Genomic DNA, 59,478 nt, shown 5'->3' with positions numbered 1-59,478 from the left:
ACTCTCAGAATGCTTGTTTCATAATGGAACTTGTCATGCGAGTGCACATTGATGAGAGGTGTGTCGCGTACCAAATATAGGTCCCCGTGACCTTGACTTTGACATTTGACCTCCATCAAAAGAAACCTTGTCTGAGTGTGACTCGTATACTACATGTATTTCATACCAGAACTTTAAACTTGGCATGTGGTTGCACCTTGGTGAGACGTTCTATCGCGTACCATTACTATGTCACCGTGATTAGACTTTGACCTTCATCAAAGAAAACACTTTTCCAGTCTGTAATACTTATAGTTTTTCATACTGGAACTTCTCACTTGGCTTGTGGTTGCATCTTGGTGACATGGTGTGTCGTGCACCAAAAAGTAGATGCACTGTGACAGTGACTTTGACGTCACTGTCCATCGAAGGAAAACTTTGTTCAGTCTCTAACACCTGTAGTATTTCACACTGGAACTAGAGTTGTAAAATCTGATGGGAAACTGTATTTTCTCAATTGTCTTGTTGATTTCGTTCTTGAGGATGAGATCATGATCTGTGAGACCGAATCTAGTCCTAAAACATTAACATGCACAGATGAAACTGTTCTTGAGCTGTGTAATTTGATCCTTGAAGAAAACAATTTGCAAAGACCATCTGATACAAACGAGGCAAGACATCTTTATCAACTATTACGTCGATTGATTCGGTCTGGATTAGACAATATTTTGTAGATAATCGAACGTCGGAAGTAGCAGAGATATGCAGTGTATAGTGGTGTATGTCTAATGCTGCTGACGACATACAGCATTTCTGTTGAGTAAGCTGAACATATGTACATCTCCATCGGTTGTATTGTTTTCTTGTCGACTCATCTATTGAAAGTATGGTAAAAATGAAAATAAAAAGATCTGAAATGAAATGAATAATTATGATTTTGCTAACGAAAATTACATAATACAGAAATGTATAAGATGTGATCCATTTTTCTTCGATTCCTATAGGCTAAAGCATAGTTCCGCGGAGGTCGATATGGACTTTGCGTTTTCTGCTACATGTTAGCCTTAAAAACATCACGTCGATATTTCACTTATTATGTCATAATCTTTGTGACGTCAAAATATTAGCTCAAGGTCACTGTTACTGTGAATAAAAAATCAGGTCTTTTTTTCGCAATAATTTGAGTTCCGTTTGGCCAATCTACTTCATACTTCATACAATGCTTTCTCACCACTTTGTTGTATAACTGAGCTAATCAAACTCTTTACTATGTCGTACATTATTATTCAGTAAGTGCACTGCTCAGGGCGCATATGGACATGTAGCCCGAGTTTCCATTTTGACGGACACTAGTCTAACGTCTGGTGTAGGGCCAGAGAATCTCAGTTAGATGGATATAACACATACAGTAAGGCAAAGGGAATCAAACGTCTGAATACTAAATTACGACCGGCTAACGCAAAAATCTCATCAAATATAAGTACATATATGTTGTGAGTGCTTCTAACCCATAGAATGGGACTTTTTGTAAAGAAAAGAAAAGTAAGCAAACTAAATTTACTCAGTTCTTTAATATATTTACATTTACTCTGCAATGTCAATATATAACACTACCAAGACCAGATCCGTGTTATGAGACCATACCACGGGCGTAAGTGATATGTTAACAATTGATTGTTGACGTCACTTCATTTGAAAACGACGTCACAAAAACGTCTCCGCGGTAACTACCATTCCGTAAAGAAAACAACGCATCCCGGTCAGATACCTCTTATCTTTAGTCTTACAATAATTTTATATATGATGTGCAACTATTGATTGGTTAATTTTTTAAAAGAATATTAGAGTTTTTAGGGATTTTGTCATGCACTACTTTTTTTTGTAGGGAAAGTCACGAGATAAAATTCCATTGGCAATTCCTTTGGCTGTTCTACTTGTGGAACACACATCGAAAATATTGAATTAAAAAGTTTTTACAACCGGAATTATTCAATTTGTCTGCAATCCTGTTCCGTGTTATAGGACCATAACACGGAACAGAATGCTGTTTAATGCTTAATTAAATCACAGAGAATTGTTTCCTATATATGTATATAGCAACAATTCACAGAAAGATATGATATGGATAACAACAACTAAAAATGTAACCAATGGCACATACTAAATCATGAGACATAACCTATGAAATATGAAATGTGTGAGTTTGAAGTGTTATGGTAAGTCGATTGAACATATATTCAGGGAGTAATGTCGATCCTTATTATATTGAAGTTATTTAGATATTTTTTTTTTTTATATTATTCAAGATACAACTGTATCTTATTTAGATATATAAGATATCTCATAGGATACATATGATATCTCATAAAGTATATAAGAAATCTCATATAATATATATCATATAAGATGTCTTATTAGGAATTGCACCTGATGTCATATAAGATATCTGATATCGTACATAACATATCTAATATGCTATATAAGATATCTGAAATAATTCTCTACTTTATAAGATATCTTATATAAATGTGAAGTTTCGTCAGATGTGAAAAGGGAACTCTCCCTCTCAGGGAACCTACATGTATATAGTCTGGTTCAACCAGACTCTTGATTCGTAATTAAGGTGGCAAAGCGAATTCGTTAACATGTGGTCTACAGAAATTGGAATAAAATTTGCAACGTGTCGGCTTTAAATTTTGATTTCGCATAAAACATGAAAAAGCTTTCTGTAATCACACTTTAGGATCATCAACATGAAACCAGTTTATCCAGACTTACGAGAGAAAATAGTAACGCCTGTATTTGGAAGCATTCGGTTTGTCCTTTCCGTTGCCACGAAATCTCGTTCTATTTCAGATATCTTATACAGGTATGAGACTTGAGTTTATATAAGATCTCTCATAAAGTATATAAGATACCTTATATAATATAAAAGAAATCTTGTATAGAAATCAATTAAGATGTCTAATTAAGTATATATCATATAACGTAACAATCTTATATAATAAATGAGATATTTACCATAACATGCTGAGTTATTTCACGTTGCGCTCATGTCATAAACCGTGTATGTTTCCGCTGTTAGGAACAAAGCGAGTGTCCTTTTATAAAGTTTGAAAATTAACTAACTCGAGTTGGATACACATGATAATCCACAGCCGCAGATATATAAGATATCTTATATAATATATGAGATATCTAATATATTATATGAGATATCTATAAAGTACATAAGATATAAGTGGAATAAAATTTTTTGACAAAATCCTATACGACATATGAACGAACACGTTCACGTTTTCTTACACCAAATCAGTCATAAATGTTTTGACGTGCTTCAAGGAAGTTGACGTTTTAGATGAGATTTGCTGACGGACTACATTTTTCTGACGATGTAGTTGACGCCGTTAGTCGGCTTTAAACGTGAAAAGTCGACTTTTTTTTCGTTGATAAGTACATTCATTTGAATGTATCTAAAATTATTTACACAAATTGTCATTGCTTCAGATGATAGAGTCATAAACTTTTATTTGATTAAGTTCCGACAGTAATTATCAAAGTTGTTTTTTTCACGTTTAAAATGGTCTTTAAGTTCAACTCGCTTAAGGTATTAAAAGCGACCCCTCCTTTTTCTTTTCAGTAAAATCATCTCCTGGTCTTAAAAAGTGAAATTCTCGAATTTTGAAAAAAAGTTGAATTTTACAAAATGTCGAATACCGGATTTTGAATATTTCCAATGATTTACGTAACTAACCCATATGAAAAACATCGTTTTTTTTCTTATTTTGTGTTTTGTATCAATACAGGCACTCTATAACATTCACAGAATAGAACAATGTTTCGAATATACAGATAATATCACAGAAAATATGTTATGAATAAAAAAAGAAGCTAAAAGATGTTTATGAAAATCAATTTTTCTGACTTTACACTATTCAGGGGCATAAAGCAGAAAAAGTAGTGCACCAACATATAATTATGTTGGTTTTAAATTCCCCTCTACAATCTGATCAGTCTGAACTTTAAGAGCATTTCCAGAAAAGTTGAATTTTGTCGTAAAAGTTTCATACAGTTTAAGGTCACTTTTCCTATTTCAAAACCCCCAAGTTGGTGTTGCTTTTAACCAATTCAAATTTTTCGCACGCAGTTGTTGTTTCCGCTATATTTTCTTAACTTCTTATGTTTGCAAATCCTGTCCCGAGCACTGAATTGGTATGTCGAGATTCATCTAAGCCCCAAATCGTGCACTGTGTCTTTTTGGACAAACCCGATAACACAATACGGCCGTCGTTATGGATTTTGACAGGGGAAAATCGCAAAAATGTCATATCGTCAAAACGTCACTGTTATGGGCGTGATTCCTATATTGCATTTATATTGACTTAATAGTACATCTGGTAATACCTAATTACTTTTCCTGAAATATCACAAACAATAACAAGTAAAGAAAACGAGATCATTTTATTTTGTCAGAACAATGTACGAACAGAGATTAATTTGATATTTTTCAATTTTATGAATTAGTTGTATACGAATTAAATGATACATGTATGGCGTTTGTTAAATGAGAAAGCATTGCAACATTTTTCCTTCATCACTGTACAACTGATTTCCTTTGAATTTCATACATTGATTGAAACTAGTTATAAACCATTAAAGATTTTGTACCTTGATTGTCCATGTTTCTCATGTACGCCACATTGATATTACTAATGAAGCATTAAAGAAAATATAACAACATACAAAATCAGTATTTTATCATATTACACACTGGAAATATCTCAATTTTTTTTCCTTTTCGTTTATGTGACAAAAAACTATCAAGTAATTCCATATTAAGGGAACTCACACAATTTAACTAAGAAATGAGAGTGAAGTGAAAAATGTTATAACAGTCATTCACGGTAACCGAAGGTGGAGAAGCGAAGAAATTCCTTTTCTTCCGGAGAGCGAATGAAGGTTACTTAGATTTCTATATCATTTTTATAAGTCATACCAAAGAACTTTCTTTGATGTCCTATCCTGCAATTGAATATTTCAATTAAATTTATGGAGAAATGTTTTTTCTCCTCTGATTTAATGAAGAACAAACATATTCACGGAAATTATATCCCCCACCTTTCCTGCATATTGTATATTAACATTTCTGAGACTCCCAAGGAAGCCAAGTTTGGGGCTGGTTGGCCCGAAGAAACTCACATCCACTTATGTTAACACTGACCTTGACTTTTGACCTCTGATGTTGAGCACTCTTAAGGAGGAACCTAAGATGAAGTTTGATGTTGATCCGTAAAAAAAAAAAAAAAAAAAAAAATCAAGTAATTGGAAGAAACTGTTTTTTTATCTATTTATAGCAACAGTGACCTTGACCTTTGGCCTCTGACGCTGTAAAGAAATTCAAGTAATCACTGTTCGAGAGCAACCTGTGTGTGAAGTTTAAGGTTGGTCGGCCCAAGAAAACTCAAGTTATTGTGTTGAAATATTTTAATTTTGAATACAATGACCTTAACCTTTGACCTACGAAGCTGTAAAGCAATCCCAAGCAAGCACTATTTGTGAAAATCCTGTGTATGAAATTTGAGCTTGATTGGTCAAAAGAAACGCAGAAGTTATTGCACGGAGACGAAGTGTGACAGACAGACTGACAGACGGAAAGATGGGCAAACCAAGATAAGTATCCCCTGCTTCGTTAAAAGTGGGGGATAATATTTAGATTATCTAACATTTATATTTATGATTCAAACGACAGAACATTTTATACAGTGTATTCCTTTTCTGCAGTGTATGGAGAAAATTATCTTCCAAAGATAGAATGGATATTCAGGTTTCTATATGATATCCATTACCCACACATTTGATGATAAAACTGCCATAAATTCTGATCTGAACTCAGGGAAACTGTCGTAGAACTTGGACAACTCAAGGAGGCAAGAACATGTGTGAGATACAGGCCTTCTTCCTAAACCAGTGACGTTCACGAATGAAACAGTGATCTCCTTTCCTACAAGCAAGTCAGATCCTGTGCAAAAGCGCAAAAATTTACCAAGTGATTCACTGTTAAGTTCTCGCACAAACCTTTTGAGATTATTCGCAGTGGTTTGTTCTTCAGCAACCATTTTCTCTGGAAACTTCAAGATCTTAATAACATGTCTTGGTCGAGGTCACAATAAAGTTGGTTGAGTTGATTTTCTGTCATCTGAAGTTGCTCTAGATAAGGCTTGAAACAGTCAATAATGAACATAGGCGTTTGAACTAGTTCTTTATGGGCTATTTCTTCCAGAAGTTTTGTGATGTTGTCAGCTGTTGGACGGTTTTTAGATTCATGAAGGTCAAGGACATCAAGGAGGTCGTCTTGGTCGACGGAGTTGAAATCTGAAATCGCTTTCTTCAGTGTAATAGCTTCATCTTCAGGAATCACCCCAAAGAATGCATCGAGGATTGGTGAAGTTACTTTCTCAAACAAGCACATCTGTAAAAACGGCAGGGAAAGCTGTATTGGGAAATAACCACACGACTTCCATCCAAATATGATTATCTTTGCAACTGACTCCCACTGTGTCTCCCCGAAGTCATGTCGGAGGAAGGGAACTTTGAATTTAGTACCAAGTGTACACTGGTCATAAAAGGTAATCCAAAAGTCCGCCAAGGCATCTCGGGTTACTCCACCACCATCTTCTGCTGCTTCGTAGTTACCATCTGGCATGATCATTTGGACAGAGATGATATCTTTTATCGGGTCAATATCTACAAATGCGCTGATAAGTTCCCTTAGTAAATGACCCCGATGAAGTTTGATTGAAACCTCTTTTGCCCTCAAAGGAACTTCTGTTGCCTCATCTGAGCTAGCTGGATCAGGGAGAAAATCTTCCTCTTCTCCCAGTGGAATTTCAGCTATTTCAATTGCCTGAGAGAGCAGATCATTTTGGGTGTCCTTGTGTCCACGATCTTCAGACACGGAAGTTTGGCTGCTAGATGCGACGACGTCGTTGTCTTTGATAGCTGTTGCCAAGTAAAATCTTAATATTGGCATTTTAGTTGTTTCATACATTTCGGATACAGTCATATTCTCATCGATTGGACGATCCGAGAAATCCCACAAATCAAATTCAAAGTTATTTTTTGGTCCTTTGGTGGACACGTCATTTGGAAAAAACAATGATATGGCCTCATTCATAATATCTCTTTTGCGCGCTGTTTTGGGAACCTCCAACTTTCGCGTGCCACCTCCTTTCTTTTTTCTTACCTGAGTGCTACGCAAATGCGTCTTGTGTATCCAGCCAAGCTCTATTTGTCGCTTTGGCTTGGCGGCATGACGATTTCCGAAAGGACGATTAGGATTCCTCATCTCTTCTTCTGTAGTAGTTGTTTTGGAGCCAGTGTCCCTTCTCGTACCAGATGCCTGATCAAGTTTTTGTTGAAGAGTTTTTAGGAGAGTATTTTTTCTATTTTGAGGCTTTTGCTGTTTTTGTAGGTGAGATCTCAGCCTAAGCCTATCTCCGTGAAGTGGCAAGTAGTTGGTCAATTCCTCATCGCTCATTAAATTGACTAGATCTGGAGTGATCTGAAACATAAGACCATTAAAGATGTCTTATTGAAAGCTGATTGGTGCTGCAAAGACCCATATATTTGGCTATGATAGGTAAGTTGAATTATATACATACATGAATAAGAAAGGAACTCTTCGTCTTCGTTTTTGTTATTTTGATAAAAGGATAACGGTACGCATGGAAGCCGATTAGTGTCGACTATGTCACCAAAGATTTTATTTTGTTATCTCGTAAATAAGAACGAATATCCCTAAATAACGTCTTTAAATCGCTAATGACAACTGTAAGACCAACATATCATTGTGGCATTTTATCCTGTATCATCAATGCACTTAATTGCTTTAAATACCAGGTAATCAATAGTTATTCTTAAAAAAACGCCAATTGGCCTGAGTTCATATTTTTCAAATCCGTCCCCCATCTTATTAATATAAGGATACCTTTTGGGACAATCGCTTCATCAATACTTGAGTTACTTTGATTACATTTTCGGGTCATCGATGGATACAGTCGACTTGCCATAGAAAATGTCAAATTGTCGTGCAAATTCATTGTGGGTAGTAAGTGGGGCAATGGCATGCGAGTTTTTATTAACTGCCTTAGTTGAATGATAACTGTCTGAATCTACTGGTTGGTGACCATTTTTCTTTACTTAAAGGTCAACTTTAGTGGTTTGACATATTGGGTAGAAGTCATTGGTTAGCCTGAAACAGTAACATCGGTGAAAATTTTACGCAAATCGGACCAAGAGTTTTCTCTTTTCAACGCCAAAATTTGTTGTTCACTCAGAAACTTGACTTTTGACCGTGTGACGTCATAAGAAGAACACCTAATGATAAAAAATAGGTTATAATAACAGCTTCCCTGTGAATGATTTAACAAAAGACAAACTGTGTGCAAAACTTATTATATGATTATACCCCAGTTTTCAGCGAAAATACAAATTCCTTATTTTCTGTATATGTAACAGTATTACCTAGCTAATTGTGATACCATTTTGGTGGAGAAATGACATCATTGTGTATGTGACGTCACAATGGAAATCAAAGTTGACTTGATCAATCGGCATGCACTTCAGCCAAACATCGTTTCACGGCGTATCAACTGGGAACTCATTCAAGGTCATGCATGTAAGATTTCCCTATATCAAATGAACATCACCAGTACAATTTTGATTCCCAATAATAGATCATGTGCAATGATATTTACATCAATCGCTTGAGTAAGTATAGAATTAAACCTTTTCTGGTCCTTCTCCTTAGCTCTTCAAAAGTTCATAATTAACATCATATAGGGATTCTCATAACCAAAAGCTTTCATTCATTGAAAATAATAAACAGCAAAAGTGCCAATTTACGTATTTACCACCTCCCTCTCTAACTATACTAATTTTTTATTACAACTTTCCAAACGGTTTGTGATTTATTTAGCTTCAAGTTTTGATGCAACATTTTGCTAAACCTTTATTGCATAGAACCCAATGTGCTTGTAATTATCATTTTCCTCTACGATATATTCATAGTTCAATGTACTTGTAACAGAAAGTGCATACTGTTATTCCTTCAAATGTATGTAAATCTCGTAATCTCAACAGCTGACGTTGCACGTTTAAATTTATCCTGACGAACACACTTAACAAGAATCCTGAATCCGTAACTAATCAAATACAGATTTAAATGTTAATGAAATACATAATTCTAAGGTTGATGATCGCTTAACACTTTAATAATCTTTACCCATATATAATGTTGCTTACCTTCTCGTCCGGCATTTTCTATGCCCCGGCCATGGATATCGACTCGAGAATTTCGTAAAAGTCTTCTTCGTTCATTGTTGTTTGTTCCGAAATACTGTCTCAACGATTGCCCGCGGTTTAAATACGCAAAAATCTGCATTATTATGTGTTTTTTCGCGTTATTACGAGTTTTAAATTTACGTTATTACGTGATTTTTCGCGTTATAACGAGTATTCAGTTTGCGTAATAACGCGTTTATTCGCATTATTACGTATTTATTCACGTTATAACGCATTTTTTCGCGTTATTACGTAAAAAAACACGTTACTTCGAGTTTATTTACGTATTCACATGTTTTTTTTCGCGTTATTGCATGTTTCCACGTTTTAATTTTTCTGCTTTGACACCATTAGGCTTTCGTACCTTTCACTGCTTCTATAATGATAAAACTCATTTTATGAAGAATCACGACTGCATCTCTCACTGTAAGATAAACTATCTATAATATGCTCCTGGCTGCTTTTTTTCTATACCAAACTTCCTCTAACTGTTGACAGTATACACATATATTTATCATGTAATTCGCATTTGACCCATTGAATTCACCCAGTTAATATCTTTAAATATATCACCTTGGATAGGTTTTTATTGGAAGTCAGAAAACCGATTGTTGTAACGTAATACGGACAATAACAGTATGCCAGGAATTAAAATGACACAATAGAATGTCTGCTTCGTTTGATTTTGCCATCCACAAATTGACTTCAATATATTAAAATGTAATTGAGTTATTTGATTAAAAATACCCTAAATTGTTTTATTATCATATGTGATTTTATGAGAATTTTATGAAAGTTTTTTTTTCAGTTTTGGCTTACCAATGCTCGCAAAATGAAATCAAAGACACGTTTTATGATATAGCATTTAAAATGAAAGCTCATTTACGATTTTATGTAAAAACAGAAAGTGTATATATAAATGGTATACTTCATATATGGCTAAAGGTTGAAAATATACTAAAAAAATGTCTCAAATTCACAGCGGTGAAACACTCACGTCCAGAAGATATAACCCTTCAGTAATAAACACATGATATATTATTCAATTCCGCCCGACTGCATTATTTGCAGAAAAGAAGTACATCCAGAGAAAATCGAAGAATGCTGTTGACATTTAATTTACAATACAGGTAGTATCAAATTGTACTCAGATATGACTAATAGATTAAGACTTCTTCGTTTTATAACAGAGTCTTTGTACATAAATATAGGATATAATTCTCACCTAGTTTTCATTTCCGTTCACAGATACCATAAACTCAACGTAAGACATAGGTATTGTCTTTAGAGTTTCTTAATAATTGTACAATCGGTGGAATAGTGACCGTGTGTTACATAGTAGATTTATGTACAATCGGTGGAATAGTGACCGTGTGTTACATAGTAGATTTATGTACAATCGGTGGAATAGTGACCGTGTGTTACATAGTAGATTTATGTACAATCGGTGGAATAGTGACCGTGTGTTACATAGTAGATTTATGTACAATCGGTGGAATAGTGACCGTGTGTTACATAGTAGATTTATGTACAATCGGTGGAATAGTGACCGTGTGTTACATAGTAGATTTATGTACAATCGGTGGAATAGTGACCGTGTGTTACATAGTAGATTTATGTACAATCGGTGGAATAGTGACCGTGTGTTACATAGTAGATTTATGTACAATCGGTGGAACAGTGACCGTGTGTAACATAGTAGATTTATGTACAATCGGTGGAACAGTGACCGTGTGTTACATAGTAGATTTATGTACAATCGGTAGAACAGTGACCGTGTGTAACATAGTAGATTTATGTACAATCGGTGGAACAGTGACCGTGTGTAACATAGTAGATTTATGTACAATCGGTGGAACAGTGACCGTGTGTAACATAGTAGATTTATGTACCATCGGTGGAACAGTGACCGTGTGTTACATAGTAGATTTATGTACAATCGGTGGAACAGTGACCGTGTGTTACATAGTAGATTTATGTACAATCGGTGGAATAGTGACCGTGTGTTACATAGTAGATTTATGTACAATCGGTGGAATAGTGACCGTGTGTTACATAGTAGATTTATGTACAATCGGTGGAATAGTGACCGTTTATTACATAGTAGATTTATGTACAATCGGTGGAATAGTGACCGTGTGTAACATAGTAGATTTATGTACAATCGGTGGAATATTGACCGTGTGTAACATAGTAGATTTATGTACAATCGGTGGAATATTGACCGTGTGTTACATAGTAGATTTATGTACAATCGGTGGAATAGTGACCGTGTGTTACATAGTAGATTTATGTACAATCGGTGGAATAGTGACCGTGTGTAACATAGTAGATTTATGTACAATCGGTGGAATAGTGACCGTGTGTTACATAGTAGATTTATGTACAATCGGTGGAATAGTGACCGTGTGTTACATAGTAGATTTATGTACAATCGGTGGAATAGTGACCGTGTGTAACATAGTAGATTTATGTACAATCGGTGGAATAGTGACCGTGTGTTACATAGTAGATTTATGTACAATCTGTGGAATAGTGACCGTGTGTAACATAGTAGATTTCCATCTGTGAAGTCATCCATCGAATGTAAAAATGAGGAACGAAGTTAATTGTGTTATGTATCATTGCCCCCATACAGTCAGTGTAACTATCATGTGTATGACACGAGATTTATACTTTGTATGTATGTAGATCATGCATCTGACCCTTCCTCGTGCAAACGAAACAGGTGATGCACTGCCCACATACCTAAGCTCACAACTTGTCAATGTCTATCACTTCCCGTGCTTTGTTTACTTCTCCTTGTCACTCGTGCTTTGTTTACTTCTCCGTGTCACTTATTGCTTTCTTGAATATCCACTTCCGCGTGTTTGCTTACACAGAGAAGGAGCAGGGACATGGTACACACATACAAATGCTTTTCCATTATAAAGATTTTATTAATTTCAGACGTTATACCGGAAACAGTTACTGCTTTTGGTTTGGGTGAGTCATCACGTGATGGATATTACCTATAAATCTATAATTAGCTCTCTGTGGAAACCCAAATTAGCTGTTCTTATAAACTAAAATGAAAACAACAAAAACGTGATCAGGACGTGATCAGGGACGTCACACATTACTAATGGTTACTATTATTACAGTTTATTTTGGATCTAAGAAGAAATGCCCCCACCCCCACCACCACCACAATCCTCCGCATTTTGTCATTACAGGGACAAACAATTTTATTGATAAACTGAAACCGATTACATTAATTGTATTTGTTGTATATTTGGTGGGTTTTAGAGTCGATTACATCAAGACAACAGTACATGTTTGTTTTCATCCGGAAAACAACTCTATTGCACTGAGGATGATATACACATAGACGTGACACCTGTTTCCATTATACAATCATACAATCGGTAACTGACTGTTCTGATTGGGGTTTGATCACAGTGACAACGTTAATCAATAACACGACAGTATATTTTATTTCCCCTCTTAATTCAATAAACACAAGTTTAGGTCAAGGTGTGCGTGTTGATAAGGTATGTGAATAGATGTGAATAAAGAAACTACCAGTGGATGATAGCACATGCATATTACGTACAACAATAATTTTCTCATAACTCGTTGTAGGCTACTATAATAATATATTTAACCAACTTGACAAATATTAGTTTTACTGGAAAATTTGCACATGATTTTGAAAGTCAGAAACGGTGTTGTGACTAACATTTTGAAGTTGCTTGTTATCAAAAATTGTTACACAATAAGGTATTGATATGTATATGTTAATTTCTTCAACTTATTGTAGGATTAGTATTGGGAAGTAAGACAATGTAGCTAAGTCATGGTTCTGTAGTAGATCAGTTAAATAGGCAAATTATTACTGGTGATAGGCGAGGAGTGCAGTAGCTCAGGGTTTGTAGAGCATGTGGTGTAAATTAAACTATCGGACGGAACGGGCGTAGCTTCCTTGATAATTAAATTTATGCAATTGCCCTTCCGGAGAGTGACCACTAGTTGACTATTATTTAACATATAAATAAACATGACTATTACCAACAGTTATGTGTTATTATGTTACAAAAATACAGTCTATCTACCTATGCACCTTTTGGAAAGTTTCAAAATGTATTGGAATTCCGCGAAATCTAATTATAGCATTTATGGTAAACCATGTTTGTCGATATTCCATTCTTCGGTTTGTGAGGATGGGCTTCATCATTCTGTGCCTTTGTGTCATATTTTGCGTTCGTATTTGTTTTATTATTCGTTTACTGTTTTTGATCGTGTTGGAAAAGGAATTATCAGCAGCATTTTTATGACGTCACCATACTTAAAACCTCTTCCAGAGTTGTCGTTCCTTAGCTGCAAATCTGATTACACAAGAAAATTTTTGTAGAATGTGTATACAATTACGTATTTTTTCCTTCTTTTTTTTTTAGATATTTCTTTTGACAGATAATAATATGAGTGTGATATAACAAACCAAACTCTGCTGTTGTTGATATGTTAAATTGTATTGTTTTACACAAATAGATCACGAAATCTCAAGAGTCTTCGGTGTGGACTAGACGCTACGTAGCCGGAAGCACAATGATCTGCAATCCAATTACATGTCCAGAAGGGTTTCGTAAGTATTATTCTATGTTAGTGGTGGACTTATTACGATTTTCACAGAGGATTTCTGTATTTGGTTAGAAATAGAATAACTGTCATACATTTACCTCATTTCCATACTATTTGGGATTTTCAGTTTCATTACAAAGTCATTCCAAATATACTGTTTGTTGATAAATATAGTATCACGGGATTTTCAGCATAAATTAGAGTTATCTCCCTTTAACCATAATCTTCACAATTTTAACGTTGTTCTCGTGATTTACAAATAACATGGGGTAATCATCAACATATCACATTAATTATAGTTTAATAAGACGAGCTAGTTGTGGCGTAAGGGTTTAAATACCCACAATATGTTCAGCTGCGCTCATACCGATTGACGAAATTCTTGTCTATTCTTGTCTGAAGAAATCCTTACTCAAAACAAGTTTACAACAGTAAGGCGTGTTGATATCCATAAGATAAGGGAACTGTTCCAGAAGAGCTTTAAGTGACCTGTGACTGGTCTGTTTCCAACAGAATTATCCTTCTGTAAAAAGAACTACACCAACGATTACTGTCACAGATGTCATCATGGCAGTATCCAGCCCAAAGCTGTCGACTCGAGAAATGTTATTTTCGCCCGTGAGATCCCAAAGTGTACTGTAGTGGAGACATTCTGTCCGCCAGGTATTTATCCAATGGTGTCGAATATTGTTACATCAATACCGAACGACAAACAAGTTCTTATTGAATCACTATATAAAATACCAAAAACAGAACATGTAATCAATATGCATTATCAAGCATTACCGCTTCATCATCATCATCATCATCATCCTCATCATCGATGTCATCGTCGTCGTCGTCCATGGGACAATTATCATTTACATAATTATTATGGGAAAGAGTTGAACTTCTGAGAGAATTGTACAAGTTTCATGTTAATAAGCTGTACTCGTTTAACCCCTATTCTGTTCTATATTCTTTGATTTAAGGTGTTAAGCTCCCGTGTGTCTTCAGTTCTTTCCAAAATTTCCAAATAAAAATATGGTCGTGTTATTACTGATCTGTTTGTCTATGTTATGTGTTCTCACTTCTTATAATGTTGTTTCACAGAGGCGTCCCTGGCTTTCAGTGAGGAGGGAAAGTCAGTGTGTCAGTGTGACACGTCACGTGGATATGCGGGAGACGATTTTCAAATATGTACCAAATGTTCAAAATGTCCTCCCGGAATGGAGTTAAAAATAGGTAAATTCATGAAGCTGATAAATTCCTGGTATAAAAAAGTTATTGCTGATATATAACATAACTGTCTTTAAGTGATCATAGATATTAACAGGACGCAAAGTAATATAAACATGATAATATCAACAGGTTATATAAGATGAGGGGTGGGGTGGGGCTTATTGATATACACATCAACGTGTTTTTAAAATACTGAATATTAAAAAAATTATGGAATTCTAGGATAAAAATGCATCTACCCAATTTGTCATCATTGACGAACTATTGAACAACGAAACAGCTGTACGATACAGTATATATAATTTATCGGTTTGTCTGTTTCTAATTCTACATCTAAATATTGATAAGTAATTGATTTTGTGTTTGAATTAAGATTCCGTTAAAATATCAGTTTGATTTAAACATGTTTGATGCACATAAGTTGCAATAGGATTGGGCACAAGGTTTACAACTTATATAAAGCCCTTTCCAAACATTATATGTAATACACACACATTACATATACAAGGTAGCGAAACAGGTGATACACTGCCCACATACCTAAGCTCACAACTTGTCAATGTCTATCACTTCCCGTGCGTTGTTTACTTCTTGTCACTCGTTGGTCTTTATTGTTGTTATGGTATGTAAACAAGAGCTTTGAATTGTAACACGTAAACCGCATGTTATAAACAACAGCTAAAAATACCAATATGTCAACACCATCATAATCCAAACTCAAATTCCTTAAAACTGGGACAAAATAGAAACAACGACAAAAATTACACGGAGACTCATGAAAAGTACAGGGAGAATAAGACTGGGTGTTCCGGAACACCCACTATGTAAATCTGAGTGAATCCAAGGTAATGTAAGGATCTCAAATGAGAGCGAGGCATACAACAACAGAACCAAACTATCGAGTATCAAACACGTCTGTTGAATAACTAAGTATGGTAGCTTTAATCAACTAAGTATGGTAGCTTTAATCAAGTACTGTTCCGTCGTTCAATCCAGAAAAAAATGAAATATAACTGACACTTTTTAACATACATCTTTAATGATATACGTTTTTATCTTTTGTAGCCGGAAGTTGCGACCATTGTCCGCCAGGTACATTCAAACCACTTGAAGGATATGGACCGTGCAAACCATTTACAGAGTGATTGTCATTTTTTAAATCTTCCATTCCATATGATAAACGCGGAGTCATTTTCATGTTTTCCTTTATTTCTAAAATGAAAAATCAAAGAAGTATTTTTGCGGTTGTACCTATATTTTCACTATTGATTTCAATTTCTTTATGTACATTCATAGTTTTATTCTTAATTATATAGTTGTGAAATGGAAAACAAGGAAATTCGTACACCTGGGAATACAACGACAGATGTTCAGTGCGGAGAACTACTCAGTACTACGCCAGCTGTAAGTACGACAACCCAGTTATCGACGTCATCACATCTCAGGAATGAAGATTTAGACGATATTTCTAGAGGTGAAAATGGTAAAATTCCTTTTTTGACTCATTGCTACAATTTTATATTGAAGACAGAACTTGAGAATTTGTATTGATGACGAGCGATATTTCGATTATGTAGTTTTTATTACTTCTTTCTCGTCCAAATTGGCGAAACTATGACATATTTATAGTCAAATCTTCCAGGTTTGACACAAAATTGGGTCTGAACTCTGCCTTAATGTCTGATTTATCTTCATTTTGAATGAATATCTATATTCTAAACCAGTAAGATATATTCTTATTTCATGATATTTAATCGCATTGAATACCTAATATAATGTTGTAATGGCTTTCCTTTTTAGGTCATTTGACCGAAGGGTCTGATGACCTTTTGCGATCGCCTTTTGTCCGGCGTCGTCCGTCGTCCGTCATAAACATTTTCAACTTCTTCTCAAGTTCTATATGTCTCATTGAGCTGAAACTTACCTGAAATGATCGTGACATGATCCTGACCAAACTTTGTTAATTTCGGGTTGGTCTGAAATCCAACATGGCCGCCATGGTCGCCATCTTGAAAACACATTTTCGACTTCTTCTCAAGTTCAAAATTTGAAATCTTGTATTTTATGTCAGATGACCGTTAAGGACCATGAGCCACTTTTTTGTTTTAACTCATAATCTTTCAACCAATTACATCACCCAGCCTGTTCTCACGAAAAAATAGATAATCTACTTGTATGTTAGAGGAAGTGCGTGTTTCGTTAGGTACGATATAATAATACAAAGAAGATAAGTAATAGAGAAAAAGAATAAACGTTTAAAAGGTTATTATAGGTATAATAACGATAGCATGTAGATCATTTTAAAGCGTGTCCTCTTCCTGTTGTAAGGTGAATTAGATTATCATATGATAGACGCATATTTCAATTCTGCAGAAAAAAACATACAAACACAGTCAAAGGAGGCGCATGACGATAACAGTTGCAGGTACGTAATCAGCATTCTATTTCACCATGACGTTTACAACAATCCCTTAAGGTACCTCATCAACATCCTGTCTTATCATGACGTTTACAACAATCCCTTAAAGTACCTCATCAACATCCTGTCTTATCATGACGTTTACAACAATCCCCGAGGTACCTCATCAACATCCTGTCTTATCATGACGTTTACAACAATACCTTAACGTACCTCATCAACATCCTGTCTTACCATGACGTTTACAACAATCCCCGAGGTACCTCATCAACATCCCGTCTTATCATGACGTTTACAACAATCCCTTAAGGTACCTCATCAACATTCCGTCTTATCATGACGTTTACAACAATCCCTTAAGGTACCTCATCAACATCCCGTCTTATCATGACGTTTACAACAATCCCTTAAGGTACCTCATCAACATCCCGTCTTATCATGACGTTTACAACAATCCCTTAAGGTACCTCATCAACATCCTGCCTTATCATGACGTTTACAACAATCCTGTCTTATCATGACGTTTACAACAATCCCTTAAGGTACCTCATCAACATCCCGTCTTATCATGACGTTTACAACAATCCCCGAGGTACTTCATTAACATCCTGTATAATGACGTTTAGTGCAGGGTATTTTCGTACATGTGGTTATGGCGCATGTCTTACATATATCAATTAATCAAAATCAAGATTGAGAATGTCCACCAAAATATTATATGGCCTAAATTTGTTTCGTAAATGTCCGACATAATCGAAACGTATTCGCTATAGCTAATCGCCGCTAATTAAGGCAAGGCTTATAAGCAACGATTGTAATATTGTATAATATAATTCTATTTTGCTTAAAATAATCGCCACGAATTGGTTCTGATGCAGGAATCACGTTTTTCTTCCTGTGAAAATTGTGACGACGTCAATGCCTTTATCTTGTTGTTTTATGTATCTAATTCGAGACATCTACAAAGTCTTGATCCTGGCATTCCTATGGTATATATTTCTCATTTGACTTATTTCACAGGGATATGCTGCTGGTATCGATTACACAAACTATCGTACTGTTTATGACACTCGTCATCGTTACGATTTTCCTTTTCAAAACCAAGGCATCACTCGGTATGTACATTACCTTCAACAAACAATCATTGCAAATATCAAGACATAAGAAGACAACTGGTCGCCATGCATAAATTTGTACATTTGATTGTTATAACAAGACGTTATGGCATTAATGATATGAAAAATTATTTTTTTGCAGCTGCACTCTTGAGGCGAGAAAAAGAGTCTTACGGAGATGAAAGGCGTCACTTAGGTAGAGTATTTATTATCGTTTATATAAAAAAAAATCAGGTGTTGACAAATGATACATTTAAATTGACCAGCTATAGTTACAAGGATCATAAGAAGCAGCAATAATATAGATGTATAGAAATACATAAGGACCTATCTTACATTGTCGGGTCGGGTGGCGCAGTGTTAACGCACTCGCCTTTCACCTAGCCGACCGGGGTTCGATTCCCGGAACGGACGTGAAAAGGTAAGGGGTCACCTGTCCGACCGCGTGGGTTTTCCCCGGGTACTCCGGTTTCCTCCCACAATAAGGCCCCTCGCGCGCTTACATCCGGGCCAACAAGAGTGATTAGTATAAGTTTAAATAACTTGTTTCGCAATTGTTGTAAAACAAATAAAGTTATCTTACATTGGCGCCCACGTAGGGATTCGGGAATAATACTTCGCCATGCCCCATGAGCATCGCTGATGCTACTGGAAAACTCGAGGTTGAGTTATTTCCTGGAGTGGAAGTTTGTAACCCTGGTAAATATTATCAGTAATATACAGCTCGGTTAGAGAGAACTTCTCCTAAGCTCGATCGGTTGAGCTCAAGACTAGTAAACCAAAGATCCGCTGTTACACTTGCATGTGATATGCATGCATGAAGCGTACCGCTTGATTGCATTCCTGTTGATATTAATTTAACTCACAAATGTCACTAGCGATCCAGTTCCTGTGCATTATGATAGTTTAGATTTCTATAGACTGTCCTTTATACAATAAAATAGATAGATATTTTTTATTTACATCATCTGTAATAATGAATATAATCACATTTCCTTTGTTCCCAACTATAGTTCGTGAAGAATGCGATACAGGAAATAACAGCTACAGCAATAAGCTCGATTAGTATAATTTTTCACACAATATAGAAAATCATTTTCCCGTGTCTCTGACGGTTGTCACTTCGTAAAGCGACCGTAGTTTTGTAATTATAAAAAATGTGGTGGCGTCGTCAATGACTCCAAAATGACACCACCTACTACTTCCATTATAATATGGCGGTTCGATCCGCCGCTGTTCCTATGACATTATAAAACTATTTGATTCTGAAATCATTAAATTATGAGGTTACAAAATGTTAATATTAGGATTGTTATTAATTATGCTACATGCTTCGAATATTGTTTGCACTGGAGTAACTACATATGGCTTGCTAACGCGCACCAAGTAAAATATATGGTTACTCCAATGTAAATACACTTTGTTGCAATGTTATCAAATGTTTTTATTCGATGGTTAGCAGAATCAATATTTATAAATCTGGATAGGCTTAAGATAGTCCTGCTAACTGCTTACTAATTCGGTATGTTTTTTTTTTTTACAGAAAGGGAATTAGAGTTCACTTCACTTCACCAACCAGGTAAACCCGACAGATAGATATTACAAAACTCAAATTATTCTAATAAAGGATCACGTATGACTTTCTATTTCTTGCGTTGTAAAATAAAAAAAAAGTGGTAAGTTTAATTAATCTCATTAAAAAAGGAAACGATTGAAAATTTCTGTAATTCTGCACTTTATCATGTTATCCGTAATCTAATTTACTATCATATGATCGCTTCATTTGAATGATGTCATAATGCATATGTGGTCATGAAATTATTAAGGCACAATTGCAACTAAGGAGGCCTTCGGTCTATTATAGTTACACATGTGTTATTACACGTGTGGTTGTCACAAAATGTATTTATTGTGTGATATTCTTGTACACTTATTACATGGTAGTTAAATGTGATACAATTGTATATTAACTATTCTTTACAAGTCGGTTTAGAATCCTCCGTAATAATTTTCCTGGTAAATTTTTAATTTAAATCCCAAAAACTGGTATTATCTTGAACCGTGAATGCTACATGTAATGATACCTATCTACATCAAGACATTAGATGTCTGTGTGAACTTGTCAATTTTATATAGTTTAAATGGCGTTTTTTTTTCAGAAACCATGGAGACGATATATCCAAAGTTAAACAGCATACCGTGTACACCGACTGCGCCTGGACCATCAATCTTTGACGTATAACAAAGAGTAACAAAAAAGTAAATACCAACATACGACATCATAAAAAAATGCAGGCTGGTGAAAATTATGGTCTAACGGTCGTCCTTTCATTGAGAAATATTATATTTCTTTTGGCGATAAGCTAGACGTGATTGATGCTGGCATTACACCATACCAATCAGGTGTAACATTACACCAGTACATGTGGTGTAGCAGCACAACTGCATGAGTGTAGTTTGAATGTAAACTTACATGGATGTCTATGATTTAACAAAACACCACAGTTGCGATGGTGCTTTAGTGTTACACCAATGCATTTAAGGAAAGTTTATGCCAATAATGAGTGTAAACTCAACTGCCACCAGCAAAAACAGTAATGATTTAATATCACTACAGTAATGTAGATGGTATACATCATCATGGGAGAAAAAATCAAACAGAAAATTTGTTATTTCCAAGGTTGATAATGACAGAAGCCCCGTAATTAGTCGGGAGTCGGGTAGTCTGAGGCTCGACATGGATACGCTAAATTGGTGTCAACGATATATAATTATATATTATTAAACATAACAAAGGGTAAGTACCCATTGTGATGCTAAGTATGATGGGATCGCAGTCGTTAGCGACACTGTGGACACTAGGCTTGATCGGACCATCCTGTCGATTGAAGATTGGATCCGTATTTCTATCCGACTACAGGTTCACAATAATTATTAATAATGCAGATCTTGTTTACACACCTGTTTACACACATGGTCCAATCGATACGCGTGGTGTTTTCATATGACTGCGGTACACCGACTGATCTGCACACAATGTTTATCCACTGAAAACAATTGTTTCTGATAATTACCGATTGATTACACGCCAGGATATATACTGATTTGTGGTTTGATATTAATGCGAGACTGTTGTAAACAGCGTTATAAAAACACAGGATGCCATCTTGAAAAAAAACGTTCTTTTATTCTTGTCATTAGTGTTAATTCCTGTGAACATAGCCTTAATACAAACAGAAAAAAATTCGACTGGAAGAAAACAGAGAAAATTCTAACGTTTTTATTTTTTTCCCACAGAATAAAAAATCCACGAATTTATGAGTCCACGAAACTGTCTAATTTGTAGAAACAACGAAAATTGAACCCAACGAAAATAAATGAATCCACAGTACACCACACTACTGTTGAATTACCTCCATTCCAGCAATGTGGTCAAGTGTGACATTTGACCCCCTAACTTTCACCGATTACCAACATGAATAACCTAACCACATGTATAAATTTTACTATACAATGCCATTGTGTAAATATGAGCTTAAATCTTTTTGCTTGGGCTCATAAGATATAAATGTATTTGAAATTGTAGCGCTGAATAACGTCAACATCGAATATGGTATTGTAACCACTGTAACGTTAAACCGTTCAGAATTGAGTGTTACGATACCAGAAACGGTGTAAATATTCACCACATTTAGTGTAACTTAAAGTGTACCGTTACACCAATCAGAATTTAGTGTCAATATACATCATTTCTAGTGTAGGATGCCTTACGACACCAGAAACGGTGTAAATATTCACCACATCTAGTGTAAATAAAGTGTACCGTTACACCAATCAGTATCTAGTGTCAATTTACACCATTTCTAGTGTAGGATGCCTTACGACACCAGAAACGGTGTAAATATTCACCACATCTAGTGTAAATAAAGTGTACCGTTACACCAATCAGTATCTAGTGTCAATTTACACCATTTCTAGTGTAGGATGCCTTACGACACCAGAAATGGTGTAAATATTAATTAAATTGAGTGTAAATGAAGTGTAACTTAACGCTTATTTTTTACAGTGTAGAGATGTTTTAAGGACCAGGTAATTTATAAAGTTCGTCTTTAGAGATGTTAAATGACCATGTAATGTATAAAGGTGGTCTCTAGAGATGTTTTAAGACCAGGTCGTCGTTAGAGATGATGAAAGGCAGCTGCATCCTTTACTTGTTATATATGATAAGAAATAAAAGTGTACGAAAAAGTTTATATTTGAGGTACGTTGATGTGTATATATGTGTAGTGTATAGTCAATGACATTGATATATGTACATGTATTTTTAAAGAGAGTTTTATTTGTCATTTGTGCAGTAATAATGAAACAATAAAGCCTACAATAACAAGTTTCCAGATATCTTACAGCAAGATTCCACGTATCGTGCAATGACCTTCTAAAGATCTTTTCAGCTATCTTACAGCAAGATTCCACGTATCGTGCAATGACCTTCTAAAGATCTTTTCAGCTATCTTACAGCAAGATTCCAAGTATCGTGCAATGACCTTCTAAAGATCTTTTCAGCTATCTTACAGCAAGATTCCAAGTATCGTTCAATGACCTTCTAAAGATCTTTTCAGCTATCTTACAGCAAGATTCCAAGTATCGTGCAATGACCTTCTAAAGATCTTTTCAGCTATCTTACAGCAAGATTCCAAGTATCGTTCAATGACCTTCTAAAGATCTTTTCAGCTATCTTACAGCAAGATTCCACGTATCGTGCAATGACCTTCTAAAGATCTTTTCAGCTATCTCACAGCAAGATTCCACGTATCGTGCAATGACCTTCTAAAGATCTTTTCAGATATCTTACAGCAAGATTTCATAGATCTTGAAACAAGTTTCCTGGCATCTTCAAACAAGTTTCCACAAATCTTCAAAAAAGTTAACACTGGTCTTGCAGCAGCTTTCAGCCTTTCACTGAATCTACTTATCAAAGGCATCTATCAGAAAGTATTAAGACAATGATGGATAACGTTGCCTCTGTTTAGTGCCACAATATCCTCAAACTTAACAGCATATAGCTATGACAACAGAAACGTCCTTTTGGTGAATGTACATCAGGACTAGGCCAATATGTCCATATCGGACATTGTATAGTTTTTAAAATAAAGAATGATTATCTCCTTCTTGACAGATATTATTGAGTCTTTTCTCATGTTGGACGAACGAATAACAATGTGATCGCTTTTTATATATTGAACATCATTATAGAAACCTGTGTGCACTATACATAACAATCAAAGACAATCAAGAATACAGGCCCTGTAGACCTCTTGTTTTATTGGCATTCAGAAGTTTTACAAGGTATGCCATCTATTGTAAAGTGTACTGTACATATATCAGTAACAGACATAAATCAAACGGTTCATTCCTATTGGAAAGTGTTTAATTTCTAATTGCAAGAGAGTAAAATATCAAATGGTTCTGTACCCTTGAAAGCAAAAATGTCTATGCATATCACAACACTTAAAAGACAACCCTTCATTCTGTAATTTGACATAAGGATTACATAACATGTTGTTCTAAACCTTCTTTTATCAAAGTGAAAACATGAGGTTTGCTTCGATTTAATTCACATGCCTTGCCTACAATTCGTCTCTCTGTGCTCATGAAATAATTTTAGTTTGTTGATTTTTTCTGGACGTCCTGGTAATCATCTTGTTTATACAATGTCTTCAGTCAGTCTCTCAGGTTGGTTTTATTCAGTGTCTTCTGTCCCTCTGTCTTGAAATCACATTTATATTGATGTTACCTGTCCATTTCACACACACACACACGCACGCACGCACGCACGCCCTCACACACACACACGCACTCACACACACACACACACCCTCACACACACACACACCCACACACACACCCACACACACACCCTCACACACACACACACACACGCACCCTCACTCACACGCACGCACGCACACACACACACCCTCACGCACACCCTCACACACACATTCACACACACACATACCAATGTCATCTGTGTATTGGTGCCATGTTTATACAATGTCAGTCAGTCTCTGTCGGTGTCAGGTAAACACAACATTTTATTATGTTTGTCTCTCTCTACATCATGTTTAGAGAATATCTCTCTTGAATGTCTCTCTTGATATATATATATCATATCACCTGTCCCTCTTATACATCTATAGTTTGATCATTGAAGTCACAGTGATACCTTAATATATCTGCATTAATGTGCTGTACAAAGTCTGCTGTTTACCCTGCAAATGTCCTTATACATCACACATTTTGTATCTCTTTTATCATGTTCAATATTTGCGATGTAATGTAACAGATACTCCTGATTAAGCAATAAGGCTATATTTATATAATCATCTGTCGATTAATTCACTGGTTATGTTGGGTTTATGTATATATATATATATATATATATATATATATATACCTATATGTATGGTTCTTGTTAACATATCTCAGATAACCCCACTACATCATGATAACACTATCACAGATAAAAAACAATCTATATAATGGCACTTCCTTCCTGATCACATGATTATCATCATCGGGTATTGATCATACACCACATACTGTATGAGATACAGGCATTGGCACGAATTCTTAACCCACAGTCCATATATAGGTATTACAGTTCGTGCTAAGTCCCCTGTGTCCACAGGCACTTGAGTCTATCTAGTAGAATATATTGTAGTTATATCTACTGACAAATTATTTGTAACAGATTGTAACATCATAACATTTTAATAGTGAAATTCATTTTATGTTGTTTGAAATGATTCATTCACCTGAAATTACAGAGCTGTTTGTAGCTCTTCTATATCACCAGAACAAGACATCAGTAGGTTACAATCATAAATCCTGACAAAGACTGTGCTTCTACAGATTCACTGTGTGACACTAAAGAATCTGGACATTACAAACCACCTTGTCATTTATATGGAAAATAATACTATAAACCAACAATCCTTAATCCAAGACAGGAACGAGTTACTGTATAACACAAAATGTTCATTGTGTAGAAACCTTTCTGGTTTTCATGGCTAAATAGAGACAAACCATGAAAATAAAACGTAACAAACAATAAATTTGATGAAAGAACTTTGTACATTTATAAGATAATAAAGTTTTCATTTTCAAAAGGAGGCCTTGGGCTTGAATCATGAAAGAAAGCACTCATGAATATTTGATGTTATACAGTGACAGAGATTCACTTTCACAAAACAAACCATGTGTATATTCTGCTATCATTGTTATCATTTCTATCTTGACTCATAGCAATTAACATTAGCTAATCTGTTCCCCTCATGAATCCTGTACCAAACAAAGTAACAGTATTACTTATCAGTAATATGGGTACAGAATGAAATATTTTTACCTCTCCTTTTAATAGTAATTTTATAAATCAGTAAAATAGCTGGATTTGTTATAAGAAGACAAGCAGAATGTACCTTGATAGTTCACATCACTAGTCAATTCATAACAACCATTCTGGATCACAGGAAATATATACAGAACAGTGCAGGCAAAGTTAATATCTTACCCATCAACGGTAAATATTGTTAAATTTAATATACAAATACCATGGACTCTCATCAGCCTGGAAAATTCATTTCCAGCCAGAATTACCCAAACTATCATTTTAATTATCAAAGGAATAAACGAACTATTTATAGTATAACATAACCAACAGGAACAAAAACAGTTGACAAACTGGTCAATTACACATTTAAACATGATTCATACGCATACGAAATTAACTTCAAACAAGAAAAAAATATTACTGCATGTATATATATATATATAGATAACTAAAAAATACTGAACACAAAACACTTCGTTATTGATTAACATAACAAGTGACAACTGATATTGAATCACACTGAGTGTAAAACAGGAAAAATATCAACAACTATATAATATGTGACAAACTTAACAAATGATACACATTTAGATACCTATACCAATCATGTAAATATTGGTTTTGTTAGAGCCGTATGATAAACATCAATTTCTCTACAAGATTGCAATAGAAGCAAACTAACAGTGTCAACAACACTGGTCATCTTGATCAAATGTTAACAAGGACTTAAAACTTTATGGTGAATTTTCTAGTGATCTCCCCCTTGAACTAGTTAATAATTCCATCATTAAGTTTTAATTTGTGGGCTTTTTGAAGAACAAGTCACTATCTTGTATAATCAACCAAATATCTTTTGTGGTTTTTTTCACCTAAGGACAAATTAAATTACAGCTGTTTCCATTGCAGCTACTTATATGATGTTTGCTGTGGTCTGTACCAAATATTGGTACTATAAAACATTTCTAGTGACTTTCTGACATACAATGACCACAGAAAGTGTAGAACTGAGATGTATAAATAAGGAAGATTTTTTTTTTAATCCTAGTCCCATTCCAAGGTGCTCTCAATTTGGTCCCATCAGAACTCTAGCAGGAGTGGGCTGGAGGGACATATAACACTGATTCATGTTGGACTTTTACTACACAATGGTATATTACAGTACTGGCTTACATTTCTACAGAAACTATAACAGTGGATCAATTTACTTCCTTGCAGGGATTTAATGCTGGATAAATAAGGTATACAGTGGTCCCGTGATAATCCAGATGCTGATAATCCGGAAAATCCAGACGGAAACATTCGGGAACGGATTTCATTAACATTATTTGAACTCATCAGGCAGCATTGATGTAAGTACATTATGCATTGCAAATCATTTTCAGGATGTTTACTTTGTCAAATATTTTGAGTAAATATGCACTAATGTTTTCAAGCAGATGTTTGAGAATCAAATATTACACAATACATGTATTGTTATTAATAATACACCAATATTTGCAATAAATGCTGTGTGTAGATCATAAATATTCTTGGGAATTGTTTGCAGTGTCCTGTCCATTACAGCACCAAGGGAGGTAACTCAATTTATCTTGGCAAGTTGACTAAATTCAGCAATCCAGAAACATACATAATCCGGACAATTTTGACCAGGAACAAAGGTGTCGGGATTTTCGAGGGTCCACTGTATAAACATCGCTTACTCTCCGAGGTACATATAAAGAATCCAAAAAAGAACTAGACCTTACATCCAGGGGTCAACACATTTAGGATCTTCACTAATTAATAATTAGGTTACTAATTCTGACTACTGGCTCTTCTATTGACGGCCCCTTACGGAATGTCTAGAAAACTTATTGATATAATATATATTAGTAACCATAAAAAAATCTATGATATTACAGATAAATATGGAAATCAAGGTAATATACAAATCAACTACATCATTAAATCATCTACATCATTAAATCATCTAAATCATTAAATCAACATCATTAAATCATCTACATCATTAAAAAGAATAATCAACAATGAACAAGAAAAATTTGCAAAAATGATTCTTAACAAAATGTTATGATCACTAATTATTGCTGTCAGTGTTTTATTGCCAGTAAACCTAATATTGTTGTATTGACTTGTATAAAATTATTTAACGTATTTCCTTCCAAATGATAATCATATTTTGAAAATTTAACCAATAGCTCCAACTTATATCAGATTTTCAAATATCCTCTCCAAACCTTTATTTGGTCACATTTATAACCTTATTAAATAATATTTTGTTAACACAACATCATTCACATGATCTCTGGACCTTTACAAATAAAACTGTTTTAAAAACTCTCAGTGTAACAATAATCAAACATAAATAAAACAACCACTATATAAGAAATAACATCAGGATATTACTAATGCTAATTTCAGTTTCCCAGGGAATATGTAAATAATGCTCATTCATGAAATTTTATTTATCTACAAGAGATTTAAACTTGTGTACATATCTATGTAAAATACAAATTGCCAATTAAATATGTTCACACAATTTTAGGACACCTGTCTCATCAATCACATGTACTTTATTTAACATAGAATTGTCTTTGAAGATGTCAAAACATATCTGGGAAATATCTTTTTTTTTTAGCACATCTGATAAAATCAGGACAAACCTATACATTTTTGTTGCTTCTCCCAGATATTGATCCTACAGTGATCAATCTACAATTTTTTTATTGTTGAAAATCAATATGTCCCTAAATTGAAACTTTAAGTATTTCCAGAAATTCTGAGTTCCGTCAAAGTTCAATGAGTACACTAATCCTTTCAATTCTTGGGCCACAACTTATCTGAATGATGTGATCTGATTAAGTTAGCTCCCTTTATCTGTCCATGACATGTATACCACAGCCTATTGAGAAATGATCAGTCATAAATGATATCTAACTGATTCATAACGATGTACTCAGTAGAATGGAGATACTATATATAGTAACATACTTTATGAATCATGATAAACTCATCCATTCCTGGACCTGTTTTATATTCCCTCTGGATAATATAGTTTTAAAACTATGAAATTTTTAATTCCTTCCAGATTATCACAATTATATTGTAAAAAAAAGCTCATTACAGCTTCTGGATTAAAACAACATGAGTAAATATCTCTCTTTATATGTATAAACATAAATAGGATTATAATACTCTTGATTATCATCAGAATGAAACATGTTAATACAAGGTATCTTGCTACAAATCAAACTGCCATTTCAAATAACCAAAGCACCATAACAGAAAATAAAATCTGAAATTTTTTAACAAAAAATATTGATATGTAGAAATATCTTGAGTATCATAGAAAAAAATATGATAGTAAATGAAAATTTCAGTAAAATGACCAATGAATATGCTGCACAAATATTGTATTAATAACCCATGAATTAGGAATGTTTACACAAAAAATCAATATCTCAGGTTTTTTTCATATGCATCCAAGAATAAAACATAATATAGCAAATTTACTTGAACACATAAAGATTACTAACACAACTAAAGCATAGTATATGTGAGTTTTGATTCTAGAGCTGTAAGTTTGAAAATATAGCTCAATTAAAGACAATCAGAGCTTCTGAACACTTAACCCATAGTTATCTGGCATTCACATGGACAATAAGTTAAAAAGTTCAAACAAATGAAAAAAAAAATTGATCAGAAATAGGAAAGTTATGTTACACTGTAATTAAAATTATCATCGTCACAAAAAATAAATCCAAAGTTTCTACAAAATATTTTCTTTCTTTCTTTAATGTGAACCACATTCTCCTAACAGTAGATTCTTACAGGATCAGTAATTAAAATCTTTACATTCTTGTAATTATAAGACCAAGAACAACTCTAAATATCTCAATATGTTTAGATGCCTTTAAGAATGGACGTGGCAAAGAAATAATCAATTTTAGAAATGGACGGAAGTCTGTAATACTGTACATATTGTCTACTGTCCGAGTAATTAGATAATATAAACATTTAACTGGGAAATGTATACATACGTATTCTGTGGAAACTTACGAATACATATACAAGAGTAACATCAAAAGTTAGATGACAAATCAAAACTGACATATAATCAAACTTCATTTCTTTGAAGTAGACAGGCTCACAAACAGATATTGAATTTTCATTGTTAATAATTTAGGTAGAGAAAGAAAATTAACCCAGACCTGAGTAAACCCTCTGAGTTACATATTTCAATTATCAGATCAAGTTCAAACTATCAAAGCTTGTCTGAAGTTGACATTTTCAAGGGAAACATATGTCTAGAATCTGTTTCTAGTATTTATGACATTAACTACAAATCTATAAATATCTCGTAACTCACATCATGTCTTAAAGTCGTGCACCATTTCTTGGAGATGGTATGTGTACAAACTTGGCATATGACCAGTCTTGATTTTTTCTCCAACCTGCAGACATCTTCTTCATTTTTTTTCTGAACATTCGGTGCCTGGTCAGTTGTGTTTGGATATCAGTGACCCTGACCCTAGGAACCTGAAAAAGGGCTGCTGTGAATCCCATACATGTTGACCAAAGACCAGCATGGATGACATCTTCCATGCCCTCCCCTTGCCATAAACTCCAAGCAAATCGGCCTACAAAACAGAAAATGGTGACATTTCAGACAATCAGCAAACTGTATCCTAGTTTTCACACAAGAACTTAGCTTTGCTCTTTCTCCAATAGATATCACTTTGGCAAAGAAGTGATTGGTCGTTCTGACAAGTAAACTAGATGTGTCGCTGTGCCATGAATGCACCCGCCAGCAGCAAATCTCTTCAAATATTTATTTTTAAGTGGACATTACAACTGTATATTGGTCAGAGTAGTAGTATAAAATATGAAACAACAGTCACTTTGTCAGCACCTAGTGTCCAGTGATAACATTTTTTAATTGGCTAGCATCACTCGTATGCTTCTAGGTAAAGATGAATTCATATTGAATATATTGAATATTAATATACGTCAATTATTTTTGTTTTTGTTGTTTTTTGTTTTAATGTAATAGTTCAACGAAGCACACTAACAACTGATATAACGATAAATACACAATAATCATTTGTAATAAATAATCAACTAATTACCATCCAGCTACTTCAATTCCCTACTCTAAATATAGTCTGATGACCTTCGGTCCCAGCAGAGAATCTAACTACCTTAATGACCTGTAGATAATCTAGCCATGTTAATGCCCTGTAGATAATCTAGCCATGTTAATGCCCTGTAGATAATCTAGCCATATAAATGTCCTTTAAATAATACAGTTACCCAAATGCCTGGTATATAACATTGTCATCTTGATGTTCAGTACATTACCTGTTCATACATTAATGCCCAACAGAGTATACTGTCACCTTAATGTCCAGTAGATAATTGTATATGCATAATGTAGCTACCTTTTGTCCAGTAGATATATGAGTTAGTACATAGATAATACATAGTATAGGATTACATATCCTCTATAATACTACACTAGAAATATAATGAACTTAAGGAAGAAATGTTTTCTGCACACCCAAAGACATCCTACAGCTCACATACAACCATCTTACAGGATATCTGCAGAGTCTTTTTCCTATTTTTCCGTCCTGATTGACAGTGGTATATAAACGACAGACTTTGTGAATTAAACATTTAAATTTTTGAGACTGTCCAGGGAATTGGTTAATACATTATCAGCCCCAAACGTTTCCCAGAGGATATCCTATAAACAAGGTTGGTATATACACTCTGTATATAAATAGTCACACATTGCATATCAATAGACTTTGAAAAGCCAGCTGTAGGATATTCTTTGAATTAGAGTGATATCCATATTAAAAGCAATCTTCATACTGATGTATAACTACAGAGTCTTACAGTGAATCATGGCCGACAAAAGACTGTACTGCCCAATAACAACTCAATGTAACATATGGGTACATTAATCAATTTGCCTCCTATTATTACAAAAATAACACTACTTCAAGTACAGGTTCTCCACATTTTTATCAACAATATGACATGTCGATGATTCAACCCTTAAAGAGATTTGCTTTGCAGGTTAATCAGATATTGATCCTTTTTCATACGATTCATGTTAACTAATGTCATGCAAAGATATCATTAATTTCAATTCCTCACTACTAAGGATCAAACCAAAGACCATACACAGGTTACATTATACCTTCTATTGATAGAGCTAGAGGAAGGAAATTCTTGGTAATGTTAAACTCAGCTGATCAGTTTACTTAATTTGTTTCCTTGAGAACCAGGTGTAGATAAAATAAATGTTATAATTACAGTATTTTTCTGGATTTTAAGCTACAACATCTTTGCTCTTAAGTTGGGCATGTGACTTCTACACCGCTGCATCTTATATATGGACAAAAAAAATTCGGCAGAATAAAAAAAAATTGTAGGGAGCATAACTTTACCAGTACAAGAGGGTACTGCGTTAAGACAGGTAGCTGTTGTAGGGACAGATGTTTGTGATGGTAACATCTATAAAAAGGTTATCTTTATAATACATACCTACAGATATTGTTCCTACAGTGATAGAGGCTGTGTTAAAGAACCGTACTTCAAATGTGCATTTCTTCTCAACTGCCTCTATAACAGTAGCCAACAGAACATGACACCCCTCTAACATGTCCAGTGCATGCTGGGACTGACGTGCCAGTCTCTCGGAGTCCCGAACCGGAACAACATTTCTCAAATCCTTTGCCTCTATCATTTCAACCATTCCATGTTGCATAGCAATTACAACTTTCTGAATGTCCATTATTCGGAACAGCAGTTCCTTCAATTGATCTTTGGCCCTGGATGGTATGACAATCACATCATCTGCAGCCTTCTTACATACACATGATGACAGCACTACATACAAAGTCTCTGAAACCGTCAAGATGAGACTTTGTAGACATGGCAACCAGCCAGGCACTTGGATGGTGTCAGAACTCTGTGGTGTACACACCACATGAAGGCGGTCCAGAAATATCTGAGTCTCTGATATGAAAGTGTGGTCCTCGTAGAAGTGACCATCACGAAGGTTCAGCTGCTGAAGCTGGTTACAGAGACATTCAATAGCTTGCTGTTCTTCCGATGATGGCTTAACTAAACTGTGAAGACCTAGAATAATAAAAAAAAAAAACAGTTCAAAGGAATTCATGGAAAATTTCAGTTGGATCTAAGTTTTTATGTATCAGTTGATAAATCATCTCATTTTTAAGGCGAAGAATCAAAGTTAGTGTCACTGAAGGCTTGTTACTGTATTGATTTGTTACTATAATTGTAATAAAGACTCAGTTCCCTATATTATCATGTAGTAAACACTGATTATTTAAAACAGAATGATCACAAATTTACCTTTTATAAACATAAAAATGGAAACTAGTGCAGAATTCTAAATAAACATACTATTTTTTTCCTCTTGGTTTGTTTCTTTGGAATAAAAGTAGTTTACTGCACAGTGGCATCTTAATAAATTGGCTGTTTATTCACAAATACGTATGTTTTCATGGAATGGAATCATCAGATTTTCAGAACAGATTTTTCAATGGAAACAATGGAAGTCGCTCCATTCAATTAATGAAATTGATCAAAAAAATCTTTCGATTAATATTGGATTCCTTGTGTGGACTGTAAGATTAACATCTAGATGACAACGTGGACAAGCTTAGTGGGTGTATTTGATGAAGCAGAAGATGCTTGCCCTTCTGAAACACCTGGGCCCGCATTCATGAAACCGTTCTCAGACTCAAGCATGAATTTTGTGCACAAGCCTTGTGTCTTGTTAAAGTTAGAAATTGATAAATAAGGCTGATTTTGCAGATGATTTTAAAACCAAGTCAAAGCTATATTCAAGGTTTATATATGACATTTGCATTATTTTATACGATTTAGGTGAATTATAAAACAGTTTGCTTGAACACAAAATTCATGTTTGAGCACTAGAATGGTTTCATGAATATGGGCCCTTATTCTTCTTATACTTTTTATGGAGTCTGTGAAAATCGTTTTTGTCCATATTTCCTCCTACTTTCATTGAATTTGTGATTGAATTATGATTTCTAGGACATGTTGGTATTTTCCTTGTGGTTTTGATAATATTGTATGTTGTAAAGATAATAAGGATTTTGTGGCAAATTATGTGTTACTTTGTTCTGTAACTTATAACTTGTAAATTAAAAGTCAAGCATCTGGTGTGAAGCCTGTTGGAACTGAAGCAAGACAGCTTGATGGACTGGTCACTTTTTTATGTCAAAGGGAGGACAGTGAAAACAGCAGGATTCCCTCCCTCGAACTATTGGGCAATATAATGTTACCAATACCAACAACACCATATATTTTCTAGGCTGAGAATGGCTGGAAATTACATATAAATTTACATCAGACATTACATCAGTACTTACAATCAGTAGATCTAGAAAACGATTGCAGCTAGCAAAATATGTAAGGAATATTAGTAATGACATCAACAAAATCCATAAAATTGGAAATATATCACGTTGACCTAACTGTATTACACAGACCAGAAAAAAATTAGGCCCTATGTGACAGCTGTTATTCAATCTGAACTACCTGTGCCTGTATAGTTTGTTGGTGTGTGTTGTTGGTCAGTAAGAAGGGAAGCTCATATTCATTACAAATATACACTAATTGATTAATTTCTTTGCAACACCGATACAAAGAGATATAGACAAACTCTTATACCACCGTTATTTACGTTCCTGGTGCTGTGTATTGATATGCAGAACCTAATTTCAGGCCACACCTGGCACAAACACCTGTACCTGGAACAAAGGCAACACAGGCAAAAGTCAATGGTTTGTGTGAGGCTTCAAGGCACTGTAATTTTTGCTTGTGATGTTTACGTTCGTCCTAGACACAGGTGTCTGTGCACCTAGACACTGATTTCTTAAGGCCTGTATACAAAATGTATGTACTAGACAGTATACGCACAGCATGCTACCTCATAGGCATTGACACTTTTAAACCAAGACATGCATTTAATGCCATCAAGCGTGACATTAGCATCTTTAATTATACGTACCGGTGTCTGACATGGCCCCTTCACACCTTACGGATGTGCACTGGGACTAGCATTTGGCTAACTATTACGGCCTCAGGTCTGGGTGTCACTGCGCGGACAGCCTGGATAACGTCCTGACCTTCTGCTGTCAACAGCCTGACAAGGGAGGCATTCGAGGACAGAAAACTGCAATGTTCTGTATCTTTATATACATACAGAAACTCATAATTACGTTTAATTCAAATCGTCAAATTATTAAAATCTGTTAATCTAGCTTGTCGGGGGAAATGTGTATGCACAGTTAGTAGCAATTATATTAACACATGTATTATTTCAATGAATGATCCCTCTTATGCAATCGGTGTAAGGACAGATTATTACCCTATTATTATATCCTGTACAAAACATTAGCCATTCGCAATACATTGTCAGTTCAACGTCATTGATTCCCCTGCGTACACTACACAATATTTTATATTGTGATAAAACACTTTCATGTAAAACGGTTTCTCTCTTGAAAAAAAGTGTGTGTGAGAATTAATACATCAGTTTTCTGATACTGTAACAGACACGAGTAAAACATCTCATCTGCCACTTGCAAAAACACATTTCTATCTACCAGAGACAATGACTAAAATGAACATTCTTAATTCAGACTACGCGCGGTCACATGATCTTCAGTTTTACATATGTACAACAGTAATGCAATCTTCAGTTTTACATACAACAGTGACGCAATCTTCAGTTTTACATATGTACAACAGTGACGCAATCTTCAGTTTTACATATGTACAACAGTGACCCAATCTTCAGTTTTACATATGTACAACAGTGACGCAATCTTTAGTTTCTTCAGTTTTACATATGTACAACAGTGACGCAATCTTCAGTTTTACCTATGTACAACAGTGACCCAATCTTCAGTTTTACATATATACAACAGTGACGCAATCTTTAGTTTTACATACAACAGTGACCCAATCTTCAGTTTTACATATATACAACAGTGACGCAATCTTTAGTTTTACATGTCTACAATAGCAACGCAATCTTCAGTTATATTTTCGGCAGTGACGGAAAGCAGAGCTATGTCATAGCAGGTGCGGTAATTCGACAGAAATACTGAAATTTTACGTTTACAAATATAAAGAGTTGTAGAAATGAGCGATTATACATGTTGTAATGACCATGTAGATCAATGCAAATTCATCAATTCGCTGTTGTATGTGATGAAATTTGGAACAATGTTTCCTTGAGGAGCAATTACTTCGCAAGCTTTAATATTTTGTTTTTCAATCACGGTTACAGGATAACTAAGTATAGGTCACGATGTGTAATTACCTGGGTTTTTGTGTGTAACAATGAGGTACCGACAAAAAGAACATTATCTTTAAACGAGTTCGGTAAAAATATTTAATTTGAAAATAATGACATTTGTGTCGTTTATATCCGCTATTCATGATCTCATTCGGAGGCGCCCATCCCGGGTAAATCAATACATGTACACCCACCATAGAGATAAAAAGTTTCCGGGTATAAAACTATACGAGCTGGATGATGACGTCATTGAATAATTTAATCAACAGATGTCAATAATATAAACTGGGCCTAGATTTAGGAGAATGTCAGCATTAATATTACACGGAAGAAAAAATTATTATAAATTGACCGGATCTTAGTTTTAGGAAACGTTTGTCAAAAATGAAAGAACCGGTATTTTGTAACTATTTTATGTGGTTGTCTTTTCGGAAACGATGATGCGACTCTTTGTGTAAGATCCTATTTTGATGGCTACAATTAACGTCTCTGTCCACGGACTTAAGTACAATGACTTGTGGTCCGTGTTCCTATAATACATGTGTGGTATGTTTTGTGAGCTATTGACAAGATGTGCATTGTGTACATACATAGAGGTACTTGTGTACTCAAAGTGTAACAAAACCTGCAGGCATCTAACTTTTTTCACAATGGTCACAAAGTATTTATTTGTTGATATTTCAATCAATCTTTATAAAAATATTTATTTGTTGTTAAATTCATTACTTGTTTTTAATCATAAGCAGTATAAATGTCTATTTAAAAGAGTGGGGTTGAAGATAATTGACCCTGATTTTTTAAATTGAAATGTTTCCTTTGTTTCTGTTTTCATTATTTGATTATACATGTACGAAACTAAATAGTTCCACATTGCACATTGATTCAGCATTACGTAATTTGGATGTACTTGCAGAGACTTTAAAAATAAGTTACAGTACGCATGATATTAAAGTTCCTTTATCATTGAAAGAGAATTCTCATGTATACTGTATTTCTCTGTTATTGAATTGCTTAAAATATTCTTTATCGGAGTTAAAATACAGGAACTAGAAAAGAAGGACAGAGAGATAATGTACATATACTTAAATACCGTAAATATTTAGTCCTACTTCATAATATCACTACCACTGACTTCTTCTAAATGCCAATACACGTATTGGACAATAACAGATTGTGAGAAGATAATTGTAGAGAAAGTCATTTGAATTCCATTGTTACGACATTGTACACATGGGTATGGAATATACTCAATAGAAATGAAAACACTTCACAAAGTTCTGTCTGCACCGGACAACAAAGACTTTGTCGCAAGAATAGCACTACAGTGCTAATGTTTATCCTGCTTGTAATATGCGACTTTAAAAAAAAAACTTCTTGACTCTTTGATTTGTTTTAGAAGACTTTCTGGCGTATCAGTATAATCTCCCTTTGTTGTTATACACAAGTATAAATGTACCCAATAAAGTCCGGGACATATATGTAGATGTTCTCTAATCATCTACTGGTTGGCATTTTAATAACACGTCAAACTGACACCTAATGACGTCGTATTGTATTCATATACATATAGATATGTAGGTCCGTGATGTTATCTTTGTTTAAATAAAGGTCGAGTTTACAAACTGTCGGTACAAAACCAACCTAAATATACACACAATAAAACACCCGGATGCTGTAAATAGTTTTATTTATTCACGCCGTGAGAATCTATTATTTTTAAGCAGAATGGAGTTATTTAAAGTCCAATATGTAATTGTGGAAAGAAAAGAGAAGAAATATCCGGAATATAATTAACAGTGCCATACACGAACGCGTATCGAACACCGTGAAATCATTGCACTCGAAATCCGGAAGTTATAGTAGTGTGCTGAAATTGCCAAAGCACACATGAAAAGGTAAATAAACATTCCTGTGACCTCCGTGTCAATCACATACTATTAACTAGCACGTGATGGCCACGGTGCTATTTGAGTGGTTCGTAGGATTGTCGTGGGCATTTTACAAACTGAGCGAAGCAGGGGTGCGACTGTCATTTAAGAGGCTGCAGCAGGGATTCGCTCCAAGCCCCAAAGCGGTGATCATGGATCCAGAGGTGCAGAAAATATCAAAAAATCTCGTGAAGAGTGTCGCAACCGGGGAGGTAAGAAACACAGGTTGCTTGTGTGTGTGACTTTTCAGATAACAAGTGTCAGGTTAAGGGTAGATGGTATCTATCTTGGGTATGATTGATAACCTTAAGAACAATCGGTCATTTTGGGACACAAACATGTACAGGTATATTATGTTTACTGGCACGCGTCGACAAAGCCGAGAGGAATGAAGTCTAGACTTATAACTAATTATGTAAGCGTTGAAATCTGGCACACGTGCTTGTTCACCAAAATAAAAGATTATAAAAAACATGAAATACAAATATGAGTAAATAACAGCTAATGGATATGTATTCAGGGAGGAAAAAAAGAGAATTATCTCAATGAATATGTATCGGTACAGATCTCGATATAGGATTTATCTTGAAAATTAACTTTTATAAAACATCATTTGTAAGTTCAATTATCAACTTAATTAGCTATGTAGATATTTATGATACTGCTAACAGAACAAACGTTGTTTTGGATGTTGGAGGAAACCCATGGGGGAAAAATTATCATGCTATCGACGGAAAACAGCTACATATAATATAACCCAACAGACATATATGATCCCCAGTCACCAATGCAGTCACCAGTGCCGTGAGCAATGCTGTGCATGTTCTAGGGGGACATGGTCAGAAGCTCAAGCTTGATTGATCTAAGTCTGTGATATTGGTTTAAGTTGTACATGCGTTCATAAAATATACATGTATCTTGTCTACGCCTACAGTTCGGTGGACTGGGATGTGCAATCATGTATATAGAGTATTTTTGTTGGGATTTTCTAGTATTATAGATATATGTCAGAATGATTATCACAATAGACCTATAGCTTTTCATCACTAAGTACAAAACGCTTTAGTTTGTTTACCTTACAATAACCAAATTATACTCATTGGTTGACTTCACAATCAAGGTAATAAAACTAAATGACAACACAGGCGTATAGAGTATCTAAATTCACTACAGATTTGTAGTATATCTAAATCAGGGACGTATATAACATTATTATATGTCCCTGTCTAAATTTACCACAGACCTATAGTATATCTAAATTCACCAGTATCTATATGGCAAGCCGTTTTAACATTTAATCCTATTTCCTCTTAAGATGAAGTGTGGAATAAATTTATTTCACTTAAGTGAAATTATTTTTGTCTTAAGGTAATTAAACATCTTTTCGCATTATGATTTATTTCACTTAAGTGTAAAACTATTTCACTTAAGTGAAATAATTTTTATAAGTCTTAAGAGGTTTATTATTTCACTTAAGTTAAAATCGTTTTCACTTAAGTGAATTTAAACAAGCAGTGGGATGTATGAACACCTACCTTCTTCAACAGTTTTGGACTAATCCATTTTATTAACCAATCATTTGGTATTTTCTATCTGATCAATCAGATTCAGAAATGGGGGTGGATAGTATCGGACTGTTTTATTTACCTTAAGAGGAAAAAATATCCCTTAAGTGAATGTAATTTAGCATTATGTCAGCACATATCACTTTTTCACTTAAGTGAAATTCTTTAAAACTTAAGGGAAATAAACATTATTATGCATTATGATTTATTTCACTTAAGTGAAAAAAAGAATCCCTTAAGTGATTTTCTCCCCCTTAAGTTGTATTAATAATTTGCATTATGTTTCATTTCCCCTTAAGTGCAATTGTTTTTCACTTAAGTGAAAAAGAATTTCACTTAAGTGAAAAAACTATCCCCTTAAGAGGAAATAGGATTAAATGTTAAAACGGCTTGCCATATATCTACAGCCATCACAGACTTAGATAGCTTACCTTAAGTCATCACAAACTTTTTTTAAATAATACCAGTATATATAAATCTTAATATCAAATGCCATGTACATGTAGGACACCAGAATTCATTCCAATAACATGCAGTATACCAAGTCTGTGAAATGGAAAAAAAAAATCCTTTTAACTTAAAAAAAAAATATCAGAAATATTTTGACAAATATTGCAACATAGATGTGTGATTAATTAGATAATTTTGGGTAATTCTATAGGATATTAAAGGATAACATCGTATTCTGAATCTATGTCGCCCATATAGCATTTACTGTAGACTAAATTGATGTGCATGAGTGCCTATTCTAGCAATCTCCAAGGAATTTGAAAAGTTACACAATTGAATAGTTTAACTTTTCAATAGGTTATGTACGGTATACCAAAGTGAAGCTACAGGACATTGCATATTGTAATCTGTAACTAGATTAAATTGTATGCCTTCCTCAGTTAGTCACCTCTTTACTGGTCTATAAATGTCATGCGTGTTTTGTTGCCCAGTTTACAATGTCAGGTAAATTATAACAAATCTCCATAGAAAAGGTCATGAACATGTATGTTTTTGAAGGCCACAATTTCATCTGTGCCATTGAGTGGCCTTTCCAGAAAGAATTGACCGTATGTACACTGTGATAACTATTATTTTGTTTCATGTATAAGTGTTCATAAATGATCATTATGTATTTTCAGAATGTTGCACTGGAAACATTTTGGAAGACAGAGTCATGTGTCGTAGTGTTCCTGAGACGGTTTGGATGACCCTTTTGTCGCCTCGCAGCGAGGCAGATCAGTGCCCTAAAACCTCAGCTTGATGCCATCAATGTACGGTTGATAGGCGTTGGCTTAGAGGAATTAGGGCTTGATGACTTTGTGAGTGGTGAATTTTTTACCGGAGGTAATTATAAAGTTATGATACGTTGATTCTATATTTTTTGCTTTCCTAGAAAATTCCTACCATTTGAAAAAAGTGGCCCATTTGTTATTTGTAACAACACTGCATCAAATTAGAAGCTTGTTTCATATGCATACCCATGGACTTGAGTTTGCCAAGAATTTGCCAAGAAATTGCCAAGATGATGTATTCTTCTCTTATAATACACAGTTGCGCAATGCAGTTTTGCCAGTAAGGTCAACATACATAGACCTAGATCTGTCACCCTCAGACAGAGTTCAAAACTCTGAACTTGTGAATGTTTTGATCATGTGACTTAAAATGTAATTGACAACATATGGATATGTACATCATATTGAATACACTGATACATTATGCAAAAGTCACTTAGTCAAAGAGAAATTGTCAATAAAGTGTGCTTTGTCTTTAAAGAAAATAATTTTTCATATCATATCCTGTGAAATATTTTGAAAGTTACAAATAAACAGAACCTCCTACATTATCTGAAGGGTTGGTTTGGTCTATACAAATATATTTTTTGGTCGGTATTATATTTTATAAAGAACTCTTCTCAGATTTCATTCCAAGGTCCTGAACATATTATCATGACTATGAAAGGTCAAATAATTGTTTGGCATTTTTAAAAAATGTAAATTTTGTTAGTCTGCATCAAGAAGTACATTGTACTCTGTGTAGAAGAGATACCATAACACCTAGTTTTGAGTAGAAAAATTTAATCTTTTATGTTATAAAAATATCAGAGCAATGAAAATCACTTTAAATTTTAAAATCATTTAAGTCTAGCGGGGTCTGTTTTTACACATATTTTATGAAGTTTTATGGATTTATTAAGAAAGTGGATGATATGCTGGGGTCTTTTTGTGTGTAAGGTACACTTCATACACTGACTTCACAGGGCAATATATCATTGTAATTTTATCAGACGATGAGTCATAATTACGTGTTACATGCCTGCAGTATACGTGGGAGGAGATAACAATGATGTTGATATCAAAATGTCACTTATGTTGATAATATTGCAGAGCGTTCATGATTTTACATACTGCAGTGTTCATGTTACATGTAATTTGATTTAGAAGTCTTTAAATGATTTTAATGACATAATAAACAGCAGCCTTTATCTGTTTATTTATTGAAGACATGAACCGATTTTTATTCTTTCTTTAACAATATTTACAATAAATAACATTAGAGGACTTAACAAAAGGAGCACACAAGCAGATTTAGGCAAATTTTAAAGAAACATTCCCCTTTGACTAGGAAATGAAGCAGGGCCAGATGCCTTCTAACCAGGACCCAGGAATAAAATGTTAGTTCTAAGTTATTAGCTCCTAAATGTATATATATTGTAAACTCCAAAATGTTTAAATTAGTAACTTAATTCATAAATGCATGAATCAGAAATTCCAAACTGTGTCAGTTATAGGTTGGAGATAACACAGGGTATGACAGTAAATCTGACATGTTAGGAACCATCAATACCTGGAGGTTATACAGGATATGACAGTAAATCTGACATGTTAGGAACCATCAATACCTGGGGGTTGTACAGGGTAGGACAGTAAATCTGACTTGTTAGGAACCATCAATACCTAGGGGTTATACAGGGTAGGACAGTAAATCTGACATGTTAGGAACCATCAATACCTAGGGGTTATACAGGATATGACAGTGAATTTGACATGTTAGGAACCATCCATACCTAGGGGTTATACAGGATATGACAGTAAATCTGACATGTTAGGAACCATCAATACCTAGGGGTTATACAGGATATGACAGTGAATCTGACATGTTAGGAACCATCAATACCTAGGGGTTATACAGGATATGACAGTTAATCTGACATGTTAGGAACCATCAATACCTGGGCATTATACATTTTGTTCTGCGATATAAAAATGGATCTGGAAGTCAGATGGATGCTGAAATAATCGTTGAATGTAGTCAGATAATTTCTTTCAAATCTTGGCTAATTTTCTGAAGATGGACTTAAGTTTTAGATCTTGTGTATATTGGTTGATATATATATATCATTATTTCAATTTTGATATAAACAAGGATGGTACTCCGGCATATTATTACATGCTGCCAAAACTCCAATTGCGCACTGCAATTTTACATTTAAGTTTATCATAGGGAAGAAATATGATAGGATTTACCTATATACGCTACCCAGAATAAAGCTCAGGTTTATATCCCTGTGGCATGATAAGAGATTGGGATGACTATGTTATACACACAATGTGATGTGTGAATTGGGTTAGTGGAGATCATAGCCTCCACGTTTCCTTTTCAAGCTGTCTCGTCAGGCGTGTAAATTAAGTTTCAGATGAAGCTTTTGCTTTTTATGTGACCATTGTGAAGTAATTGTACATGTTAGTCATTGTAGGTAAAGATATTTAGAATTGGATATAGAGAATAGGTTGAAAGTGATGAAACACTAAATGTTTATATTGTCATTACGAAACGTGATCTACTGGTTTATAATCTTCTTACGTGTTTTCGTGTGAAAAGATCATTAAAAATGCCTCACTTCCTTCACAATTATTTATGTATTAGCAGCTTAGCTGTATGCTTTAAGATTACCGTAGTCATTACCTTAGAAACCCAGGTACTGATGTAGTATACTTTTAACAGTGATCCATATAGGGTTGTAGGTTTTCTAATAAATATTTATCTTTAAAAAACAAATAATTAAAAAGGATGTGAGAAATGAATGAAAAGGGAGGGTACTCTAACACTAAAATAAAAAGGGGTGAAGAACATTACCATAAAAAGGAGGAGGGCTTCTCAAGCATAAAGAGGGAAAGAGGAACTCGAGCATGAAAATAAGTCAGATTTCTGTGATCGGGGGAATACTTTTAATTTCATGTTTCACAAATTATGGTTGACCTCAGTGTTTTGGTAGCATTTGATTTGGAACGATGATTGTTAGATAAGGAGCAGAGCTATTAAGCACAATAGATTTGAACTCATTGAAATTGTTTTAATTATGTTTTCAGATTTATATTTAGATTTGAAGAAGCAGTGCTATAAAGATTTAGGATTTAAAAGGTATGTATACTGTACAACTGGTTACTTTTGCAAAAACTTTCAAGCTGCTCGTTATCGACTGCTTTAGTATATTTTACAAATATGAAATGTCAATTAGTAAATAAACATGTGTCTTGAAGAATTGGTTATCATGGTAATGATTTGACTTTAAAAATTTCCAATGGACCCTGAAAACTGATGAAATGAAATATTTTACCCCATACATTTCACTCTAAACTGAATAACAGGATTATACATATTATAATGTAAGGATTAGGTCATGAAATGGCATCATCCATTCACAGATTGCATTATGATATCACTTTGTCGACTTTAGATATAAATCACAGAGGCCTTTAAGTATGACAGGCACAAGGAAGTGTTTTTTTTCTTCAATATTTGTGAAAATAAATGATCATGTTATAAAAAGGATCTAAAATTTAGTTTTATTACATATGTAATGTTGGAAGTTTGTCACAAATTTCCCATTTTAATTTGCCAGATTCTTAAGACTCAATTTCATAAATAACAAGAATTGAAAACTTAAGTACGGTTCAACAGTGTATAGCTCGCCAATATGTCAGTTTAACCCCACTTCCCTTATATGACATCACTCGAACACACCTTATTTGCAAAACTGATCTCTTGGTCCTAACTATGTCCTTATACAGTTATGTTAATGCACAACAAAACTTTGTGTGCACATCGTGCATACAGCATATGCACACAAGCACAATACAGTATCTTATTGCATGCCATGCTATAGAAGCACACATTTTGTGCTGTTTGGTAAAGTACACAAACCTTTCTGTTCAGTAAAATTAAAGGCATTGAAAATATCAATTGTATGATTTGAAGTTAGTCAAAACTTAAGTACAATCATAAATTAGACTGATCACAGAATATGTCCAATACTCTGTATTCCTTTAACTATGGACATGGTCCCCAGGAGGACAACTTCAAGGGATTTTCTTGTACTTTGTTGAATATTTCACTTTCGGTTTATTGTCAATAAAAGAATGCCAATTCTGATAAGTTATTGATCGACCATAAACAGAACACAGTATTATGTTATAGTAATATATCTCTACAGTAAATTATTCTCAGCAGTTTATACAGTGTATACAAATGTTTCTTATTATCAATATCTATTTTTAGACTCAACTTTTTAAGCCTTTTCCCTGCCATATTATCCAAGGTTTCTAGAGATGCTATGAACAAGGTAAGTAAATCATTAGTACTGTCAGTGGTTTGTTTAGTTAATCACCTAGTGAACAGACATAGGGTCATCTGGAGGCATGGTCTCCTTGTAGTTACCAATCACAAACACTTCACAACATCTGTGTGGCCCATTGCATGCCATCCAGGGGAGTTATCTAAAGCCTCGTGCTCTGCAACTGGACATTACTATGGCAATGCGAACCATTTCCTGAGAAACATAAACGACCATGGGAACTTGGATCTTCACAAGAGGCATAATTGGCCTCGACATTCAACGAACTGAGTTATCACTGTTTCTTACTGTTAGGGTGGGTGTAGATGTATATATGCTCTAAGTAAATCTTGAATTAATCTTCTGACATCTAGAAGTAGTACTGTTCTTACACCTGTACACAAAACCTGATTTCTGTATGGGGATATTAATACACTGTATATTGTAATATTCCATGTATTAAGCTTGGACTTTAACCTCATGAAAAAGGCAACAATCCCACTGAATCAGCTGAAAATATTGACCTCTGATATTTCATCATTGAAGTAATTGCTGACAAATTGGTCATTAATGGTGTGATTAAGTTGTATATAACCTGTCAAACTACGCTCAACTGTCTCAGTCGGAATATTGATCGTCTTACTTTTGAGTATCTAAAAATTCAATATCAGGGAATTCTTTATCAGAAATGATAAAAAACTTGGTATGAATTGGAAAGTAAGAGACTGCCGACATATTATACAATTCCATTACTCTTGAGAATAGAGTAATTTGAAGCAAAACTGTTGGAAGTTGATGTCTGACATTTTCTGAGTTACAATGGGTATTGTATGTATTCATAGATAAAAACTCATTAATGTTCTAGCTATACTGGATCTGTGAAGTCAAGCTTTATTTTTTTATGAAACAAAGAACATTATGTACGTAAATGACAGAAAAAGGATACAAATTATAATCGATACCAAAAAGGTCAAGTGCATTAAGTTTATGAAGCAGCACATGATACGGATGACCCCAATATTTTATTAATGTAGATTGAATGTCAAAGTTTTGAGCTGATAATTGAGGTAAATCTATTCCACTCTAATGTTTTGCCAGAACAAAATCGATATCATGAACATCAGTTTTAGGATAACAAAGAATTATTTTTTTTATTTATGATCACTAATGGTAAGCAGAACGCAGTCCCTTCAGGATATCTTCTCAAAATGTCGACCTTTCAATGATATGCCAGTATTTACTACCAGTGATTAGGTATTATGTGGACTAGAATGCACACACTCGGGTGTCTCAGTAATAAGCAAGTTCCCACACACTACTGAAAGTACCCTGTAACAATGTCGCCAATCCAGCATAAATAGGTTGTCCGTTTTATAGTACGTTAGTATGTGGGCCTATTTGAGGACTTTGAAAAAATATCTGGCAGCATTTTTAATAAACTGCAATAGACAGGGTTTACAGACATGAGTCTAACGGATAAATATTGTACTTCAAACATGGGTTGGTCATGGGTACCGGCAAGTAGCTATAGCCTTTCAAGTGGTAAGATCAGACTAGTAAGCCACCTCTGTCAGAGGTCAGAGGTCAGTGTTAGTCATTGTTCACTTGGTCCAGTTCTGCTCTATATTCATAAGTGAAAGTCCAATGTTTACATCTGTTCAATATTGACCACTTGGACTTTGATAAACGTTGGTAATTAGGGTTAAGAATATCCTCTTACTTCAATGTAACACCCCCAGTTGTTGGTGTACCTACCAGGAAGCTAAACACACACTGATCACATAGTGACCTGCTACAACAGAAATCTTATATGTGGGGATTATCCTTAGTAAAAACATCACCTTTAAGTAGCTGTATTGACATTAAGTTGCCAGAAAATGTTACATAAAATTGTGAACTAAGATAGTTTCAGAGACCCAAAATCTTATCAATTCTTATAGAATATACACGTAATGTTTTTGTGTGTTAGTGGAGCACCTGCAGTGATGATCATTTGATTTTAAAAACTAACAATTAATATCGGGTACTGATGAATATTTGTACCAGGTATATATTGCTGTATGTGTTTGGGAGCAGCTAGAAATGTGGACAGACACATAGGTTAAACATTCTTTATAGTTGGAACTCGAAAGTATTCAATGTTCGGCTCTCTGAGTGAGGAAGGAAAGAATCTGATTTATAAATGTTTAGCTAATATATAGTTAAATGAGGAGGGAGGAGAGAGCAATGTTTAGCTAATATATAGCTAGCTGAGGCGGGAGGAGAGAGCAATGTTTAGCTAATATATAGCTAGCTGAGGAGGGAGGAGAGAGCAATGTTTAGCTAATATATAGCTAGCTGTGGAGGGAGGAGAGAGCAAATTCTATAAGGTTGGCTTACATAGGATTAACAAAAAGAACAAGCTCTGTACATGTTTGGCTTGCATAGGATGAAAAGAAAGATCCAGCTCTGTAAATGTTTGACTTGTTTAGGAAGGAGAGAAAGACCCAGCTCTGTAAATGTCTGACTTGTTTAGGAAGGAGAGAAAGACCCAGCTCTGTAAATGTTTGACTTGTTTAGGAAGGAGAGAAAGACCCAGCTCTGTAAATGTCTGACTTGTTTAGGAAGGAGAGAAAGACCCAGCTCTGTAAATGTCTGACTTGTTTAGGAAGGAGAAAGACCCAGCTCTGTAAATGTTTGACTTGTTTAGTAAGGAGAGAAAGACCCAGCTCTGTAAATGTTTGACTTGTTTAGGAAGGAGAGAAAGACCCAGCTCTGTAAATGTTTGACTTGTTTAGGAAGGAGAGAAAGACCCAGCTCTGTAAATGTTTGACTTGTTTAGGAAGGAGAGAAAGACCCAGGCTCTGTAAATGTTTGACTTGTTTAGGAAGGAGAGAAAGACCCAGGCTCTGTAAATGTTTGACTTGTTTAGGAAGGAGAGAAAGACCCAGGCTCTATGAATGTTTGGATTGCTTAGGATCGAAAGAATGAGTAATTTGTTTTAATGTTTCTTTAGCTTTTACTGGAGGATGAGGAGTGAAATTGATATGTCTATCTGAGTATACAGGGAATGATTAATCCAACAAAAACTTCTGGTTTTAAGATAAAGATCTTTAGATTGACTGAAGTAATAGGGAATTGACATATCATCAGGTAAGGGAAGGAGTATTAAGCATTCAGTAAAATAGTTGTAATGATAATCCCTTATATGTCCACAGTTCCCTTACAATGTTATATATCTCTGTATGATATACTAGGTTCTGGAATATTATCCACACACATTGACACTTTTTTCTGTTTTATTGCTGAAGTTATTTGATAACAAATTTTAAGATGGAACCCGCATAACTATGCATTCAAATATAACTGGAGAGACAGCCCTAGGATTCACTTCTATAAGGTCAGGCCTCATCATATAAGTAACTGCAGTTAAGCTTTCCTTGTATCTATAGAATGGTAGTTATTCATGGGAAAAGTGATATTCTAGTGATAACAAACACTACTCTTTACAATTTCCTCACATGCTACAAAGCTTTTTAATTTCTTTCGTACCAGTGAAGTCAATCACCCATGGAATTAGATCACAATGTGATATATATAAATATATATATACATCCATCACTTTCAAATTTGTGTCACACTCACTTAACTGATGAGAATAATGAAAACTCAAACATAATGAATACTTTATCAGAAAACGGAAAATGCTGATTTTGTCACTTCTATAATTAGTGACAAGGCCTGTTTAGGTGAGCTGAGATGATGTCTGTCGCTTGTTATTATTTGTCATTTGTTAAGTGTTATAACCAACTTTTTGAGCTCACCTGGCCAGAAGGGCCAAGTGAGCTTTAAGTTTATTGTTACGTCTGTCATCCTTCTGTCCGTCCATCCGTCCGTCTGTCCATCCATCAACTTTTTCTATAAATAGCTACACTAGTAATGAACGACTTAGCCGATTTTGACCAACTTTTGTCTGAAGCATTCCCGGTTAAAGAGGAACAAATTCTGTTTACTTGGTGAGTTTCAGCCCCTTGGGGTAGGAGGGTAAGGGCTAAAATGGGGAAATAAGACGTAATCTTTAAAATCCTACCCTCCTGTATGAATGATTGAATTTTTGTTAAATTTGGACTGAATCAATTTTGTATAAACAGTAAGCTTGGGCCACTGGGGCAGAGCTCAATAGGGAAATAGTTCTTTAAAATGCTTCGTCTTCTGTAGGAATGATCTTGTTTAAGAAGGCGGGGAAAAGGGATGCCAGTTTTGTAGAATCAACTTCTCCTAGAGTTTTGACATAGAAGCTTGAAACTTTGTAGGATGTTTATGTATATGTTGAAGATGTGCACCTCCTATTATGGATTAATTCTGAACATTTTTCTGCATTTTCCGGGCTTTGGAACTTACATTTTCTGAAACTTTTCTTCTTATCACAGTTTCTCAGAAACTACTTAAAGAATCTTTCCGAAATTCCACATATAAATCACCTTGGGACCCTAGATGTCCATTGTGTAATTTTTTAGCATCTCTGAATCAAAAATGGCTGCAACTTCTTTCTTCAAATGCCCTTCTTTACTAATTCATAAAATACAACCAAACTTTCTCTCTTATAACAAATATTCTACATACTCAACAATTGAAACACCCTTAACTGTCTTATAAATACCATATAACATTGCACTCATCCCACAACCCGGCCAATTGTGGCTTTGCCCCATTTTCGGAAATATTTGTATAGTATGTCAGTTTGTTGATATACACATATTGAGCCTGGCTGAGCCCCAAAATGTTATCCTGGATGGTGGAGATTTATCTGCCAACCTCAGAGAAGAATCTTCTTCTCACTTTCTTACTATTGAAATATGTAAAATTGAAAAAAATTGAAATCAGTGAATCACATCATCGTGATTCATCCGTAGTGGATGAATAGCGTGACAAATCTGATGGCTTCTGATTGTAGCTTTCATTAATAAAACATCGTATGTAGGAGAGTTCTCAACATTAACCACCTTTACAAGTTTAGTAGGTAGGAGAGTTCTCAACATTAACCACCTTTACAAGTTTAGTAGGTAGGAGAGTTCTCAACATTAATCACCTTTACAAGTTTAGTAGATGGAATGCTTTTATTAATACATGCCAACAGGTTTCACCACTTAGGACTCTTCAGAGCAAAGACAATAATTTTCAACTCCTGAAGTTTCACCACCTGGGATTGTTTGTGGTTAAGACACAATAATTGTCAGCTCCTGAAGTTTCACCACTTAGGTAAAGTTAGGCACTGAATTATGTTGTGTTTAATGAGAAAGTTTGAAGGGGGGTTAACATGGATTTCAATATGTATCACACAGACAGGGTTGTCTAATAATCATGTTTAAGATATTGGAATATACAGGGTTTCTATCTTTTACACTGGAAGTATGGTATTATAGACACAACTTCCATGGAGTCTATACACATGAAACTGGTGTCAATTATGTACATGAACAAAATGCACCTGCAGCATTGATTTTTTACATTGTTGTAACAGTATATATCCACTGAAATGCTCCAGGGAAAGCCAAGGATACAATGGTGAATGTAGTTTATCATGAATGCACTGATGGATCCTGTTTATAGAATTCAGAAATGATAACATCACTGGTGTCTTTTTTCTCACTTGGAAACATATTTAGAATCTCTGTGGTGACACTTAAATCCATTGTGGCTGGCTGATGGCATGTTGTGCTGATTTTTACATGAGCTGGAAACAGGGTAAATACATTTAGTATTGCATACCAAATTTTCACAGGTACAATTGCATTAGAAATGTACCTGATTTATTTCAGTTGATGATAAAAGGACATCCAGGATATGAATAAAATCTTGTTTTACAATTTTTAGATTATATATACATATCTATGCGGGAAATCCATTTCATCTCTACATTTACTCTAGATAAAGCTTACCAACCTCTGTGTTTGTATTTATTGAGAAAGATGCTAGTGATTGGGCTGTACGGTCTTGTCATTAGTTATACTGTATGTAGATAGGCCATGTTGCTTACATTTTGTACGACCATAGTTTAATGTACACCAGGCAATATGTAGTTACATGAATGTCTGATGCAGATACAGAAGCTTGTACATGCATTTCGTAAACACCATTCAATGAATATACATACCGTATTTATCTGCAAATAAACCCATGCCCACAAATAAGCCCCATCTTCCTTACTTTTTTAAAATCATCAATTTTAGAATTGTCAGCTTTAAACATTTCACAAGTAAACCTCTCCCTAAAATTTGATAATTAAGTTTTAGCTGGTGTACATGATCAGTTTCATATACTACGAAAGATTGGGACCATGTGTAGATGTGCATGCAACTTTTTTTTTCCCCAGCAAAATATTGGTTGCCATGGTAACCAGCCAATATCAATATATATATGAAAATTACAGTTTCAGTACTATAAAACTGTTTTTTGCAAATTTTCAGCGTCGGTACTGGGGTTTGGTGGTTGGGGGAGGAGCGGTTATTAGGAAACCGTTGGTTTACAGTTCTAGTTTCTTTTGTTTTACATAAAATTTTATCATTTAGAAGTGTGAGGTTATGTAATTATACATCAGTGACCGATCATCAAAGGATCACACTGCTTGGAAAAAATAAAATGGCTGCCAGGCATAGACTTCATGTATTTTAACAATAAGGATCTGTCGGCTTATCCCCTGCAAAAGTCTTTGATTTCCTTTTCTCAAAATATAAGTAGAAATTAATCTGTAATATGGTTTTGTATAAGCAAATAGTTGCCAATTCAATTCAAGGTCCACAGTTTAAAGTTTGTGTCATTGCAATTTCTGAAAACGGCAAGGCTAACAAAGTATTTAGGAATGACGCAGCCTGATGGTCGAGGACAGATGTTCAGCGGTAGTTGTTATGTGTTACCACAGACTGATAATTGTCTACAGACATTATAAAAGCCTGTTGATGGGGTTTGGGACGTAAAATGTTAAAAGTCATGCCTGTATCATACATAGAATATTGATTTATTGTATAGTTGGCGGGAGAGGAAAAACATGTGAATTGTCACTGCTTTGTTGGACATCATTAATATGGTCTTTATCGTGTTTACATATAATTGTCACAACAGTGCTTATATGTGTGGAACAAGGTTAATGATGGAGCCGAGACTACCTGGGTCCTTTGGCTGCCTCGGCTCCAGGTAGTGTTTGGCACCAAAGATATGATAAAAAGGGAAGTATAAGGTATAAGAGATATTGTTTTACCTTACAAAATGTACATTTCATCTTTTAAAGACTTCAGAAACATATATCTTAATTCACATGTTTATTGATAAAATTCCATAATTTGGATCAGGTTACTAACATTAAAATCAGATCAAGATTGTTTATTATTGTTGTTGTTGTTGGTTTACAATTCATCCACATCTACAACAAGTCATTTACTAGCTCATGTATCTATAGCAGACATGTGCCTGTTGCTAATACTGTAAAAGGAGCTTGTGGCTTGTATACAGAATTAGATATGGTCTCTTAATCTTCCTGACGGAGCATGCTTCTTTGGTTAAGTTGGCACTTCCCTGTTTTTCCTGAGATTTCCTAAATGTCAATGCAAGACTCCAAATACCACAACCCGTGGGATTTCATTGGGCGTGAAAGAGCAGGGAAAACACTTATCGCTGTTAAGTGCCCTGACCAGGAATTGAACCAGGGTCTCCGGCGTGATAATCGACTGACTGTATCAACTGAGCCAAAGAAGCATGCTCTGTAGACTGAGTGACAGAGACCTTATTTAACACTATGTACAAGCCACACCGACCTGCTTCTTTTACAATACAATATAACATAGTGTATCATGAACTTCATGACCTTTGTGCAATGACATAGAACTGATAGAAAGTCAAATTCTATTCAATATTAGATCCTTAAAAACTATTAGGTCCTAGATATATGATTCTCATTATAATTTAAAAGTTTGCGGTTGAAAGTCAGAGATTTTAATCGGCCGGAATGTTATTGTCTAAAGTGCCTTCGGCTACACAACAGTATACATATACAGTAACGATAAGATTGTAGGTATAAGATTGTTACAGTAGATCAACACTTTTTAATGATACATTAGTTTAAATAGCTTTGATGGATGATATTAGTTGCATAAAGAATGTACAATATTTGCGGAATGAAATTTTTAATTATGTAACATGTTGATAACATCTGAAGTTGTGAAACTGATGAGGTGTAGAAATTTATACATGATAATACTGTATTCGTCTACAAATGAGCCCATGTATGATAATAATTTGCTTATCATACAAGTACATGTACTTGCTCTCTAAAATTGTAAAACAAATGATATATGATTGTCTGTTAAGCCCACGGCTTGTGCACTTTATGTAAAAATATAATGTGTTTGTCCCTGGGCTTAACAGGATAATAACAGTAATATGAGGTGTTGAAGTTTAAGAAATTTTACCTGTAATTAGAACAAGGTCTCTTAATTAGTGCAAGTCATGTAATGAACTGTGTTGGTAATGACCTCAAACTGTCATTGAACTTATGTCATGTACATAACATTCTCTGTCAAAATTGAAATTATTCACCACCAAAACATAGTCAAACCATTCGCCCTGATACACAATGATATCAGGTTCAAATTTTGGTTACAGTAAACACCTCGGCCAGAAGAAGAATATTTTTTATATAAAATCTAGTCACTTTCTCCCACCATTTTATGTGTGTTGAGTGTAGGTTATTAGGATGTGTGAGGATTAAATTGACACTGCACTTTTGTAAATTTCTGGTTCACATGAAATCAGATACATGGATATATCAAACAGAAAAAAAGTTAGGTCGGGAGGTGAAATGGAGTCCCAGAATTGTTTGCTTCAGTAAGAGGTTGACATATATCCACCCCTGTCTCATTCAGCTCTCTAGACCATGACAACTTTTGATATTACCTTGTTATAAACATGCTAGGTCGATACCCCTATATCAGATATCATCAACTTTCTCTCCATTTTATCTGTCAACAGGACACAATGTAAAGGTTCTAGCATGGCTAAGGAACATTAAGGATTCTCTACATAGCATGGTTAAGGAATATTAAGGATTCTCTACATAGCATGGTTAAGGAATATTAAGGATTATCTACATAGCATGGTTAAGGAATATTAAGGATTCTCTACATAGCATGGTTAAGGAATATTAAGGATTATCTACATAGCATGGTTAAGGAATATTAAGGATTCTCTACATAGCATGGTTAAGGAATATTAAGGATTCTCTACATACAGTTGTCAGTGATTTCAGTAACTAGAAATCAATAACTGACTTACTGAATATACATATACATACATATATGTACCAGCTCAACTCAAATACACACTAAGGTAACAGAGCACCTGTTCCATAATTATGTCTGATTATAATGTACCTATTACATAGAAGTGAGGAAAACCTATTGCGTATTAATCAGTATCAGTTGTCTTATGGATCTGATGTTTTTTCTACATCAATAATGGTGTTCCTTCAAAGTAATGGAATTTTAATTAAATCTCTTATAAAAATTTTTAGATGCTCAAATTTTATAGGAAACCAGTTCAGCAGTTGTAATTGACATGGGGGTTGTAGATGATGTTTTCATTGTAACAATATCTGATGAGCTTGTGTCATCATAGTTGTCACCTGATAATCATCATTGTTGTTAGCCCACACTAACCTTGTTACGTTACTTTAGTATTAGTGGTATGTATCATCACACTTAGGTAACTAAGGAAGACAATCATTTACAAAATGATAGAGTGTTGTGATGTTAGAAACCAAAAATGTTACTGTTAGTATTCAACATATTCTTATAGTAACTCACAAGTTTCAATAAAAATGTTTAATGTTTGCATTTTGATCTTGGGTCTTGTGAAAACTTTGAAATAACCTAGAATTTCAAATCAATTTATATAAAATAGTTTACAATGAAAAGAATGGAAATATTGAAATGCCATATGGAACGAGCATGTAATTCCTTCAAAATAGAGAGTACAAGAATCTAGTGATGAAGAAGGTACAATTAGTTTTCCTGAATTTTTAAATTTGTATGAAAAACCTTGTCAAGCAATTTTATGGATGGCAGTTACATGACATAGTTAACATGTGCTTGTGTTGATTATACAGTATCTTGTTATCATTTCAGGCCAAAAAAGAGAAGATAGACGGCAATTTTAAAGGGGATGGCATGCAGAATGGAGGAATTCTGATAGTGGCTGCAGGTACTGTTCTTTTCTTAAAAAAGATGCATCATCCTATGATAGCAGAGCCATTTTTTATGGTTAATTAAAAGTTACATTTATTGGGCCTTACTGTCACAATTAGAGCTATTACTGAAGGCTAGTAATATAAAAATCAGTTTGGTGTTAAATCAACAGTAGAGTATGACATTGTGATCTGAAAACTAATGCAAATTAAGTGGAATACAACACTTCTAGCAGCTACTGACACCATTGGTTGGGTCAAAAGGCAATTTATTGATCCAAGGGAGATAATCTTAGCACTTTTGTGACAGATGTAGCTCTGACATACTCAGGAGTTACTAAAGAACTATTGTGAGATAATGTAAATCCCTTAATTTATAATGTTCTATTTAAAGTCTGTGATTAATGATCTGGTATTGTATGGCATGAAATATGGGAAGTCACAAATTAAATTTATTTATAAAAATAGGTGGAAAACTGTTGCTGAGCTTCAAACAAGATAATCCTGCAGACCATTTAGAATCGACTGAGATCCTTAAAGCTGTTGGGATTGAAACTGAAGAGAAATCAGCACCATCTCCTGTAACAGATGGTGAAGGAGAGTCTTCAAAAGCCATGGGAGAAGGTGCCAGTGGGTCAAGTGTGGTCCAGCCCTCATAGGTCAGTAATCTGGAATATTCAGTCTTAAAACCTGGTGCCGTGTGCTCCAATATTAGTAATGTTTTATTTTTGTCATCATCTCATGCTGGATATTTCAAGCAGATTTTCATATACACTAGATATCTGTTTCTTGTAAGGGATGTTTAAACCAGCTGTAAATACAAGTTAATGTTTTGAAAAATGTTTTACACACATTTGATTGATAACAAACGGACATAAATGTAGTGTCTATATACTTCAACGATAACATTTTCTCCCCTTCTCTTATGTATTATGTGTGACGTCACAATGTCGTTAACGAGACATTATAATAAATGTATTCCCTGAAGATGACTGTTTGGGCTCAAAACGTTAGCAGAATACATTTGTCATGTTGACTTTATTCTTTTCAAATATTTTATTGATACACCAAGCATCTTTAAGTTACATTTATATATATATTTATGTATATATACAGGTATGAATTACAAGAGACAGGCCTACTATCATCACAATTGATTGTAAATTTCCCAGTATATTTGTACTGTTTTTCTTCATCCACATCATTCAAAATATACCTTCTATATATTTACTGTATTTTACACATTCAGTAAAAAGTTGAATGAAATTTCTATTAGACCAAATTGATCCAGTACAGTAGAAATCTTTTCTGCTGTTTCTTAACAAAATTTCAACAATTCTTCACTTAATTATTTAAATCTTAAATCTTAAATCTCCATCTGCCAGCAAGGTGATTTCTCAAATTCAAATATCAGACTTGTGAACTTGCATAAAATGCGTTCTCATCAGGATATCATATCTACTATAGATGTAAATCTAATATGAATGGTTTAAGTTTTCCTGCCTCTTTTCACTCTGTGCTGAATGTGTCCATGGGTCAAAATACTTTCATTTTTAGCTTACCTGGCCTGAAGGGCATGCTTGTTGTTAAATGAGGTAGATACCAGCTAAGACAAGGAGACCCAGCCTCAAAATCACCCTGACTGTTCATTGGGCAATAAACCCATCGAACAAACATGTGCTATAACATGTTATTATGACTTAAATTCTTTTTAATTTTTAGGCTTCAAAACTTGTACAAAAGGATGAAAAAGCTTTAATTCATTGTTTGGCTCTACTGTATCTCACTCTAAGTTATGAAAATGCGCTGTTGTGTGTCTTTTGTACAATCCTTCTTATTGTTTTTACAGGTAGAACTGAAGGGGAATGGAAAGAATTTATGAAGACAATCTACAAACAGAAATCCAATTTGATATTGTGCTGGTGATTAACTAATTACAGTTTGATTTATTTATCAGTGCTTGGTAGTTTTTCTAGACAGGAATTTTATCACATGTAAATTTGATGTTTAGATCTTTTGCCAGACAGAATCCAACTGTTTTATCCAGTAGGCAGTGTAAAATAATCATTTACACAGATCAGTATATATAGCCCTTCCAGAATGAATTGTTGTATTGAATTATACCTTTAATACACAGGTTGGGTGATAGCATTTACTCATAAATTATCCCACCTGATATTTGTGTGGCATTCATAGTGCTGTAAATGCACATACTTAATGTTGCCTATCTATGCTCCTCTTTTGAATATTGACTTGGCTGTAAGGAATGACATGACCAACTGTTTGTGTTAGACTGTAGGTTTGCAAAATTATTTTTTATGATTTGTTTACTTTTCTGTTTTGGAGCATTTATCTTGAACTGGTCTTTGGCTTGTTAGAAAAAATTATATGAACTTTTCTGATTTCTGATATAAATGCAGGACATAGTAGAGTATTGGAAGCAAGTTTTTTGTTGGGTCTTATCACCATATTATATTGTATTATATGTACATTGTCAACAAATTTAAAATAGATTTACTTGTGCTTTAGACAGAGTAGAGTTCAATATATTGAAATCTTCACCACTTGGATAGATTTATGACGCCTGATCTTGTAAACCTTTATAAAGGATGGGATTTGGCTGAGTTGTTCCCCTTTGGGAACTCTCTATAGTGTGGTGTAACATTTCTTTATATTGTACACTTATTTGTCATTTTTGTGTTATACAATCATGTAAAATGCCATATTTTAAAGTTATGTGTAAAATCTATGTGAGGTGACTGTATGTGATGTTTTTAATGTCAGAAGGAATATTTATTTGATGGTCTTGTTGATATGTTTACAGTTCGGGAAATTGTTCGTCAAGAGGCTGATAGACTCATTACTAGGACAGAAACTGAAGTATTTTGCAAAGCGTGAATTCAAAATGACAAAAAATGTAAAAGTATTGTAAATATTAATCATTTTACATATGTAGAGGCTACTTAATACTGACCATTTATGTTGATTTTGAAATACAGCAGTGTTCAAGGTTATGGTAAATAGCACAAAATGTGAAGTGTTGTACCTCCACCATGTCAGGTAAAATGTGTTCACTTCATTAAATATATGAATGATCCTAAAAATGGTAGTAGGTTTGTCTCACCAAAATCCATCAATTTTCAAAAGTAATTTTGACTGTTATTTACATGTTTTAAATGCCTGAATGGAAGATCTGTTATAGCTTACCTAGTTTTAAGAAACACAGAACCATCATTCCAAAGGTCCCTACTCTCTTCACAACTCATTTTGTGGTGTGGAGGTTTCTAGTATCCTTTGTTATTGGTATTTAGTTTGAAATGTTTGCTGATAAATAACTTTGTATTTAGGATGTAACTAATTTTTCATGGCCAAGTGAAATTTGAATGGTGTTCCAACAAGAAGACATTAAAAGAACCATACCAATCAGTAAACTGTAAACATAGCCCATTTTATCATTGTTATACTCAAATAAATCGTTATATATAATTGTGGGAAGTGTTTTGTTATGATATTGCTGTATGTTTGGTTGGTTCATCAGATTGATGGAATCAGTGAATAAGCTAAAACCATGTCCCTTCGTTTGAAATGCTTCCTCACAATGTTGTATAACATTGTTCATCATCCACACAATGTTGTGTACCATCTTTCATCATCCACACAATGTTGTGTACCATCTTTCATCATCCACACAATGTTGTGTACCATC

General features: G+C 34.4%; 2 protein-coding genes and 1 long non-coding RNA gene across 3 annotated transcripts; 2 read left to right on the top strand and 1 right to left on the bottom strand.

Moving 5' to 3' along the window:
* Positions 1 to 15,052: 15,052 nt before the first annotated feature.
* Positions 15,053 to 16,600, top strand: LOC132546739 (uncharacterized). Its single transcript, XR_009554069.1, has 3 exons — positions 15,053 to 15,165; positions 16,228 to 16,303; positions 16,479 to 16,600. It is a non-coding gene; the product is annotated as an uncharacterized LOC132546739 (long non-coding RNA).
* Positions 16,601 to 30,466: 13,866 nt separating this feature from the next.
* Positions 30,467 to 35,251, bottom strand: LOC132546769 (uncharacterized). Its single transcript, XM_060210488.1, has 3 exons — positions 35,169 to 35,251; positions 32,648 to 33,244; positions 30,467 to 30,729 (listed from the first exon to the last, which is right to left on the bottom strand). The coding sequence occupies exons 1-3, from the start codon at positions 35,179 to 35,181 to the stop codon at positions 30,467 to 30,469; spliced, it is 873 nt and encodes a 290-aa protein (XP_060066471.1). The 5' UTR covers positions 35,182 to 35,251.
* A 5,908-nt stretch (positions 35,252 to 41,159) lies between these two features.
* Positions 41,160 to 59,261, top strand: LOC132546775 (prostamide/prostaglandin F synthase-like; the record flags this gene model as incomplete). Its single annotated transcript, XM_060210494.1, has 6 exons — positions 41,160 to 41,292; positions 44,316 to 44,367; positions 45,505 to 45,568; positions 55,714 to 55,789; positions 56,241 to 56,431; positions 57,622 to 59,261. Coding segments are annotated over 5 exons (516 nt in total), but the record flags the coding sequence as incomplete, so codon positions are not given.
* Positions 59,262 to 59,478: the final 217 nt, after the last annotated feature.

This window comes from Ylistrum balloti, unplaced genomic scaffold (assembly GCF_031769215.1).
Source record: "Ylistrum balloti isolate Yb309-2 unplaced genomic scaffold, AGI_CSIRO_Ybal_v1 Utg369912, whole genome shotgun sequence".
Lineage (NCBI taxonomy): Eukaryota > Metazoa > Mollusca > Bivalvia > Pectinida > Pectinidae > Ylistrum > Ylistrum balloti.
Note: the sequence above shows the minus strand (reverse complement) of the source record. Positions and strands in the feature narration are given on the sequence as shown.

What these genes read in the sequence shown, in the direction of transcription:
- LOC132546769 (XM_060210488.1), bottom strand. An exon ending in TGTAGGAACAATATCTGTAG is followed by an intron (nt 30,730 to 32,647) that starts GTATGTATTATA and finishes TCTGTTTTGTAG; the next exon opens with GCCGATTTGCTTGGAGTTTA.